We start from the raw sequence: 72,089 nt of genomic DNA on the forward strand, positions 1-72,089 counted from the left end.
ACGTAAAAATTTTAAAGGAATCTTAACAATCTTCTAAGTGTTGTTTACTTGATTTTTTCTCATTGTTTACTGCCAAAACAACTGATTAGATACCTTCCTTGGATTATTATGAAGATGTCTGTCAGTTTATCTCAAACGTAGTCTTCCATTGAAACATTTTCAATGACTGTGGTTTCTCATTGTTTAAATAATAAAACAAATTTTAATCTTCATCATATCTACCCCTAATTGAACTTAGAACATGTATTTACACTTTTGTTAGAGAGATAAACATGCTTTAAAGGGAGATTTATATTCTATAAAGTCACGATGATGTAGGAAGGGGTCGGGTTAAATCAGCGTTTAAAAGAGTTTGATCGAGCGTAGTCTGCCAAGAAAAATACGTCCGCATGGAATGTGTATTTCGAAACCAGATTAATCTAGTTTCAGTATATCTCTTTATAGTTTGCCTTCAAAATAGTATGCTTGCATTTTGTCAAGACTTTTTTATTCCCTGTTTGTTGTTCGATTTGCTAGTTTACCGAAAATATTTTATATGAAGTAAAACGTGTTAATTGGAGACGAATCTAAAGGGTGATACAGTCGGGCTATTTTCAAAATAAGAATTTTTATTCATACATGTACATAACGTTTAATTCCCTCGTTGCATTTTTACAAATTTTGCGTCATATATATATATATATTTATATATATATATATAAAATGACATAAACTGAATAAAGTTGGACATAATTTGTATACTAGTATTAGGCACATAATTATATTTGAAAGAATTTCATTAATAATATATACATTTTAAATTCATTTATATATGTGGAGCATATCTAAACGTCAATTAAGCCACTTCAAAGGAAACGGAATCTTAACCATTCCATACATTTATGACGTATACTTATTATATTAAGAAGTTCATTCTGTAGAATGTGTTATGCATATCACGCGAGTACGTAAATATTTGACATATTTCAACATAAATATACATCGAAAAAATATTCGTAACATAATTGATGGTATTGAAATGTTTCTGTTTTTTACAAAACATAAGAATAACTAACCAAAAATAAAGATACGATGGGGTATAGATCAAACAGTTATATTCAAGACAAGTACATACTGCCTATAATACTGAATAATAGTCCATGTTGACACTGCATGCTTGTGCTAAAAGGAAAATGTGATAGTTCCGTTACTCTCTCTCGATCGAACGACGAAAATTCTCTTAGGTTACGGATGATTCAAACTAAACCATCTACAATAATCAAAGGCGAAAGGTCATTTATCCACATGCACGGCATGGAAAAACTGAAGAAAAAAAAACAAATATGTTCAAAATATAATGAATTATTTGCAATCGGTGTGCAACTATTGTGCAAATTTAAAAAAAGTAAAACTGTTTGATTTATTTTATCCTTATCACCATATCAGCCCGAGTTTAACTTAATTACAGTCTTATTTAAATCAATTAAATATTAATATTTATTCATACAATTCATATATTCAGAAACAAATTTGATATTAGCATTTGATTGATTTTTTTGTCAAAATATCAAATAAGGCAATCACGAGCAATTTATTTTTTATCAGACTACACTGAATAAACTGTTCGAAGGCATGTTTTAAATAAATGTCTCCATTTATTCATACTAGTCTACATATCTAAGATATTTTCACTCTTGTTGCTTTGAAGTTCAGGGTAAATAATCAAAGAAAAGTTTTGAGGACATCTAAGGCATGCGTAGCGAATACTTTACATTTTAATTCTAAATTAGAAAAAAAATGTATGCAATTTATTTAAATTTTTACAAAATTTCATCAATTTATCATACTCATATATTTGACAAAATGAAACATTTATTTTAGTTTTTTTACCATTAACCCCATTCCTATCAGCTGTAATATAATTTGCAAAGAGCCACCCATCCACTACTCCTTCATAGCGGACGAATGGTAAACTTAATCGTATCTATATGTATCCACCCGTATAATAACATTGGACAAGAATTTTAACACCTATATGTTGTATGACCTCCACCAGCAGTCCATATAGAATGTATATATAGCTCTAAACATTACACATTACCGTAAAATCAATTCAAATGGTTCATTTTAAGAAAACTCAAGATAAAACAAGTAAAACCAGCAACACATTAGAGGACAGATACAACCATTTGAGTGTAGAAGCTTCTGGCTCAAAAAGTTAATGTCAAGGGTCAATCAAGATCCTTAAGTCGAAAATAGACACACAACATCATGGTCTAAAGAAATAGGACGAACAACCACAAACACATCCACGAAAACAACACAAAAACCCGAAGAAAAGTGATATATTGGTCTAGTTATAGATCCTCTCCCAACCACGACTGGAAACCATACTTTTTTTAACTCTCACTTATACAGTGCACATTGCGAAGCACACTATACTCCTCCAACGACTCCAGATAATGAACAGCATTACTAAATCATAATATGTATAATATATATGTCATAAATTGGTATATATATCATTTTACTGGGGCAAATGTAAAGTATTAAGAAAAACAAAATCATCCAATTTACAGTTCAAAATACAGTCGTAAATGTCAAAACGATTAATTTACTTGTCATATATATATATCTTTTCAATCTAAGTGATACAGAATTTATTCATAAACATTTCATTTGTATGTAAAATGTAAAAACACATATAATTTAAGTAAGTTTTAATCATTTTACAGAAACATAATATACATTTAAGCACCGGTTTTTTCAGTAAAGAAAATTATACCGCATCATCTCGCAGAAATATAAGGCACAATTCATAGAGTTCAATGACCTAACTTTTAATATATAACAGTAAAGTAAATTGCCACTGGACGTTCAGCAACCAACAATCAATCAATTACATATTTGGAGTAACGTTAAGTTCTTTTAAGGAATATGTTCTTTAGCTATACAGGCTCATGGAGACTCTTGTCTATCATACCTGTCTATAAATGCCATTATTACATTATTGATGACATAACTCTGAAATTTCATCAAAAGTAAATGTTTATGGACAAAGTAAAAGTACATTCATATCAACTGTACATGAAAACGATCTTGTGTATTTAAAGCATTATACTGATTAAATACCGAGAAAATGAGCAGATAAAACCCCTGGGTAGGAACAATTACATAGATTTAAGTAAAAAATGTACATTTACAAAAATATCACCTTTTATTTAATAAAACCCTAAATTTGAGAATTACTTAAGTATTGTGAATATATCACTCTGATCAGCTTTTCGGGAAATTCTGTATCACGACTTTGTGACGCAGAAACGATTGATCCGGCCTTAAATCAGCAAGCTTCCAAGACATTTAAAGAACTATGACTTGGATGAAGAGAACACACTTAAATTGTCAGTCTTTTTGGAATGAAGATATAAAAATGATCAAAATCTCTCTTTCTATTGCTATCGTATTATAATGTCCACTTTTATTTTAATTATTTCTACCAATCCTTTTTTTAATGTTTATTCTGCATGCAATTTATTGTTCTTTATCTTTGAGTAACTTAGTATTTTATTTCAGATAGAAATAAATAATATTTTTTAACGATTTCATTCGATGCTAAAATTTAAAAAGAAAATGTAAAATATTAATACTGTTTAAAATTACCTTCAACATCAATACATATGCCTCGAATAACTTTTTTAGTTTATAGCTGCATATACAATTGAAAAAAGTTTAAGTATATTGTTGAACCGGACCGTATTTATATATATAATATTGTTCAAACTGTACGTTTCCCCAACATTACGAATTGTTACGGTGAGTCAAATACAGAGAAAATCACACCTACATATATATATTTCATTTCGTTTGAAAATGGGTTTTCCCGTTTGGTATTTGTATTAATTATATATAGATGGAAACTAGTGTAACTAGTTCTGAAACTAGTTCTGCAAGAGTATGTACTATTTATAAAGTTTGATGGTACGTGCACAAGGCACGAGAAAAGTTTTGGCGGTTTCTACGGGTGGGGTTTTATGGTACTATATAAAGTTTGGCATTTAAATGTATTAGTATCGAAGGTGCTCGCAGTTACGTCGAATCGTCACGAAGTTAGTCACATTAGTATATATACAGTGGCTGCTATGTTTATTACATGTATTTATATATGTTGGTTGTATAAAAGAAACCTGTATTATAAAGTTTAATAAAATAATGTATCGCAAGAGAAGATAATATGTTACTGCGAGCAACTAATCCTATTTCTGTGTTTGTTTTGTTTAAAGCCTATTGAATTTAGAGTAGAAATACTTTAAATTCGGACGAGCAGGGCGAGGGAGAATTTAAATTTCTAGTACTATTACACTACATTATAAGTGTTTACATTTCATAAAACTTTAACACATAATTTAACAACATATCTAAAGCACCACATTCGATTGAAGGGCATGACACCCATCAACCTCCAATAGTGATTTCAAGAGTCGTCTTTTTGACTGCTTTGCGAGATGTACAAATATGCAGACACGTTACGTCGGAATATTAATTGAAGGTTAAATTAGTGTCCTCGTATAGGGCGATTGCTACGCTATTTGCACATTAATAAACCCATACAGAATCTCGTGTATGGGGGTCCATAGTTGGGCTCTACAACACTATATAACCCCCATTTCGTACAGACGTTGCTGCGTATTCATACATCCCGCACGGCCAAACAGATGCTCCTTCTTTAACATTAGTTTTACTGTATGTCGGTAAGGAGAAATGTAAATTTTTCTGTACCCAACTCAAACCTTAAATAAACTTAGAACTTTTGTTATTTACAGGCAGTCGTATATAAAGCATTAAACGACTATGTCTTTACATAATAATAAAAAAGGAGATGTGGTATGATTGTCAATGAGACAACTTTTCATCAGAGACCAACATGACGCCACAGAAGTTAACAAATATACAAGCTAGTGTGCGGCTTTCAACAATGAGCAAAACCTATATCGCATAGCAAGCTATATAAAGGACCCGACATGACAAATGTAAAGCAATTCAAATATTAATAATTCAGGACAAGACAATTCGAATTTTACAGGAGTCTTTTCGCTCAATATTCTTTACGTTTTTAAATGACATGCAGGAGTCTCTTTTCTCTGGATTGTCTTGGTTCTTTTGACTGACACGAAAGTCTTTGCTGCACAGTCTTGGTTCTTTTGACTGACACGAGTGTCTTTGCTGGAAAGTCTTGGTTCTTTTGACTGACACGAGTGTCTTTGCTGGACAGTTTTGGGGTTTTTTTTACTGACACGAGTGTCTTCGCAGGACTGTGTCGACTGTTTTTGGTGAAAGGAGTCCGTTCGCCGGATATCGTGATTGTTTCTTTTTTCCTCTGCATTTTAATGTATTCAATAAATCTATATCAAAATGTAAATTTATATTTATCTGCATATCTATTAATTCTTGTCGTGAACTTTGATTTATCTATAAATGTCATATATTATGAAAGTTTTACAAATCAATAAAAACTTGGCACACAATTTATAAAACCCACCTTATCGACAACAGGTAAAAACTACTTTTCCTTGTTCGAAGTAGAATGAAGTGTGGTCCGTTATTCTATGATAGACGTTTGAACATTAATACCTTTAAATTTAACAGGTAAAATTTGGTATTGAAGTTTAAATTTTAGTTCGATATTTAAATTGAGAACACTCACACGTAAAGCATAGAGAAGGGTATATTTTCCATTCAAAGGATCGAAATGAAATAATATGAAAAACAAAAAAAATTGGAAACTTGAGAAAAGTATATCTTATTTGTAAAAGATTGTTGCTTGGGAATTATTAGTAATATATATCTAATATCAAAACAGGATAACATAGGCTTGAATAAAACTAGAGAGATTCACATAATTCCGGAACAGTATTTGGTGTTGATTACATAGATTTTCAAGGATAGAAGTGTGAAATTAACATATTGTGATAAGTATTGTGATATTGACAACATTCATTATTAAGATCATTCATAAAATGCCACCTGGACAGGTGTATCCATCTTTGTTTTAATTATCAATATCATAACTAATTTACATGATATCGTCTGTCGAATAATGTCACAATACTATCTACCTGCTGTAGAGCTGTAGAATCGATCAATGACTTTGATTGTTGTCAATTTCATCAACTCAGCACATTAATTAACTCCTGTGAGAGTATCCAGTTGAGAAGTATAGCGACAATTTGTATTAAAATGGGATGTATTATTTAATTTACATGGTTGTGCTATGGAAGAATACGTCAAGAGGAATTACGAGAAAAGAAAATCAGGAACTGCTCATAGCAAGTTCCCAGTCTGGGATTATAGGTATGTAGTCAAAAGATTTTAATATAACTTTTATTAGAATTCAGTCTGAAGGGGGTTCGATGCTGACCGGTAATTTCGTTTGTCCGGGAAGTTCGTTCATTCATGATGTTAACGAACGGTCATACGGGACGAACGAAACGAACGGTCTTGAGGAGCAATTGAGAAGGAAAAAACACGAAAGAGTACCCGTCTTTATTGTGTACATATTACAGAATCGAAATTTGTCAAGGATAATTGGCATGGATGTATTTATACATATGTATGTATAAAAAGTCATTTGTTCTTTAAGCCGAAATTATAAATCTATTCTTTAACGGTACTTTTAGAAAACGGATTACTTAATTTTCAATCATATTTATTTCATTAATCTTATTAACCTATTCAAGGGTTTAAGGTTTTATTATTTTCTTATTATATTTTTATTTAATTAATACGTTTTACATTTTAATCTATGCCGTTTCCGAATTTAAAAATAAGTATACAGCACTTTAAAAAGATATGCATTTAACATTGGGCTTCCTAAATATACATGTGCGGTTGGCTCCTCTTGGATGTGTGTATATTACTGGATCGTTCTATGTATGACTGTAATATCGATGTTTGTCATATCATAGATATATATGGCTTATAGATCTGTTATCTATCTCTAAAGATGCCTATAATATTAGCCAGAAAGTAAAAACAAAAAACGAACCAATAGATGTCTTTTCGTTTTTTCCTTTAAGTTTTTTTTCACAATTTGGGTTGCTGTATTATTGACGCGTATTATGTATCTTCTTGTATCCATAGTCAGAATTCTTAAAAAAAAAAAAAAACCATCTACAAAATTAAATACAGATGGACTCCTAGTACATGTAAATATACAACTTTGTATTGATTTATACCATTCTTCTGAACTGTTTAACAAAAGTACCAATACACTACATTTCAAGAGTGTTTATAATAAAGGATCAATAAAACTTTTAATAGATATATAGTAAAAACAAATGTTTACAAAATTAAATACACCATATAGAAACGCGCTATTTGTAGACACAGGTGTGTTAGTTTACTCATTACAGTATAGGCCAACCTGGCATTTTCAACTTCGTGACCCAATCCGGTCAAACTTTTGTATTGTTTATCATAGAAAGTTTTCCAATCAACCCACCTTATATTCTCTAAAACGTTTACCACTTTTAGGATCTTCTTATCGGTTTAAGTAAAACAATCCGCTTCCTTTTGTTTACTTGGTATAAAAATTAAATTTTATTGCTATCAAATTCAACAAGAATCAAAGCGAAGTTTGTAAACATTTACATTTGCTTTGAAATATCCAATATCATCGAACACTTTTCTCACAAAGGTAGTTGGTTTATGGTTTCCATGTATAAAGGGTATAAACCTAACAAACCTTGAAAATGATTAGATGGAATAAAGGGAGAACATTTCCTACAATCCGATCAATCAGATTAACAGTACGAAATATTTAGTTCAAACAACTTTTTTAAGTTTGAAGCAATAAAAACTTTGAACATTATTGTTTTAAACCAATACAAATTTCACTATGAAATACCATCATACTTTATATATTTCTGGTACTTAAGACTATATTTCAGACATATTCTTAATAAAAAAAGATACTGAATGTTTTAATTCAATTAGTTTATCCATGGAATGCCTTCGGTAGCATGAACAACTTCCCTAGACAGCTTGTAATACGGTGTGGACAATTGTCCATTTTGTAGACCGATTCTATGGATGTCCATTCGTGGTGTACTTGTGTTGTTGGTTTGCTGTCTAATTGACATTTACAATCCTTTCCTTCAGTTAACTCCAAGACTCGTAGCTGTTGCCAACTCATTGCTGCTTTATAAGTTTACTGTGTACATGAATTAAGTATTGCCGGATAAAAATGTTGTTTTAAGCCTATTTATTTGGAAATCCTTCAACATGTTCTTGTTCGATTGTCTGTGAAAAAAACGGATGTTTTAAATTAACAAGAAAGATGTAATCCGTTAATTTTTAGAGTAGAGTGAAATGTTTTGGAACAATAAGACTACATTAAAAAAAATACACCAATGTGTGACACATCCAGATAGCATACATCAAAAATAATAAATGGATTAAAATAAAGTGGTGTTGCACTTTGAAAAAGAAGTATCAGGAAGTAGCATCTATTCGGAATAGAAAACTCCTTCTTGCAAGTAACACATTGTCTATCTAAGTGTTTACTAATTTACTATGTTTATGAATGAATCACCGAAGCATATGTATATATAGTTGAAATAAATAAAAGTCTAAATTGAAAAAAAATAAATTACACGTCAATAAAATTTTACATTCATACTACATTTTAATTTCATATATTAGTCATTTTGTTTACGTTAAATGATCTTCATATATCAGAACATTTAGAAGTCTTTATTTACACTAATTATATATCCCTTGTTGAATCATTTATGGCAAATTAAAGTTTTATACGGGTATTGTCCGCCGACAAAAAAGTGCGGAGATTGGAAGTACGATTCAGACATATTGGGGTTTACCTGGCACCAGGCGCTTTTGCGTTTATTGATTGAGTTCTGGTGCATCATCATTGCATTGTTGCTGAACAACAGACTTAGTGGAACATTTAATGAACCATTTTAAAATTAAATGTAAATTGTTAATTTTTATTTATTTATTTATTTATCTTTGTTTTTGGTTATTTGGGTTTAATTTAAACAATGAATGTAAATGTATTGTTTAAAAGACAAATCTATAAGATAAAGTCTACATGATTAAAGATAATTCACATTTAATTATATCTATATTTTACATATCTTTAGGCTTGTTTATCAATTGGTCTACTTGATTAAACTTCAATTCGATAAACTCGATCGTATCACCTATTGAAGTGTCCACTAGTAGCCCTGCGGAATATGTTTTTATTGACACAAAATCTGTGAATCGCCCTTTTTATCAGCCCACTTAGACACTAATATTTGTATCTGAACATGAAAACCCTAGAGATTATTCACATCACAACTTTGAATACGGTGATCGTTGTTTACTTAGCCTGGTTTATAGTTTATAGTGGACCAGTATCTTTCGATATCCGTCGGGTCATTACGTCAAACATTATTTTCATATTTGGTTTGGTAGTATACCTATGAAAGTTTCGACAACAAAAGCATTGACTCGTCAATGACATTTTCTTAATTATTCCCCCAAAAAAATAATAATTCCTTGGTATTGAAAATGTCAAATCGTTCCGTGTCTAATAAGTGTTTGAGTACGTGAAGCTTTTGAAGATTGCAAATAAACATTGATGAGATTTTGATCGAAAAGATATTAATCGCATGTAATTAGCTTCCTAATATGTCATTAAATGGCTAATTACTTTTATACCGAATTCTTTATATACAACTTAGTTTGTTTTCTCATTTTTAAGAATTACATTTTGGTATTGCCATAGAAGCAGTCCTAAGTTCCTTGTTCGATATATGATCTTTTAATTGCTCATAGAAATTAATTGAAACCACAGTATTCTAACAAATAAAAGATATAAAGCAATTTATTTTTTAAATATTTTGTATACTTATTTCAAGTCGCTTTGTGCATTAGTATTAACACAAAGCGGAATGCTTACAAGGTAGGGCCAATATCTCCTGCAAGTCACTCACAAGGTAAAAATCTCAAAACTTGGCATCACAGGACGTCGCTAACCAAAATCATCGGAAATAACTTGTACATACGATATACAATATATACAAATGTAAAGCTTTACTTCCAACAGAATTTTCGTTTTTGTTAAGGTAGTAGGATGTCCTCCCTTAACATTTTGTGTATATACTCAACATTTACCAAATCTGTCAAAATTACGTTTTGTGGGCGTTAAATTTTTGGTGATCGGAAAGAAACTAGACATACTATTGGAAGTACACAAATTGAGCTATGAGATTATGAATTAAAGTTAGGATTGAAATAAAATCTGGAAAAATTGATCCTACCCCATTGAACTCTTACTTTATTGACATTTACAAATCAATTAGTTGAGATAGTTATTCAAAGTCTATGTTTATGGCATGTAATAAACAGTTTTCAATTGACAGAAAAGTGGTTTTCGGTTCTTCGTCTTTCATCCTATGACCGCAGTGAGGTCAATACATGAAAGGTGACACATTTTACTGCAATTGCTAGAACTAAAAAAATATAGGTGGTGGAACAAGGGACAATCATGCGCTACTCCGTTTCTCAAAGCTAGTACACAACTATGTTATTGTTCCATTTTTAGCTTAAACTGAAAACTATCATTAAATTTTTTTGGTTTTACTCCGTTCTAAAAAGTCTGCAGCTTAATTAAAAACCTTTTCTTTACTTTGTTATGTCACCTAGAAACCATTCGGACTTTAAAACCTTTCGGATTATTATAATGTTGGAAACATATTTTACTATGATTACATTTTAGTATAAGTGGGCAATTCTGCACATTTGCTTTAACATCAAATGGACCGGCGACTTGTCAAAGAATTATTGGAGGAAAAAGCCATTAGCCTAGATAAATTAAACCAGACAAGCATGAAAACAATTACATCTTTATCTATTTAAATCGAAAACATATCTGAAATCTCTCTAAGTGGTAAACTAAATTCAGTTTATGGTTATGATAACACGTCCATCTATACACAGTTCAATGTTGAAAGGTCTTCTCGAATGGTGAAGACATAAAGAATGCTTAAATTGATGTCTATTTTATTCATATTCGAAATCAACAATTTAAATTTAATTTTAATCAAATGATGAAATGTAAGAGTCATCAAACCTAGTGTAATAAAATAAAGAATACTTAGATTTTTGAATTTATGGGACCATTCAATACGTAACCTAATAATACGTTAGAAAGACATTTATCAAACCTACAACATCCTGACTTTCATTTCGGAATTACTTTGATTATAGAGATAAATGTTATAAAAAGGACATAAACGTTTCTTAAAGTACGAAATAGCTAAATGTAACATCAAGATGTCGTATTGAATTTTAGTTCGAATAATGGAGTTAAGATTGCCGAATAAATATCATTTTGGGGCTAAAGGTAAAATGTGTACCTTCTTTAAACACAACTATTAGGCAAGAGAAAACTTATGAATATATGCCTTAAAATATATAAGCCTAGAGAAATACATTAAACAATAACAAAATTGAGCGTTCGTTGACACTTTCATCACACCATTTTAACTTTAAAATATGTTTACTTTCAAGATTTTTCTATATTTATAGTACATCTTTTAAAGTGTTACAATGACTGTATTAAGCCTCAATTTCCCATTGGAACTGACTCTAAAATAAATATGCTGTCTAGAAAGCAGACACTGTTGTTTTAGTTTCAAATGAACTTTGCAGTGGCTCAAATTAACTTCAAACGAAACGATATTTCTGTAGTCATAATAGTCCCGATGGGATCTTGTGAGAGATCCAATGTTACATATGGGAACCAAATTACACAAGATAAATTAGGAGTGAAATGTTTCAATGCAAAGATATCTCTATTGTTGTAAGGTATGAATGTATAAACCTTTTGAACTTCGCTACTGTTTTCTCTAAATATTTATGTTTAGTCATATACTTTGCCTGTTGTTTAAGGCTTGTGGTATAAGCAAATAGATTAATTAAAAAAAGAGCATGATATTCTTTTATTTACACTGTATTCTTACTTTTTATGATCTCGCCAATTCTCTTTCTGTTTATTTGGCTTTTCGTTTTCAAACATTTTTTTGCATTGATGACGTCGCTATTTTGAAGATATATTTTCATTAGTGCAATATCATGGAATATTGCATGCTAACTTTTCTTGGAGTTATTATGTTGCCATACAATAAATTGATATATTTTTATGACGCAATACATCATATCACAACACTACCAAATAGGAGGAACGATAGACTAGCCTTTCTTTTTTTCTGTTTGACTTTCATGCGGAAGACAAGGAAAAAATTTATGCAGACATGGCGAAAGGACTTAAATAGAACATCAAATTATACGGCGCTTTCCATGGATGTATCCGTCCAGTATTGATTGCAGGCCTAGCCACTGCATTTCGTTTGCTTCTGCAGTTAGTATAAACTATATGTATTGGTAATTAGCTGAATTGACACAAAAGATACCTTCACAGTGTTGGTTAAGGCATCTTTTTGTTTAAATTTCAACAATAGCGTCTTTTTTACTACCTGTTTGCTCATCAACCGGAGAGCACGATTTTCATTTCAAAATCACATTGTCTTATGTCTCCTCCGGGTCTCAAACCAGTGACCTCTGTATTTCAAGTCAGCGCTTTAACCGACTGAGCTAAAGAAGTACTTCCCTAGCCCAACCGCATATGGCTGGCTATGTATCTACTACATGTACTCCGGGAAGCAAACCCCTCACAATATAGTGCAATAACGTTCGTGTTATAATGGCATCTTGATTAGTTTGACCTACAACATAGCATGTATGATAAGTACTCACTATAATCCCATAAACAACTTTATTGACTAAAAAGTAGTTTTGTTGTAGTAAAATGTCAAATGACCCGTTTTCCATCAAATTTATGAGCGGTTTAATATTGAGATCGCCGGCGATTAGAGTAATTCTTACCAGGTGCAAAAAGTCATCATATCATTTTGATCTAAAATTGTTATTTTCTTTTTTCAAATGGTCATTTATTATTGCAAATTTAAGAAATTTATTACCTTAAAAGCAGGAGAGCATAAAATTTGATTTCACTATCTTGAATAAGGGCGAGATATGGCGAAACGACAAACAACAATATAAACACCCGATAGAAGACATTCAAAACCGAGAAAATTTGATACATGAAAGCGACACGAATTTGCATAATGTTCCTAGATTTTAAACAAAGCTAATGGCCTTAGATTTAAACAATAGACAGGATTCTGTTACAAAATTCATTATTTGTTATCCGGAACAGTTCAATCCTATCAAAACTTTGTGCAGTATAGTTGATTAAGTTTTGCAATAAACCCTAATAATTTGAAAAGAAGCGAGATTGTAAGATAAAATTCAAATTATCTAAAAGTAAATATCAATATCAATCAAGTTCTCTCAAGTTCTTATATGATAAGTATATCTAAATAATTTAAATCTAATATAGGTTTAACAAACAATTAAAGTTCAATCTGATAAAGTTACAACTTGACAAGTTTACAATTTATGAAATAAATGGAACCAAAAAGAGTTATATATATTTTCAAGCATATTGAAATTTAAAATAGTTAAATTTCCATATGCTGGGGAAATCGGAAATTAGAACCGGTAATTATTCGCTATCGTATCAATCTTTGTAACGAGGTAGCCGAATAAGAAAAAATATGTTTATATGTGAAAACATCACTGTGTAATAATTGATTAATTGTTGCTTGCTTAACAACCAGTGGCAAATATTTCATGCATATTCAGGACAATTGGGATAATTGTTTAAAACACGTTTGAAATGATTTTATAATTTGTTTTTTTTCTCTCTCCTGTTCACCGAATTCTAAATGTTAATTGATATTTGCATAACATTTGCACATCAGTTACATGTACTACTGAGCAAGAAGAGTGGCCCTATAACTGACCAGTGAACTTCCTTTTGTACTGAATTTCCAGAAGTGCTTAAACACACCCGGCATTCCCGTTTTTTTCTTGTTTTTATTTGGTGGCAGATATCTTTAGATTTATGTTGTGGTTTATTTGTGTTGTTAGTTAACTGGGTGAACATAGTGAGAATATAGTTGACCCCAGGTCTGCTTTCGTGTACCTTACGTATAATCCATGCAAAATTCAGTTGAAACATTTTTTTCTGGAATCATGCAGTCCTTAATTTATCTTAAATTGGTTACCAAGGACACGATGGCTATGTAGAACTGAACATTCATTACAATGATACTTATTCAGTGGAATTACCATTCAATATATATAAACCAGCATCAATCTTGTTAAGTATGTTTTTAAAGTATAATCAATATACAGGGACGATTTTTTGTTCTAAAATGGATCAATTTGTTGATAGACCAAATTTTATTCCATGTTTGTAAGGGCATGTGATAAAAAAGAGGTAATACAGTGATTTTTCTTTATAGTTTTGACACGAAATCAATTTCAATTGGCCCTCTTAAATTATGCACAGAAAATATACCTTTATACTCAAGTTTTTATTTAAGCATCATATGGAAGCTAACAATGTAAAAAAAGTATTGATTTTCAAAAACAGTTTAGTGGATAGTTTCCATATGTATACTTTTTAGCAATAATTGGCAAATGGTGTCCGTGAATAGTTGAACTCCCAAACTGATATATACTGAATATATAAAAATAACTATAAGGTACAATTATTACATTCATGTGTGAACAATACAATAAAATTAACTTGGAGGACTGACTTTCACATTTACTTTGATAAATTTTTATATCATGTTTTTTTAATATATCAATATTTGACGAGTTAAATAGTTGATCAAATTTATAGGTATTAGAGTTTGACCAACAGTGCTATGGTAAAATGTCCTTCTTTTTGACTCAAATGTTCTACAATTCATAATGTAATGGTACTCGTCACCAATGTCGTAAGAGTCACAGAGACGGCAGACTGTCTTCTCTCAGTAATCCCTGCCTTTACAAGAGATCGAAACGCTATGTGTGATAGAAAAATCAGCTCGGATATGATCTGTTGGTAAATAAATGACTATTATTAAACCAACCTATAGTCCGTTCCTATTGTTAACGGTTTCCAATTACCCCTTTGTGTACATTTTTGTATTTTATTTTGTCATGAATTGTCGTAATCTTACGCGTTAGATATATCAAATATTTAAGTAGGTTCCGTGATATCTTTGCATAGACATAAATATTTATGATTATCATAAATTTAACGAAAAACATATATACTTATATTAACAATCTACTTCACAATGAAATACTTGTAAAGCTTTAACTTTACAGACTTTATGGACACTCGTGAATGTGATAGTACTCCAGGAAAGATAGGAATTTGTATACTTATCAAATGACGTACTTTTTTTTTATTTGAAAAAAAAATAAGATCTAATTAAAAGTGAACAGGTCTTTAAAGTAGCGTTGACAATTCCTGTTTGAAGTCATAGAAATGAAGATGTGGTATGAGTGCCAATGAGACAACCCTCCATCCAAGTCACAATGTGTAAAAAGTTAACAATTATAGGTCAAAGTACGGCCTTCAACACGGAGCCTTGGCTCACACCGAACAGCAAGCTATAAAAGACCCCAAAATGACTAGTGTAAATCAATTCAAACAGGAAAACCAACGGTCTAATCTATATAAAAAACGAGAAACACTTAAGAACCACATCAACAAACGACAACCACTGAACAACAGGTTCCTGACTTAGGACAGGTGCAAACAAATGCAGCGGGTTTAAACGTTTTAACGTAATGCCTTCTTTTATTCTACTTTGAGATATTTAGTGATATCATATGGTTTATGGTTTAAGACCTCTCGCTTGTAACTATGAATCCATAATATAGAGCGATGACTGCAATAAAAAATCTCATCTATCTATTGTACTATAAACATTTTGGAACATAAGCAATGACTTACTGTGTCGTATTTCGGTGTAAAATAACCATGGAAGCAAATTAACAAAAACCCTTCTTAGACTAAATTTGACATTTAAAGATGAAATTTGCAAAAACGAATCACCTCATCATTTTAAACAGAAATACATGTTATCTAAGATCAACAAAACAGTCCTATGAAATCTATGATTTAGATAACCATCAAATGTTTCATTTACTCAAATAAAATACAAAAGACCAGCTACGACCTTATTTTCGTATTGGCGTTTGTTCAAGATAATCTTTTTAAAATTTCGCCACGTTCACACTTTAAATCATGACATATGATACCGAATTCCACACCCTGTTAAATGTAAGAATATTTTACCGTCATGAAACCACAATATTTAGGACAATTGTTCTGACGGAGAGGCGTGGAGAAGGTGAACACCATCCTTCTAGAATATGGTCAGTCGACGTCTTCAGATAGGTTTTAACAATGACCGAAAGGTGGACAATTGAAAGCATTTAATCACAAATCTGTTGTTCTGTGTCTTATACAGTAACAGCCTGCCACATCGTGGTTTAAGATTGACATTTAGAATTGAATTCTGCACATGAAATCAATTTGTCTCTTTTCAAGAAAACTCTTAAATATCAATCTGTTGTTTGTTAACCGGATATCTATTGTTTAAATTAAGAATACATGAGCATACAGTATGTGATAACAAACAAAATTCTTGGCATCTGAAATATGCTTACAACTCGCGTGTTGGAAATATTGCTTAGTCAACCAGCTTGTTTATGTACGTTATTACTTGTCGTTTTTCGAATCTTTTTTAGCTAATATCAAACTATTGAAATCTAAGAAAGCTAGCTGTTTCAGTTTCTCATAGAAACTCTATTTGTTGCAAATAATGATAGATAAGGGCTGAAAGAATTGGCTTCAAAATAGTCCAATCAGTGTACGATGGAGGTTTGATTATATATATAGTTTTACACTATGTTATGCAAATAATGCATGAGACGTCATACTTGTTTTTTTGTATAATATATCGTCAAGAACTTATATTTGTAACGTTCGAACATTCAGGTGCAAAAATACAATGGTGCATATTCAATAAAGGCTATACTGATGTTATTCACAGTTTAGCTATTCTTACAAACAAGAGGTGACCGAATATATTTTCAGTACACATTTGACAAACAATCAAACAAGTATCTTGGTGCTTCGTCATTCCTTCCAAAGATTGCACCTGTATCATTTGAAATTTGAACTTTTTACTTAACATAATATATAATTATACAAAAAAGACCAGAGTTCAACAGGTTTGACGAAAATGTTTCACTGAGTATGGAGTTATATATATTGCAGGGAACCCTGCTGATATTTTGAGTACTATTCGATTATTAGCATTGTTTGTATCCTGTGGCATATATGCTGCAAAAACTTATAGATTTGAATTAGAAATAGACCATGAAATTAAGTTTCTACACTTCAATTTGACACATTTTTAATTTCCATACTACTCTATAAACACATTCAAATTTTTGTTTACATACGAAATCTGGTTTTCTCAATGCATTAGAATGATCCTTAAGAAAATGACTTTTTAAAATACTCATTATAAATACAGTTTATGCTGAGAAGCTCTCAATAAAGTTAAATACTTAAGAAAAGACTGAATAGCCCATAAAAGCTAACACCAACAATGAACATAACAAGAACTTGTTTATATTTTGTGTATTGAACGATAAGACGATGTAAAGCTGCTTCTAAATGATTTTAATTCTTAATTATTAATACTGAAAATGTGTTTATCTAAGTTAAGCTTTAGATTCAAGTGCCAAATAAAGTAAGCTTTTTGAGTCATTTATGCAGTTGGTGGAAATATAATGTTGGATATAGTGAATTCTGTTGTATGTGGAAATCATACCCTACATTGCAGCAATCAAATAACATTATTTATTTATTTTTATTTTTTTTGGGGGGTGGGGGCTATTTTAGAACCCGGTTTTTACTGAAATTGTATTGTACAGGGTCATAAGAAAAACACTGCATGGAACAGGGTTATTTTTATTTAAAAGAAACCACAAAAATTCAAATCCAAGTCGTGTACAGGCAAGGTCAAATTTTCACCAGATTTCACACTTGATCAGTTGCCCAAACATTTTTTTTGAATTTACGATTTGCAAAGAGTAAATTTTATAGCCAAAATTCTTGAAACTATAACCTCTCATTGTGTTTTATCACTTCGTTTAACGTTATATATATATCGTCAACAAAATAACTTCTGAAAGCCTTTTGAACACTTGAATTTTGTGTCTGTTGATAAAGGAATACATTTAAGTTTTTTTTAGAGTACAACGGCATATTTTGAAATAGGTATTTTGGTACACAACACAATTTTGGTGGCACGATACTGTCAGTGTTCAAAAACTTCTTTAATAGCTTTTATTAACAACACTAATGTAGCACACGCATGCATTAAGAACTTTCTACTGGCCAACGGTCAACCATGTCGCGTCACCAGCAAATGTACGAACAATTATACCTTACTGGCTGAAAGCAATCTCAGCATGAATGTCATTATGGGAGTGTGAAAACTACATTAAATTGGTAAAATTTCAAATTGAGACATACACTTAATCCAAATTAATTATATTTTGTGTTACGTTATATATATTCTCCCAGCAGCAGACCCAATTTTAAACACCCATAGACGGATTCATATGGAGTTACTCTCCTTTCTTTCTTTGCCTGTAACCATAAGATGATTACAGGTTTCGTTTACTAATTGGTATACATATCCTAAGTCTATTATGTATACATATGTATACTTACGCAAACTCCTATTAATCTTATTTAATAAAAACATGACACTAATACTGTTACATTGCAATTTTCCACAATCCAAGCCATAGTTTTAAATCAATTACAGCATTTAAAAAAGCGTATAGAAATGTATTAATTTCATTGAAGTGGAAAATAATAAACGTGAATGTTTTATAATCTACTATATAATGACAGTCTAGTATGCTTCACTAGCATATAGTCCAATACCCTTTAGATATAAAACATTCATATGAACTTCTTTCATGTCGAATGTATAATGTTGCGGAGCATGGTAGATTCTTATCTGCATGTTAAACAAAACATTAGATTTTTATTTAAATGTCCATGCTACTTTGTAAATAGCCCCGAGAATCTCTATAGCATTGGCATGTAGTGGTTTCCTGGTTACCTATTTGTCTCGACCTTGCTGAAGGTCATAGATTCAATCTTTGAACGGGTAGACGCAAACCTCCACGTAGTTTGTCTGTACCAAATCAGGCTATATGAACTATGTGTTTTCGTTGTTGTTTATCTTTGTTTGTACGTCTGTTTTAGCGGAAACTGTTGTAAGTGATAGGTGTGGACTGTAGTGCTGTCAAATAATTTTTATCTAGTTATCCTTTTTATGTATTATCAATTGTTTTGAATGCCTATTTCCTGCTTCCCTGTCAAGGCTGAAGCTTTACTTTAAAATATAGCAAAGATAAGTCTGTTAGGGGTTAGGATGATGTATATAGAAAGTTGTAGCTTGTTTTTTATACGAACCTGTACCTTGTAAGCTTTAGTATATTAAAAAAAAACTTCAAAACCTATATAAGCATAAAATGAAGTAAAATGGTTAAGAACGAAATGAAAATGGGAAAAATGAATTATACATGCCTTAACATTAGATATTGCATTTATAAACGATGTTAACACACCATCTTTACACCTAATCCGTTAAAAAAATCATCAAAGAAATTAGGATAATATGTAAAAGTTTGTACAAAAAAATGTCATGCAAATGAAAAATTACATTTGAAATTTTATCAATTGAAGAAACAAGTTGTATAATGTTTGAAACACGTATAACGTCTGACACAAGCCACTTTTCAACATGTTCTACATGTCAGAAATTGAAAGTTTCTCTTGCATGTTGATCAGACATATATTATAGAACATTAATTTATGCATTGATTACATCACGTCCCGATGTACTGTGTTATGTCACCTTCAGTGGTACAAGGACATACATTTATGTATGCTATACATCTGTACATGTTGAATTCTAATTATTTGAAAGGATGACATATTATATAACTTAATGGTGTATTGAAGGACAAATTTAATCAAACAATCTTTCTGTTTGTTTTTATTCACTACTGTCAGCTTGATACTTTAGACTTATATCAATCAGAAAGCCCCATTCATATTTGTTTTCTTAAATGAAATGCCAGTCACAATTTTTTACATTCTGTTTTCTGATATGACTTATTAAATTTTCTTTTCAATATGTGTAGGATGGTATAAAAGTGGTTTAATTTTCTGGTTTTGTAATGTCCGTCGAACGTAAGATATTCAAAGTATGTGTTGTTTTACAATTAAATTCAAACTCTGAATACATTCACTTCCCCAACGAAAAGAATAGGAATCGAGACTTTTAAAAGGAGAGCAGATACCAAGGGGGACAACAAAACACCATATATAAAAGAAAGACAGACAAACATAGCTAAATCAGAAAAGACGAACAAAAACACAAAAGACGAAGAGACAAACAACTGTTATCAAAACACTAAGCATAAATCGATACCCTTCTGGAGCACCTGATGTCACACCTGTTTTTTTGGTGCCTTTCATATTGCTCTGTCTTTAGTTTTCTATTTCTTTTTATTCTATTGGGCGTGTTTTCTTTTTTTTTTTGCCATGGTCTTGTTACTTTGAATATCCCTTGGTATCTCCCAACTCTCCTTTATTTTTTCTCCATGAAAGAAAAATCTATTTTTTTACCAGTAAATGATAGATGTTAGAAACAGATGGAACTGAAATCTATTGATAAACACTAAGATGTGGTCATGATTCACCAAAAGATAACAATGAATATATGTGTATTTCGGAACTTGAATGAGATTTAGTGCTCATTAACCTTTTTTCGCTTCTCTAAATTATTATGGAGAACAACTTTTCAGACTGAACACTTTTACTAGACAACCGACTTGAATATGATGAAGTGTTTGTAACTGCCCAAACAAAGACTTATAAAACTGATACACCATAAACTAAGTCGTAATATACTTATAGAAGGTTAGAAGCATTAAATACACAAAAGGTTATTCTTGTAAAATTTCCCCTGAGCTACGATTATTGATACAAATAGCACAGTAAATACTTATAAGCGGCTTATGTTTACAGAGTGATAAGTATAAGACAACTATAATACAGGTATTCACATGTTTAATATTATAAATTGAATTATTGTTGAAGCATGTAAATTTAAATGTTAAAGTACGATGCGATACATATAAAGGTATATGGTTATCATTTGAACTGACAAAGATTTAGATTTTCCCATTATAATAAGTAAAATATACAAGAGTTTAGAAGCGACTGAATTAAAGGCGATAGAGAAATGGTTGCTCAAACCCAACAGCAAATATCACAAACCTAATTGGGATTTACGATATAACATATAGCATATTACCTTTCTCTTTACTATAGACCTACACGATGTGTATTGTTCGCTAAAAAGGTACCAGTTCGTAAAAAGATAAGTCATCTAAGACATTGAGTCGAATCGGGTTTGAGAAAGGGACAACTGGACGAATGGACTTTTTTCTGATAATTTACAAGCTATGCAAATATCTGCTGTAAACACTGCATTACAGTAAAAATAAGAAAGAACATAAGGCCCAAATATTTTCATCATAGTCGTTTTGAATTTGTATGCAATTTTAACCACTGGAAAGTAAGCAACCGTCGGTCAATCGACCTATTTAGGATACATGTATGTGTAGTGTTGAATCTCTGCATGGTTTTTATAATCAACTTTTAGTCAGCATTATGTGCGTTTATGGTATACTCTTCTATATTTATATGTACAAGACCCTGCACTATTAAAAGTTAAAAAAAAAACACAAACAAATTGAGGGATAGCCCAGAAACGATTAATTTTAGACCTTCAGTCATGTTCTTATTGACTGCCATTTTATCAATACTAAGACCTCGACAATCAATACAACATCGGAAGTATGTATCCCATCCTGAAAAATCTCTGTTCGCCACCATCTGTCATAGACATATATTGAGCTGACGTTTTAAGTATTCCGTCGGTTTCTGACAGTTTTTGAATCAGTTCAACTATAACTTAAAGTATCAAAGCCCATCAAAAAGCGTTTGGATTGAAAAGTTTATGTTAATAGCGCGATCGTGACCACAGCTTGTTTTGACATTAATATTTGCATACCCATTCTAGATGTCATAACTCTAAAACCTATCGGTCATCAGATTCTAGTGTATACTTTAAATTAAACATAAATAAATCACGTACAATGCAAACAGCAGTAGCTACTGAATTCGCATTTTGTTTTGAGATCGTCATAACTCGAAAATTAAGAAGATATGTTTTATGATTGCCAATGAGACAACTATCAATCAGAGAGCAAATAAGGTAGAGGTCACCATACGGCTGTCAACAATGAGTTAAAACCAAACTGTCTGGGACACTATTTTAGGACATGCCTACCATTTCGGAGCTTGATATTCATTATCCCTTCTCGATTGTAGTTCATATTGCCTTAATCTTGAGTTCATGTTTTTAAAAAATCTTGAGTTCGTGTTTTCAAAAGCGCTTGTTTTGTGTTTTTTTATTCGTCTTTCCATTCGAGTTAGTTCCTACATCTGTCGTGTTCCTTGTATATATCGTTGGCGCATTAACCTCTATATTCGGATGTCTTTTTTTAACCTTTTGTGTATTTGCCTTGAGATCTCTTTATGTTATTTTCCACAAAACCTGATTTATTGAAAGTTGATGACAACAACCAAAGTATTTTTTAACAAAGCTCTCCATAGATTTTGTGATTTGAAACTTTTCTTCGATTTATGTAAAAGTGTTATTATGCATCGGCAGTAATCCATCTGTTTAATAAAATTTCTAATTGGCAGTCGGCTTTGATTGATGTTATACTTATCACTGTTGATATTGATTGATCGTTAGCGATGTAATAGCTCTTTGAAACACGCGAAATATTGAGTACAATATGATAACTATACCCCGAGTGGCCTTCTAAAAGTGGGAATAAATGCAAGCTTTTAATCTATCATCTGACATACGAATAAGTATGACTAAACGTAGCAATCACTAAAATAAATGTGACTTTTACTTTTGATAAGAGAAAACTGATAAATAGGATATAACGTTTGCAAGGCAAACAAACTTAAAAGACATCTATAGGTCTACATATGGTTTTCAACAAAATGCATACCAACTTTTTTAGACTTGGGGTAATTTTAACAATTATGCATAATACACGACTATGTACTTCTTTAATTCAAACAAATTGTCAAAGATTACGGGACATTTGATTTCTAGTCAATAGTGAAAGCGGAAATATACCTGCTAAACAATTCCACCAATTAAGCAATAAATAAGCTCCATTATATTGCTTTACACTACAACTAAGTCTTCCTTTTATGTCTTCTTTAAATAATATGCCGTAAACGTAATGCAAATATTGATGTCATCAATGCTAACAAGGACTTCTAGAGAGTAAACATAGTACTTCCTTTCACATTTAAACAAAACTTGTTTACAATACGACGTTCTGTTTTAAAACGATTGCCATAATTTTAGGAAATTCGTCTCATCGCTTTAATTACTGCGTTTATTTCTTTGAAAACAAATGTCAGTTGTGAAATTAATCTGATAGGAAACAAACGCGAAGGTTTACTCATTTCCGATTACAAGTCTTGGTTTTTCTAACAAAACAATTTAACATTTGATAATTGCACAGATATTAAATTATTATTCAACACACAATTGTTGCAAAAACAATCGTTTTTTCCTATTAATTTCAAATACATCAGCTTTATCTGTCATCATAGGCGGCCGGACACAATTTAAAGGGAAAAGGAGCGTTTGATGCTGACAAAGAGCATCTTGCTATTATAGTCCAATTTTAGAAACCAAGAGCCTGGTATCCAGAGTTATCGTTGATTGGTGTATATCATAATAATTTTGCGTATACTGACAAGATAACCAGGACCCCAGGCTAGCGCTCAAAATCAAAACAATGAACGCGAATTTAGTGAATTTTTCGTGTTTTCGTGAGTTTATTCTTCTTGAAATAGGGGCATTTTAACTTTACGTGGGAACCTAGAGTTCAACGACTACACATACAAGGTTTGGACTTGCTTATTCTTTGGACATTCAAGTTTCAAGTTTCATCCTCGCAACCTGTTTTTGTAATGACTTTGTTATCCAATTTTCAACACGAAGTTTGCAAATTTGACGTTTCAGCCATTTTAGCCTGTATTTTATACTGCAATGTTAAAAGCCTCTCTCTTTTTCAAAATTCCCTATCATTTTAATATAATTTCCGTGACCCGTATCCGATTTCTTTAGTATAATATTAAAATCAGCAAAGTGGCGTTGATTTCTGGATATGGTATTGCTTGATTCCGCTAAGCCTTCGGAATAAATTGTTACAAAAACCGAATATTGAAAATGAACGTTTCCGACAGTGGCAGCCAACTCTTTGGGAAATACTGAGCCAGAAGGTTTCGAAAGCTGTATCTCAATGTTGACGGACATATAGATTTTTTTGGACGAAAGCACGCAAACCTTCATTTCAAAGGAATTGTAACCTATGTGTTTTTAAGTAGTTTAGATCCTAAGATACTAGTTTTTGTTTGGGTCGTTAGCCACCTGTCATATTACTATATAGTTCATACAATATAGTTCATATAACGATTGACTTTCAAATCACGACACAAAAAGAACAAAGCCGACTGATTTCTGAAAAGAATAGTGACACTTTTGTTTTAATCACATTCCATGTAAAAATGTAGGATAGGGCGTAACTTATCAGATATCTAATATTGAAAAAAGTCCAACTGTGTTTAGTCTAACAGATTTTAAGATTTAAACTTGACTTGCAAACATTTTTGAAATTTCACTATAACATTTTGTTTTTATTAAAATTGTTGAAGTCTTATCTCTAAAATAATTTTGTTTCTTGGGTAAAAAAAAGTCAATTTATATTTTACTTTATTAAAATTAAGTTGTAGCTATCTATAGGCGACGCCGACTTTTTGTAAGCAGTCATACGTACTCTACATAATTACTTTAAAATGTACAAGGATATTACGAAACGTTTAATCAAATACATCTAAAGTTCAGATTACAGATGATCTCAATTTCTAAAAGTAAAGCTTACTTTCAGATCTTCTAAAAGAAAGTGTTTTTTTTTCATATCTTTTACTCATATAATGCTATCATTTTGTTGTATAGATAAGTTTTTTTTCAGGACTATAATAAGAACTAATTATTCATTCTTTTTAAAAGATATGGACTGGGATCAAAGAATATATATTAGAAGCACAATAAGAAAATACATAGAGTGATTAGAAAGAGGAAAAGTAAATTTGAAAGAAAAATATTTAATAGCATTCAAGAATTTTTCAGATCGATAGAAAAACAGACAGCTTTATCGAATTATTAACTTTTTTCAATAGAAAAACACATGTTTCGATAAGATCAAAGACTGTAATTCACTCGTCTAAATATAATTGTTAATAATTCTATCATTTCGTGATGTTTCATAAACCTTGACAAATAATGGAACTCAAAGATGGATCTTCATTGAGATCATCATCAGCTATTCAGGGTTATATCTGATTCTCGCCCATAAAAGTTCTGATTATTGTTCTCTTGGTCTGTTTTAATTGGATTACTAAAATTGGATTATTTTACGATCGCAACTTTAAATCGATCTTCTTTTGTTTGGGGGAATGTTGTTTTTGTTCTGAACAGAGTAGTGAAAATCGAATAGATAGTACCATATCAACTCTGAAAGAGGATTCTTTACGGTAAATTACATTTCCATGCCATTTTAATCTATCAAAACTCTCAGTCAGCAGGGAAAACTTAAATGATGTTAACATGTTTCCATGCATACCATCATTATGGTAGGTTTTTTTTTGTTTTCTTTTTTGTATTACGACCAGGGATATTTTTGACATGCAATTAACAATAATTGCAGATGTCTTGTTTTTTAATCAAATTACGTTGAATTTTTCATCAGTTCACGCAAAAAAGCAATTGAAAGTGATACATTCAGGTTACAGGAAAATGAAATTAACAATAAAATTGATTTATTGGCGTTTATACCGAAGTAAAATACCCATATTTGTTGTAATGCTACAAAAGTATTTCTACATAGAAAATTATGCACAGTTTAAGATCCATGCATAACTTTAATACCATAAACATAAGCATAAACATAATCTTTTCAACCATACACATATACATGTACAAAACACGATTCCTGTGGCAAAGCACTATTGAATAAACTATTCGATTTTTTGTATATCAAACAATATGCAAAAGTACTTTTTCCTATTTCAAAAATAGTCCAAATAGTATAGTTTATTTGAACTATCTGTTTTCACTTAAAGTATAAGGAACATTTCACACCTTTCATAAAGAAAATAAATGTCACGTGTGTCTGAGGTCGCGCCAGAATGTTTAAGTGAGGCGTTGTATATTCTTTGATACTATTCATACAGTTCTGTTTATTTTGCCTTGATTTTCAAAGTCAACAACTCTTACGATAGCTGCGAACTAGGTATCATTAACCTTTTATAATCATTATTATCATCTTAGATAAATTTGCAAAGAAGGTGTTGTAAATAAGCCCACTTGAGAACGACTAAATCAATTTTTATCATCAAGCACTATTGAGTAGATCCGACTCTGTACTTCCGATATCAATAAAAATATCCATGAATTGACGCCAGTAAGTGTCTTTATGAAATGTAAGTAGATTTTATATATGTCAGAAGGCTATATTCAGTAGAAATTTATCAAAAGGATGGACAATTTCTACATGAAAATGTTTTTCTCTTTAGGGGTTTCATCTCGGCCAGCCGGAAATTTTACGTTGTAATTGCCTGTATTTAAAAAATGCCGCTGAAAAGGGAAGACCGCCGATAGCTTGCCTTCTTTATTATCTTGTTATACGATATGGACTCGTGTCTATCGTTTTAGTGTAATGACCCTAAGGCGTGTCTATTTTTGTTTTGTTTATTGTTTTGTAGGGTTACTGTCGCATTGTCATTTACCACTGAGTTAATAAAAGAAATAGTTGTATACAACTTAAATTTCCTAAACAATGTATAGTTAATATTGTAATGAAATTGTTAGACAGACATAAAGACAAAGCAACAAATATGTTCGCATTAAATATAAACAATATGGAACTAAATATGTAGATATATACATTAATACAAGGAATGACCTAAAACATATTTAACTAAATGTACGCTTACAGATATTTCGATGCATTATTTTCCATTTCCATAATTATCAGTCAGTGTAACCTTTATCTTACTAATTGGTATACATGTATTATATGTAACTAAAGTATTAATGAGACCCACAGCAGTTCGTTTTCTATATTATGGGCATGTTCAAACCATGAATGCCCGGAATGTCTTTATTAATCGGTTGGATAGGTGATTACGATGAACATATTTCTTACGATAAAATTTCGCAAAGCGACCTTAGTAATGGTATAAATTCTACCACTGACCAGTCAATAGACCACCAATTGAGGTACTCATACTTGACCATCTTTACACACATGTGTGACTCTAATTTCATTGTTATGTGTATTTTGTGAATATGTCAGTGGTAATTTATCAAAATGTTAAAGATTTTAAAGATGCTGGTCCTAATATGTTGACACTTGACTTTGGCATGGCACTTAAGCACAATAGGGTGAATGTTTGATAAATAGGTTTTGTTTCGGTTGTAGCATTTTTTATTTTCTTCTAGTCAACAGTAAAATTGTAATTATGTGTTGTGAAACACTCAAGGAAGTCCAATTAGTCCAATTTTTATAAACCCAACAGGATCCTAGCATTATAATTTGTGAACAGCAACTCTTTTGGTGTTTTAATACTTTGTTCTTTTCCTTGAGCATTTAAAGAAGAAGAAAAAGTTAATGTGATTTAAAACACTTAAGGAAGTTCAATGAGTCCAATTTTTATAAATCCAACAGGAAATGCAGTTTCTAGCATTAGAATTTGTGAATAGTATCTCTTTTGGTGCTTTGGTGCTTTGGTACTTTGTTCTTTTCCTTGAACATTTAAAGGAGAAGGAAATAGTTGAAAAACTTGAAATAGATCGAGGAGACAAAACAAACAATGCAAAACACAACATCATTTCAATAAATTTGAATAAATATGTTTTGCTAGAATGAGCCCATTGTACAATTCTATCCCTTGCAATTCCTAATACGGTGTAGTTTTTATCTTAATTACCTGGTAAAAGGTATATTACTGCATTCTTAATGTTACTGGGTACATTACCTTATCAAACAATGTTCTTGCGCAATATTCATTGACGTGTAAAAGCAAGATGAAGCAAACGTCAATGATTATTTTCCTTTTCGTATTAAAGGTTTTCATGTAACTATGATCATTTCCAATAAATTTTTCGTGTATGGTTCCGTTGTCAATTATTCTTTCCTGTTAAATGAATGCTTTAAAAAGACTAAAGCATAACGATATCAGACCACATTGTGACTGTACTAAAAGTGCAATTCTTTTCATTGTTGAAAATAAAATTTCATTTGAGATTAAATACTAAAATGCTGAAAGATTAAGTTATCATGTGCATTGCAGTTGCAGTTCGGTGTTTCGAGTTATCAATAACGTTTTGTATAGACGAAAGTTTTATTGTTACAATTATTAATTATCGATATATGCACAAAGCCATAATATTTGTCATTACCAGCAAACAAATCGGAGTTTTGACATTTTATTATTCCTTTTAAAATGAAATTTAAAAACATCGATACGTCATTTAACTGACAGGATTGTACAATGTCTCAATTTTTAATAGCCTATTTCAGTAATTGATAACTTGCTGTGATCCCTTTCAGGTGATCAAAGTATGGAAACAGACCTAATGTCAAATATTATCATTTACAAATACGTAAGCTATTAAATTACATGTATATCAATATCAAAAACTGCAACCACGTGAAGAAAGACAGCCCTGATTTACCTTTTTTCTTCTTTCTTTTTTTATTTTGCCATTTGATAAAGGATTTTCCTTGGAGTTCTGTATTTTTATTATTTTACCTTTTACTTTTATGATTAGAAATGATTCATTTAGAGTTGCACTAAATGACAATGGTTAAAGGATTTTCTAATTCGACTTTGATGTATTACAATGGCACTAAAATAAACATAGATAACAACGTAGACTGCTGGAAATTCTGGCAAAACTACAGGGAAATATTGAAAATAAAACTCTTAAAAGGCTTATAAGTAAAAAGAGCAACAACTGCTAGGAGAAATATTTGAAAAGCAAGCGGTCAAGTTATGTGCATGGACTCAATCAATATCTTGTTAAGCTTCAATCGATTTTTTAAACACGCTGTAACAAAATATAATGGACATAGGAAACTGATTTTGTAAGGACCATCACACTTCTGCTTTATTGAACATAGTTTACACTGAATACACCTCAACTGATCCAAGTCGAGTGGAGACATTTGCATCAATGTGTATTACTACATGTAAAACAAACTAAATGTATGTGTTATATGTAGCAAGTGAATTTATGTACGTTAGCCTAAAACATACGCCTATTATATTAATAGAATGATAGTGGTAGGGATTTAAGAAGGGTAAACACGTGTTGGGGGTAACTCTTATCAAATGACATGAGTAAACAATATTAAATCCGCTATACATTGCATAGTGTGCCGAATTACAATAAAAATATGTCCAAGGTTGACTTCACAATTTAAATTCTCATATTCTATACATATGAAAATTATGAATAAACTAACCCATTTTACCTGAAGTGTCCTTTTATTCTACTTACTCCGGAAGTTAAAAGTAATATGATGTTAAGATGTCAGAAGAGCACTTAATGGAAGTTTGACCTGTATTGTACAAGTATTCTTTAAACAAGGTATGTGACACGACAAACCATTGCTGGACATTATGTTTAACTATTTACTGAACGCCTAACATTACTATTTCGGACATTTAACTTGTTTGCTGACTGTTGTGTATTGCATGTTTTACATGTCTAGATCATTTTAGAATGACAAAAAGGACGAAAATAATGTTCACAAAGCTGCTTTAAAGGTAGGATTCCGTATGCTATGGTCTCTTCAAAATGATTGTGTTTATACTTTCTTTCTCTTTCCGTGATAGATATGAATCTTTCTTTGTTAATTAGTTTTCTAAAACGCTTTTATTTTTTAACACAAAGAAAAATGAGTCATAATGTATAACTTTAAAATTCAAGATTTTCTTTCAATTCACTTTCTAAGTATCTTTTAATCAATTCTATATCTTAATTTGTGTAGAAGATCCTCTTGCAAGATTTTGGTGTCCAATTAAGCATGTGCCTGCATGGTTAAGACTTCTCTGTTGTTTTGTTTCCTTTTGTTTTTAATTAAGTTTATTACAATGAGAAAAGGAGATATATAGTGGGAACTAAATGTATGCAGGTTAACGCTTATCAAAATTATGTATCATACTTCTATAATTACTGGCATGATTTAAACAATACATTTTTGCTCTTAGTCATCTTTTTGTAAATTAGTCAATTGGACTTAAACCAAGGTTGCAATTCCTTGCAAGGCAATGCTAACTTTAGACGATTTTGTTTATCACGTTTTATGATCTTTAAGTTTTGAACTCTCCCTACGTTTCAAGTACTTGGCTTCTCTATCTTTTGGTCGCGAGCGTGTCTGATAAAGGCTGTGCCAAAAGCTCGTGTCGATGGGCATTGCAATAGATTTCTCATGTTTAATTAGTACGACTTTTTCAAAGTTTTTGGGCAAAGGAGGGGTGTTGTGGTCCATATATCTATTGGAATGGGGTCTGTTATCATTGTTTCAAAAAAAGGTCTCCCGAACGGCGAGTGTTCAGTTTATAATAGCAAACAAGCAAGCAAACATTATATTAGTCGAATACCATGACTAGTTCTTTTTTAAGTTGTCAAAAGTATGAATTGATAAACAGAGCAGTTACGACCATTTAAGGAAAACGCACATCTAATAAGCCCAATCAAAGGAACAAGCAGGTGGGCTGGTATACAAGTTTTTATGTGCGTGATTACAATCCTTGTTCTGTAAATTAGTGGTTTTAATACCAAAATTACATGTTTACAACTATAGGTGGTAATCACGCGATCTAATATCATTCTTGTTTTCAATACTCAACAAAGTTTCCAGCAATCCATATCCCAATTGTAGAAAGTAAAAGGAAAGTGAATGTATTTAGCAGCAAAGAGGTATAATTTGGGGATTAAGACCTCTGTGATTTATTGCGTTGAACTTTCCTTGGTGTTCTCTTTCGTGAAGCAAACGGCTATCTTTTAAGACTGTGTGTTCATTGTTTGGATCAAGATATGGCGTTTCGTCTCTATTGTGAATAACAGTGGTGTGTTGACAGATTACCCAACAAAGTGATATAAATGACATTACTACTCATGGCTGTAATTTTGGCAAAATAAATTATACTTTTTGTATTTGAAAATTATCAAGCACATTTAAAATATACAGGAAATGATACAAAGAAGTGGGATGATTACGAAATTAAATTTGTAACTGGTGTTTTATGGCCATAGAAATGTAAATCACTATGGTCCAAATAATGTATAACTATTTGTAAACGTTGCATTTTTTTTTCAAGTACAGGTGATATATATTTTTTTTTAATTATGTTAATCATTGAATTACTGTGACAATATAGATTTTGTCTTGTTAAAAACTAAAACACATAGATTTGCACAAACTGAGGATGAAGATTTATAATTTCTCCAAAAGACAGACAAACTTTCAATTATCCATATCTGAAGTCCAGAGGTACAATATTATATATACTTGTATAAATAATGTTCAGACATGGTTTGGCTATTTTAGTATTCCTTTAGGATGGTATGAACACAGGCACTTGTCTCTGGAAAAAAAATCCTATATACCTTAATATAACACGTGTTATATTAAGGTGTATAGGATTTTTTTTAGAGACAAGTGCCTGTGGGTATGAACGTTCAATATTGAAGGCCGCACGGTGACCTATAGTTGTTAACTTCTATGTCATTTGGTCTCTGGTGGAGAGTTGTCTCATTGGCAATTATACCACATCTTATTTTTATACAGAAAAAAATGAATATACTGTATGGAAAGAAAAAGATACAAACCGTTTACGAATTATCAGAGACATATAATACAATTGTATTATAATTGTATTATATGTCTCTGGAATTATATAGTAAAAAATACATTGTTTACGTATATATCATATTCATTATCTGTTATGTTTACTCTTTATTAAAACGGATGAGACCACACAAAGCACAATCCATTGAAATTTCAAAACAGGCTATCGTGTTTTCAGAGATCCTGATGAATAAAATGCAACTTTGTTAAGGTGATTTGATACCATTAAATAAAATTTTTATTACCGACCATAGTCGTAACCTTAGATCTATTGATGTCCCATAATACAAATTCCATTTGAATTAAACAAAAAGGACTATTGAATAAATGAACGTCGACAATTTCATACAATGCTTTCTTAAATTTCAATTCTGGGGTTGTTGAAACAGGTTTTAATTAGAGTAATATAAATATTTAATAATAAAGTGTAAATTAAACACCGATGAAAAAAATCAAGAATTTCCCACCTGGCGGAAGGGAAATGTGCTCAAATATTGATAAGAAACAATTAAAGAGTAAATATTTTTTTCTTTTCTTCTTTTATATCGATATTTATCACCCGATTTATCATTGTATTCCATTCATTCAGATCTTTGTTATGGTTATTGTTTGCCTCGCACCTGCTGATATTAAAGATCATAAACGCAGATAATTGCATTGTATATTTTACAAATGTGAATTACATCTCTCGTGTATCATACTGCTATGAATAACTCTTGAAATGGGACAGTGTTTCGATTTGGATTCAATAAATCCTAGAAACTATGAGGTTTTAATACCGTTACAGGATGCACTTTTTTCACATTCAAAATATGCTGATAGATTTGGCAATGAGCTACATGTATCCACTTATGCATTTGTATACTTTTTTCAGTATTCATCAATTTAGCATCATGTCTCTTCTTTGACGTTCTACTTCTTTTTTGTCCAAAAATATTTTTTAAGCAACACTGTTTCACACATTGTATATTTTTCATAATACAAAAATATTCTTACAAGAAGTGTTAGATCGTACAACTATAAGAAAAATGTTCAGAAATTATTTTATCAATTGGTTAATAAGATTTTTGTTAAATTTCAGATCACGTCGAGGAAGCTTATCGGCGTCTGCATCAAACTCTTCAAATGACGGTATGTATATAATCATGTTGTCTACTAGTATTCGATAGGGTTATAAATCGTGTACACTCTTATAAATACATACATGATTTTAAAGTTTTCTGTAAAATGAACGCAGATACTCGCGTAAGTGTAAGTTTTTAAAGTAAGACGCAGTACTTTCGTGCAAAATATTTTTTTTTCTTCAGAAAAATGCAGTTTTTCAAGCAAAATTAAAAAAAAAAAATGAATTGAAAAACTAGCACTGGTGTTAGTTTTATAAATAGGCATTCAATAATATTTTCTTTTGCCGTCTCTATTTGTTTCATACATTATATGCATGGTCAGTTTACACATTATGAGAAATAAAGATATTCAAGTGGTGTGCTGCTGTTTTTATAGAAAACTATGAAACATATGGTACTTCTGCTTCTTTCACTACTGTTTTTGTGGTGTTCTAATTAATATAAATATCTCAACACACAAAGGAAAATATTTGATGTGAGGAATCGGAAAGGTTAGTTGTTTCTAATTTTTGTCTCATCGTTAAAAAGTTACTAATTGTACTTTACTTTTTATGTATAGGTCTTCGTATTATCAGAAGTCAATTATTACTCTAGTAATGGACTTCTGGTATTATTAATAAAATCATTTTGAACACTTAACTGTCAGGCTGATCTCCTGAGAATTCGCGTCTTATTAATTATTCAAGTTTTTCAGGATTGTCAGATGTCTACAGTAAACATTTTGATATACAAAGCTGAGAAAAAGGGGTTTCTTTCTTCCGTGATAATCCATATACACAAAGGCAAAACAATAATTCCATTCACAAAGACTTTTATTAAAGACGGCGATTTCAGTAGTTTTAATGATGACTATCCAATTATCAACCATAAAGCTATGATCTACTAAAGTCTTTTGTTGTATCTGTATTTGTCAACAATCAACACCTCGTTCGGCCAGGTTAAAAAGAAAATACAAATCGTCAAAGATAACATCTTAAAGCTAATCTTTTCAATCTTGTTTCAAATAGGCTCTACGACGAAAAATATAATAATGTTTACATAAGGAGATAATTAAAGTCTTATTTTTAAACCAAACAATGTCTCTCTTTGAACATTCGGTTTGACTAGTTTCTCGTTACATTTAATTTAAAAGAGAAATATGCGGACGTGTTCGAAGTCCTTTCTTTACTCGTGAAAGTTATACAACGGAAAATTTAAAGATACAGGGAAAACTCAAGATACAAAAAATGCATTTTTTGGCGGCACTTGTCTTTTTTCGTCATAATATGGTAAATACGCCGATTTAAAATTTCTTTTTCATTTTATATTCAGAGAGAGAGAGAGAGAGAGAGAGAGAGAGAGAGAGAGAGAGAGAGAGAGTATATACCATTATTTCAAATAAAATGAATCTGAATGTGTGGTCTGTTGTACTGTATAATATATATTATTTGTATTATTTCAAGAGGGCATTACTAGTTTATTCTAACATTTGCACACAGCCGTATGGTTTCAACAAGGAAAAAACGACTCTCTTTTTAAAAAGTGAAGAAAGCAAGAATGATAAACAGTAAAACTATAACAAATACAGTTTTTTTCTTATTTATCATACAAATTTAAATCCATGTTTTTCAGGCAGCAGCATATCCTCTATTAGCTCAATGCGTTCAGAGACTGAGGCAGAAAGTGTTAGTTTGTCAGGAACCTCAGATACAGATTCCATAATGCTCAGTGATCCGTATCGTCTGACAATCCACTGTCTCACAGACTCTCACGAGATTTATCCAATGATGGACATATATCAACCGGTTATTGATTGGATTGACCCAGATCTCCATGTGGTCAAAGTAGCGGAAATGACAGATACAAACGGAAACACTGAAAATCATTTAGATGTTTATACATCACATATACCAAGCATTTCTATAATGGTATTTTTACACGAAGAAGGAATGCTAGGTTGTGAACGTATTCAAGGTGCAAAACGACATTTTGAAAGGTCGCCTTGGAAATTTCATCATTCAGAACAAGTTGCGCGGGGAAGGGTTAACCCTTACCCATATAATAGTCAGGACTTTTATTATACATCAGAAGATCTACCTCTATGGGCTGTCAGACAAGTGCATTATGGGAAAGAACATATACGAATGGTTGTGTTCACTAGTGAAAATAATTGGAACGATATGGTGCGATTTTATAAATTAATAATTGGATCAGAACCAGATTTGCATCGAAACGATTTCTGTTTGTTCACAGTTCATACTCACATTCATTATGACATCCAATTTGCATTAAAGAAATTAGGAGGTGAAACTAAACCACGACCTCCATCTTGTGTGAAATTGCAGTTCCGAGTACCGGAAGTAGGACATATTGTGCCGTTGTTTCCAAATGTGTGTAAACCATTATCAGATACTCGATGGGAAACAATGGACCATGATGGAAACACAATTATATTAGAAGTGACTGGTTGTCCGACACCTGTGCTAGAAAAATCGTTGGACATTAACAGGAAACGTTCGGATAGCTCGGACAATTCCAGAAAATCCTCAAATTCAGATAAGTCTGACACGTCAGACAAAACAGTTCACTTATCGGGTTTTTATGTATGACAAAGCATATTTATCCTAAACAATTGCCAATAATTTCGTCACCTCAAAGAATCAAATTTTGTTTGCACCCATTTTCATCACTCTATGTCATTAAGTATTCCATCTGATCAAATTGTACCAAAGTCAAGAAAATAAGATACTGCATTTAAATTACCTACTTAACCCAAACTGCACAATAAATCACAAAAGATTCTAAAATACCCGAACTTCATTTCCCAATACAATTATTTATGTGAACTTTAATTAAACATATTGTTTTTTTAAACCACAACAGTCAGCTGATGAACAAACTATTGACACAGTATATTTATATTTTATAATGTACATTATCATTTGTTGCCATACAATATGCAAAGTACGAACAATCAATCAGTTGTATGCTTAGGAACTGAAATTACATCTCATTTAGTCTCTAAAACAGCAGATAAAATCAAATTTTCCCAGTTTAAAAAACATCACAAAGACTATCATATAATTGGCACCAACACCAAATTCTCTTATGGACAAAAACATTGTTTCCTGTCGATAGATAAATAAAAGGAGATGCGGATTAAATTGTCAATGAGACAAAACAGCTTCCTCGGCTCAATAAACATGGTATCTTTCTCGTGTTCGAAGAAAAATTATACTTCTTCGAAAATTCAGAAGAAAAGTTAAACATATGACGGCATAGTTAATTGAAGTTTTGTTTTCCACATAACTTGGAATGTTTCTTACTTTATTTCGGTACTTGTGGAAGTGTCAACATTGCAAATGTAACTATACTTTCTCAATTTCTTACTGAGCATGCATTTCTGCATACACATCAGTTACTATACATTAAGGTACTCTTGCATTCCAACTCATTTAATGTTATTAAGTTTTCTAGTATTGTTGTATACATGACTACAAAAAATGAAATGATATAGTATATATGCGAAAATATGATTCCAAAGTCAAAAGTGATTTTGAAAAATTATTTTATTGTAAAAACGATAGAATAACTCTAGGTTTCTAACCTATCATGAAGACGGTAATACAGGTTTATATATATTGCACGAAAATTATCATAGATATATCTTTGTCTAATATTCTTATAGACCTCATCCGTTTTGGATTGAGCAATTTAATTACTCATAATATGTTTGCATTTAATCAAATTTACTGCCAAGGACATATTCATCTTTGTTATATACTGAAGAACTGTAAAGAGCAACATGGAATTCGGAACTTGTAATACGTATACCATATTTTTAACTACTATTTGTTTTAATATTTGTGCCTGTCTGAAACGATCGGTCACATTCTTTTAGTCAAACCAATATGAAGACTTGTTCCAGTATATGAATAAGAAATTAAATTTTCGAAATGTTAAATGAAACGATTTGAAAAAAAAAATGTGAATAAAATCATTGAGAATACCTAAAATATCACAAACTTTTGAAAATTTTATTCATTTCCTTCACATTTGGAGTAGATTTAAGTTCTCATAATTCTGCTAAGTTGGTATTTATATGTAAATAGCGAATTGCTAGAGAACAGAAATGTCTAGAAACTTATGATAAAATGATCGACTTTTGAATGGCTGATAGTTGAACAAAATTTTCAAACATGAGAAAAAAGTATTAGAAAAGTTTTATTGTTATATGTATCACTATTGAAAAGTATATGACGTGTTGCATTGTTTTTAAGATTTTTCAATATACTTTTTGCATTGATGATTTATACATCAGTATACTATGTCAATTCGTGTGAAATTCTGTTCCCTTAAGACAGATGCAAAGAGCCTAAGATATTACCTGATTTTCAATTGTTCCAATATATTATTATTAGCTAAAGTATAAATACATTATGAATACATGAAAACACTGATTTTCTTTGAAAAGACAAATTTTTCGAACTTTTACCCCAGAAAGGCAGCATTCTAGTAAACGTTTCGTAGACTGTAAGCTTTCATTTAAAGCAAACTTGACTAATTTATTCCAAATCGGGATTAGAGAATACCATTGCATTTACTAGTGCTACGGAACTGTTTTGTAAGAATATAAAACGTTGTTACAACATTGTATTTATTATATAATGACAATTGTATTTATTATAAAGAATAAAATATATTTATAAAGTACGTGCAGTGTTTAACCTGGTATATCTTAAAATATGGAATATTGAAAAGCAGATAACGAGTATATACTGAAGTACACAACACGTAAATACAAAAAAAAAAAGAAATGAAGCCCTGTATGCATTTATATGAACTGTGTTTATAAACAAACAAAGCCCTTTATAGCTTGCTGTTTGGTGTGAGCCAAGGCTCCGTGTTGAAGGCCGTACTTTGACCTATAATTGTTTACTTTTTACACATAGTGACTTGGATGGATAGTTGTCTCATTGGCACACATACCACATCTTCTTATTTATATATAAAGGAATGCCAACCCCACATCAAGCATGCACCGTAAACCAAGTTCCATACTATGGAGTTGTGGTATAATTGCAAATGAGAGAACTGTCCATCAAAGACAGGATGTATACAACTATACGTGTCACCGTACGACAATGATCAACACTCATATAGGTATGCATGTTTTCTATTTTAAACGAAAGTTTAAAGTATGGTAACTAATGTCAGAACGGTTAATTCGAAACAATCTTACATAATTAATAGTACGATGTTATTGCACGATACGAACTGTCGTCTTTTTATACCGAGATATCATACACCATCAGTATGACAAAATCTTGACAAACTATATAATACCGTTTCGATGAAAGAACAACGTAATGTTATTGTCGCGTTACTTCAAGATTTTTCATCTTTTTTTTAGTGCACACAGTTTTGTTTTGAGATCTACGGTGATTACGACACTTCAAACCACACAGAAAACCAATCCAATCGTTACTATCTAAAGTTTTGTTTCTCTTTTGAAATGTTCAATTTTACCACCATATTAAACCCAAAAGGCATGAAATTTGATTTCAATATCCACAGTGTGAAAAGCAAAACCATCGAAAAAAGAAATCTAAAACCATGGAAGAGATATTTGATATATCATAAGAATTCAATACATGCATGACAAAAGATACTATGACTTGAATACCGTACCCGAATGTTTAACAAAATTAACCATCCTAGTTTAAAACAAAAGACAAAGATTGTATATACCGTATTTCATTATTTTCAACTAGAACCATTCAATTCTTTATTGATTAAGTTTTTAGAAACATTACTAGAAAGAAAGAAAGTAAGATGGACAGATAAGAATCAGAATAATCAAAAATCAACAATCAATGAAGTCTAGGTATATTTCTAAAGCGACAACGAAACCAAATCCGACACAATTTATCAAGATTCTTTTTTTTGACAAGTATACAATATGAAATACATATGAAATGGGCCTAATTGTAGTTATGTAGACTAAGGGTTCAAGTATAATAAAATATTAACCACAGAAATACATTTTATTCATTGTTCAAAAATAGGACTTATCCATGGAAATAGATTGCTAGTTGTCTTATCTATACATACAAAACTTATCAAGTAATCACAAAAACTTCATACACAGCGAACTAGAATCATTTTTATACAAATAACAAGACAAGAAAGTATTGGTACACTTCCTATTACCAGATAAACATCTTCTTCTGTTTTCATGTTTTTTTTTCTTTTATCGAATCTCATCGGCTTTCTAAGATTTTTCTCTTCGTGACAACATGGAAAAACGACATTAAGGTCTAACCATACGTTCATGTTTTGGTTTCTAAAGAAGGCTTTGTCAATAGTTGATCATAGATTTGAAACTGTGTTTATTTAATATGTTGCTGAAATCTATGTAATTCTCTCTCGTAAAGGGTTGAAGTAGATATCTCGTTTGCTACGGAATGCAGATGTAAAGCATATTTAAAAGCGTTATGACTGTTCTCTTTGTATATTGAGAAAACAATCGTACTTTTTGTTACTTATATGGACTATTAAGAAGCGAAAAAAAGACCCAAAAGTCAAAGATATCAGCCATAAATATGTTGAAAATAAAATAAGTAAACATTTAAATCAAATGAATTTATTCTAAATTCACTGTTGTAAATATTATCTATGTCGTAAATCCTACATTGTAATTTAAAATATGCACTTAAGTCAACAACCAATTTTACGATAAAAGGCTTGAAAATTTGTGTATTAAGTATACCCATAACTATTATGGTTCTTTAGAGAGCGGCACTTACGGTTGTTGCTATGTATGTTTTCCAGAAGGAAAATCATACATGTACACTGGTTTTAAGTTTAAGACCTTTACAATGCAGTCTTTTTAAATCTGTACTTTACCATAATGTTGTATAAATCATACGTGTATTCTTAAAAGCCAACATATTTGCTTAAATGCCCTCTCTCGCAGTTTATTAATACTAATATTATGTAATAAAAACAGTAAAGGCAGATATTGCTTCACGTATTTGAACGTGTAAGCCCAAATGTTAAGATACACACTGATGTGAATAACGAGTACACCGAAGCAGAAAGGCTCAAAAGTTGAGAACTTTTATGCACAACAAATCCTTTGAGTTTCGGGGATTTATATTCCAACAGAAAGTCGACGTTTCAATGAACTATAATTTGGCTCCACTACTATACCTTACATCTTCTTGTACTTGATGAAGCAATCTGAAAACTTTATAAAGACAAAAGAAAGAAAAACGTCTTGAAAAGTCTTCTTATTTAACTTTCAGTTGTATTGATAATATACGTTGATTCAATAAAATTTATACAGTAACAGTGGATACATTAGGGTCTATGACAAACGTAATGATATTAGTTTTCCTTTTGATAACTTCTCATTCTTCAGTAGCAACACGTTTTCTGCTCCAGCTTATAAACATAGCGTTTATAAAACAATATGCCAAAACATGTTCTCATAATGTCGTTTCACGAACAGAAGGAATACTCTAGATTAAAAACTGCTTAAGCAAGGCTGGGAACAGTATATCTAACTGTCAATATATATGTTCCTAAGCAAGGTCACGAGAAGACCAACTCAACTCGGATACAGATCGGAATTTGATATTCGTTACAGTGTTTCATTTTCTTTACTTGACAGCGGATATTTTCTATTGTCACAATCCCAGTCCACTTCCGCCCTTTAGACATTTTAACCAGGTGTTGACATTTTCTGGACTTTGCCACCTATAACACGACGGTTGATGCATACACAGCAAGACATGCGCCACCTGTCGAGACACCTGTATTATTCTGTTTTCACTCCAGTGTTTGTCAGTTTATATTTAACTGGATATTTACAGGAATATGAAGTCTACCTTCATAATCTACTAGACATAAATGCTCAAAATACTGAACTGGGTATTTTTAATGTTACGAATATTCTTAATATAAACATTTGACTGTATACAAGTCAATAATCTGTGTTAAAACTAATCGTCCTTGAATTGAACAAACATTAAAGTAGAATGTGTTTTTGCCTTTAAAAACTTTTTTCGGTATTATGTTCTAACTTTTCTTTGTTCAGCGTTCAGAAAACATTACATAATCAGCCATTTACACTCCCGATATATTTACATATTTGAATTCAAAACCGAAGTATTATTAACAACTATATAGTTACTTCCAAAGCGTGTCTGTAAATGGCATCATCCCTGTTGTACCTGGTTAGTTTACGTTTTATAATGGGTTCATTGATAATAGTTAATCGACGGTCGGATGATGAAATGTTCTCTGTCTATACAACACTCAGGGGTGAGTGGGGAGGGGGAGGGGGAGTACGAATTGCAGAGTACACCGGGTATATATTTAGGTCCTAGTATCTGCATTTGAGGGGTTCGACTCCAAGGGGCTTGCTCGTCTATGCGGGATGTACAAATACACAGGCACGTCCAGTCGGGATGGGAGCGTTTATTCTGATACTTTGCGTTGTGGAGAAATACCACGCCCCCTGTACGTACAAAAACCATGCAACATTTTTTTGAGCTGTCCTATTAGATCTATCGTAAATTTGTTCTCCTCTCGAATATGCATGAGATGTTTGTTCATTCCTTAGATATGTAGTAAGTTTATGTTCCTTGCTATTTTATTTTCCTAACGTTGCTTTTTGTTGTCTTTAACATGAACGTTATTCCCGAAAACAAGAACTTTTATTTGCATTTCCGCATTATTTGAAAGAAACTGAAAATGAATGAACATAACACATTATAATTGTCTTGCGTTTGAAGCCCTTTTCTGTGGATATCTTCACCAGCAAAACGCTGAAACCCAAACGTTTGAAAGCCAAGGATGCATAAATGCCTGAAAACACGAGGCGCTAAATACTCGAAATAGACCTAAATGTAGCCAAGATCATCTAAAATTAAATTTGCCCCAGGAAGTTGGAACATTACTTTCTTAGTAATTTCTCAACTTATCAACGGATAATTTAGAAAAGTATGGTGAAAATCATGTCAGGATCAATGAACCGACTACTGAGCTGCTATATGAACTAATTCATGTTATATTTATGGTTCAATGTGTGAATTCAGACAACTATTGGGATTTTGATTTTTATACTGTCAGTACTAGAAACATATGGAATTAATTTCAATATCCCTATTTATGTAGCAACTTTCCAGCCCCGCTTGCTTATATATTGAGCTTATCTCACTATGGATACAACATACTACGACTGACTTTTCCTATCATTGTTTCCTTGACAGATAATTACTGCTTTCAAGGAAAATATAAAAAGATTCAATTAACTCTTAAGAGTTTCAGTTTTCAGGAAAATGTAAAGTATTTTGTGTATAATTTTGAATATCTTGGTCTGCGAAAGATTTTATTTGTACATTTCGAACATAATATTCTTTAATTACGTACAAGACGTTTTTTTACCTAACACGTTATACTATCAGGGACTATCTGAAGTTCTAATTTTACAGTAAATTTCAATCTTTAATTGATGAATTTGTCTTCTTGACCTCCTTTTGTAAATTTTTCAAGCATATTAAAGAATATTGATATTTGTCTCAGATAAATTTACAAAATTGCACCAAACAACCATAATTATCTGAATATTTTTGGGGGTATTTCAAATTTTAGTAAATGATCGTTTAGAGATTGGTTTAATTATAAACATTGACTCTCCATGACGTTAAAACACTAAATCCCTGGGATGTATTTTAGTTGATTTTAGTCTCTGATGCATGATTTTTTTTATTATTAATTGTTTTTGGCTTTTAACTAGCTTTCAGTAACTGCGAGTACTCTCAAATCGTACTTTCGTGTTAATTTGACCTGCTGATACAATTTGTAATGCATTTTTGTTATTTAATGTTTACTTATTTAGTGTTATATCTCGTCTCACTATTTTTAATTTATACCACCTTGATAAGTGTTTGTTATGACGATAAATTTTCACTTTTGTTCTCGTACCATGAACAACAAAATTATTTATTTTGTAGAAAATATTTCCGTGCTCCATGTATACCTTGCAACAAAATTATTTTTATTTACCTGTGTACGTCATTTTATTTGGCGGCATTTTGTCCAAGGTTATAGTTGTCTTTCTAATATTGTTTTACATCTTATCCCCTTGTTTTATTAATTTTGTATTTACATTGTGTCATGTATCAAATTTATTCGTTCAGTGTGTGTTTACTTGTTTTTGTTAATATGTCTTTTGATTGAGTTAAGCCATTTCAATTGATATTTTATAGTGTGTCTTTCTATGTTGTGATGTTACACTATTGTTTAAGGTTATGGTGAAGGTTAGTGCCTAATAAAACGTTTAAACCCGCTGCATTTGTTGTGCACCTGTCCTAAGTCAGGAACCTGATGTTCAGTAGTTGTCGTTTGTTGATGTGGTTCATAAGTGTTTCTCGTTTCTCGTTTTTTATATAGATTAGACCGTTTGTTTTCCCGTTTGAATGGTTGTACATTAGTCATTTGTGGGGCCCTTTATAGCTTGCTGTTCGGTGTGAGCCAAGGCTCCGTGTTGAAGGCCGTACTTTGACCTATAATAGTTTACTTTTACAAATTGTGACTTGGATGGAGAGTTGTCTCATTGACAATCGTACCACATCTTCTTATATCTATATATTACAAAATTTAAGCGAATTAGTCAAAGTTTGAAGTATTTAGTCTTGTTTTTAAAAGAGGATTATACATTGCTTGCTGATTAGCCTACGTATCCTAATCTTATTCATATGTTAACGTAAAAAAATGTAATAGTCATACGTATACAACAACAAAAAAATGATTCATACTTCATACACGTAATACATAGATCATATACTTCAGCTGATCGTGCTCTGTAAGTGAAAGCAATATAATTGTTGCTGCTTCGCATGCTTGAAAAGAGTATGCCACGATATTAACAATTTTTATTTAGAATTGAGCACCTCTAAAATAAACCTTCGGATCAAATATACTTTTTTTAGTTCACCTATCCCTACCATATGAGCTATGTCAGCTATTACAATCACTTGGCATCCGTCGTCTTTGTCCGTCGTCGTAGACTTTCACAAAAAACTCGTCTGCTCTGAAATTTTAACCAAACTATCAACGAAAGATCCGTATGGTACGGATAAATTGATATATCTGTTATATCAAATTGATAATCTGTTATATCAAATTAATAATTTGTTATATCAAATTTGAAAAAGTAAATTAGCATGGCCCTAAAAGGCTTTCGTAGTATGGTATCTAGTATTAAGTTTGTAATTGTTTTGTTCTTGCCAACCAACTTACATGGCCGCATTGTAAAAATAGAACATTAGGGTAAATGCCTGTATTGTCTTATATCTGGAAAACTATAAAAGATTGAAAAATCTGACAGGAACATGTACAAAATAATAAGAATGTCAAGATTTATTTACTTCCTATTCCAACCGAATTTATTAGATGACTTCTTATCAGAGTTATTACCCTTAAATGACGATTTTTGACTAATTTTCGAGTTTTTGCCGATAATCTCGAAAATTACAATATTTTTGTTGAAACTGTTTACAAAGACTCAATTTTAGAATGAATGACCATCGCTCTAATGTTAATGATCCTAATAACAACAAATTTCTCTATAAACATTTTAATCAGCCTGACCATTCTATTGTTTCAATGAAAGTCCGGATTATAGAAAAAATACATCATTCAACAAATGACCCCATATTGAATACACCATATCATATACAAAGAGAAGACGTTTGGATAAGAGAGTTGGGAACAGCCATTCTCTATGGATGCAATGACAAAATTGATGGTGTAGGTATTTTGTCTAGTCCCAGGTGTAGTACTGTCAATAAATTACAATTATTTAACACTTCTGCTCGACGAAATAGAAGTCATGGTCACAGAAATTATACACAACCTGCTGATCACATCGTGACAATTGATAGTCTGGTATCGTCTGTTCAAAAACCTTTAGGCATTCACCATATCAGAACTAAATTATACTCCATTTAATTATCTAAACTTTATTTACTATTTTAAAAGGCCCAAAATACTTCCGATATTGATTTTAATTCTGTTTTGTATAGATTAGTTGCAATAATCATGGACATTGCTAACCATAGACTATTCAAACCCGTAACAACTACTTCCAAAAATTAGGAAAAACGTAATTTGTTTTAAAGTATAATTCGCCAATAAAGGTTTAGATTAATTCTATCAATATTAACAATATTTTCCACCAGAAATCTGTACAAAAAACTATACATGATTACATAAAAAATAAAGCTACACCTGTAATTTCATATACTTACATCAAGTCTATTGCATCCAAGATTTTCAACCATAAGAGGGTTTTAGAGGCCTTTAACCTCAAAGATGTGAAATCCAAACCTCCGGATTTGCTCATGTGCATCGTCAAAATACAATTATAGTCCAGTTGGTCATGTTATTACTGGCGACCTTGGCATCGTTACCAATGAACTAAGAGAGTTGTCAGTCAAGGGACCAAATATAGAGTTCACCAGCCCATCAACTGGAAAAAGAACTTCAGGTTACTGATGGATGCAGTTAGGGACTATGCTAGAAAATGGGTAAAGCCCGAACCAGACGAACCAGAGCTGGACACTTTGTCTGAATGGATCAAAGCTATTCGATCATGCATTCAGAAAATACGATGTACTACGTGCACAAGGGTTTCTAACCCATTCAAGAACCCGGAGGTTGCGGATGCTTTATCCTCTTTGCATGACAAATATGTCGTTGCAGATAAAGCCTCCAATAATATTGTATGTAAAAACCATTATTTGCAATGTCTCACAATAGAGCTTGGAATAAACAGCACAACTGGTAATCCTACATATTCTTTAACATCATTAACAAAGGATGAAATTTTACAAAATCACAAATCTGTCCTTCTTTCATTTGGTATTAACATCAAAGAAAACGAAGAAAATCTACAGTCATTATACTGGATACCAAAACTTCACAAAACTCCGTATAAAGAACGATACATGGCTGTATCATCAAGATATTCGACTAAACATCTTTCTAAAGTGTTGACTACTATTCTTTTTACAGTAAAAGATGACCTTCAAAAATATTGTGATGAGATATATTCAACCAGTGGTGTCAATCAGATGTGGATTCTCAAAAAAACTAAAGACCAACTGCTAAATCTTGATCACAATCTCTGCAATTTTGCAGCAACATTAAGACCTTTGATTTTTCTACGCTTTACAACTTCTATTCCCCATGCTCAATTGAAAGATCGACTTCACCATCTCATTAAACAGAGCTTTTTCTATAAAAATATACATATACAGGAGTGTGCTCCTTACGCAGAAACTGCTCCAACAGAGTAATGAGGAGGAAAGATTAAAAATGACACTCCGTACATTTTATGGACACCATCACGAATTGGTTGATCTATACGATGTGTCTGTGTCAACCGGTAACTGATGACATTTTTACCACGTCTTAGATTGTGGTTTAACATCTATATCGTCTGTCTGCTAAGTACCGAACGTGACCTATACCCGAATATGACTATTTTACCGAGTGTGAATTTGCATTGCTATACGACGTGTCTCGGTATTTTGTACATCCAACATTCATGTATTTATTTTTGATGTTTCTGTTATGGTTTCGGTTTGTGTTATGTCTAATCGTTTGTAGTCCAAATAATTATAAAACAGCCTTTCAATACCATCATTGTCATGAAAATTGTTTGGACTGGTATTGTGAAAATAGTTGTATAAAGATCGAGATTGCATGTTCGTTACGTAAGTGCGTCACTGTTTGTGATGCCCTGTGGTGTCTGTCGTTGATGAAAGATATTCGTTGTTGCTCTGCGGTTTGCATGTTGTGTCGACTATTATATTTTTTGTTTGTGCGTTTCTCTGTGAAGAGTGTTCTTGCGTGTGTTTGTTCTGTATTTCTGTCACGTAGTGTTGTCATTTTAGCGATATTTTTTAACATTGTCATATAAGAGGGAGGTTTGGCTAGCCATAAAACCAGGTTCAACCCACCATTTTTTCTGACTGTACCAAGTCAGAAATATGGCAGTTGTTATCAAATAGTTCGTTTCTATGTATGTTGGCGTTTGTCTTTGTTGGACTACAGTGATCCTGTTGTTCCTTTGTTTTCCTCTTATAGTTGATGTGTTTCCCTCGGTTTTAGTTTGTAACCCGGATTTGGTTTCTCTCAATCGATTTATGACTTTTGAACACCGGTATACTACTGTTGCCTTTATTTACAGCAGAACTGGTCAATAATACAAGATCGACCAAAACTATCTAACGACCGTAACTATTGGATGAGTCCTAATATGAGTTATTACCCTTAAATAACTATTTTTTTTTCAGTTTTTGTGGGTATTTTTAATGTTTAGAATATTTTTTATATAAACATTTGACTGTATATAAGTCAATAATCTGTTTTAAAACTAATCGTCCTTGGATTGAATAAATATTTATGTAGAATGTGTTTTTGCCTTTAAATTTTTTTTCCCGTATTATGTTTTAAATTTTCTTTGTTTAGCGTTCAGAAAATATTACATAATAAACCATTTACACTCCCGATATATTTTCACATTTGAATTCAAAACCGAAGTATTGTTAACAACTACAGTAACTCCAAAGCGTGTCGGTAAATGGCATCATCCCTATTGTACCTGGTTAGTTTACGTCTTATAATGGGTTTATTGAGAATAGTTAATCGACGATCGGATGATGAAATGTTCTCTGTCTATACAACAATCAGGGGTGAGTGGGGAGGAGGAGACGAATTGCAGAGAACACCGGGTATATATTTAAGTCCTAGTATCTGCATTAGAGGGGTTTGATTCAAAGGGGCTTGCTCGGCTATGCGGGATGTACAAATACACAGTCACGTCCAGTCGGGATGGGAGCGTTTATTCTGATACTTTGCGTCAGGGAGAAATACCACGTCCCCCACCGTTGCACGTAAAAAAACCTTGAAACATCTTTTTTGGGCTGTCCTTTTAGATATATCGTAAATTTGTGCTCCTCTCGAATATGCATGAGATGTTTGTTCATTCCTTAGACATTTAGTTAGTTTATGTTCCTTGCTTTTTTATTTTCGTTAAGTTGATTTTTGTTGTTGTTTTTGAAGTAACAAATCTTTAACACGAACGTTTGTCCGAAAACAAGAACCTTTATATGCATTTCCTTATGATTTGAAAGAAACTGAAAATAAATGAGCATATATTTAGATACTGGTATCTGCATTTTTGGGGTTCGACTTGCAAAAACCTTTTTGAGCTGTCCTATTAGATCTATCGCAAATTTGTTCTCCTCTCGAATATGCATGAGATGTTTGTTCATTCCTTAGACATGTAGTAAGTTTATGTTTCTTGCTTTTCGTTTTCATTTAATTTGTTTTTTGTTGTTGTTTTTGCAGTAAGAAATCTTCAACGTGGTCGTTAGTCCGAAAACAAGAACTTTTATTTGCATTTCCGCATGATTTGAAAGAAAATGAAAATGAATGAACATAACACATTATAATTGTCTTGCATTTGAAGCGCTTTTCTGGAGATACTTTCACCAGCAACGCTGAAACCAAACGTTTGAAAGCCAAGGATGCATAAATGCCTGAAAACGTGAGAAGCTAAATGACCAAAAGAGACCTCAAATGTAGCCATATCATCAAAATCAAATTTGCTTCAGGGAGTTTGAAATTTACTGTCTTAGTAATTTCTCAACTTTTCAACGGAGAATTTAGAAAATATGGTGAAAATCATGTCAGGATCAATGAAACGACTACTGAGCTGCTATATGAACTATTCATGTTATATTTATGGTTCAATGTGTGATTTCAGACAACTATTCGGATTTTGATTTTTATAATGTCAGTACTAGAAATATAAACGTATGGAATTAATTTCAATATCCTTATTTATGTAGCAACATTCCAGCCCCGCTTGCATATTGAGTGTATCTCACAGTAGATGCAACATACCACGGCTGACGTTCCTATCATTGTTTCCTTGACAGATAATTGCTGCTTTCAAGGAAGATATAAACAGATTCAATTAACTCTAAGGGTTTCTGTTTTCTAGAAAATGTAAAATATTTTGTGTATAATTTTGAATATCTTGGTCTGCGAAAGATTTTATTTGTACATTTCGAACATAATATTCTTTAATTACGTAAAAGGCGCTTTTTACCTGACACGTTATACTATCAGTGACTATCTTAAGTTCTAATTTTACAGCAAATTTCAATCTTTAATTGATGAATTTGTCTTCTTGGCCTTCTTTTGTACATTTTTCAAACACATTAAAGAATATTGATGTTTGTCTCAGATAAATTTACAAAATAGCACCAAACAAACATAATTATCTGAATATTTTCGAGGTATTTTAAAGTTTAGTAAATGATCGTTTAGAGATTGGTGTACTTATAAACATATCTAACAAGTTTCAGTGAATTATAGTCCAAGTTTGAATTATTTAGTCTTGTTTTTAAAAGAGGATTATACATTGCTCGCTGATTAGCCTACGTATCCTAATCTTATTCATATGTTAACGTAAAAAAATGTAATAGTCATACGTATATAACAAACAAAAAAAATGATTCATACTTTTTGGTAATCATGAAAATTTACAAATTATGATCAACACGTGATACATAGATCATACTTCAGTTAAGACCGTGATCTGTAAGTGAAAGCAATAACTGTTGCTGCTTCACATGCTTGAGAAAAATATGCCATGATATTATTGATTCTAATATAAAATTAAGCACCGCTAAAATAAACCTTCGAATTAAATGTACTTTTTTTAGTTCACCTATTCCTACCCTACGAGCTATGTCAGCTTTTACCATCATCTTTGTCTGTCGTCGTAGACTTCACAAAAACTCGTCTGCTCTGCGATTTTAACCAATTATTAAGTTTGTATTTTTTGTTCTTGCCAACCAACTTGCATGGCCGCATTGTAAAAAATAGAACATTAGGGTAAATGCCTGTATTGTCTTATGTCTGGAAAACTATAATAGATTGAAAAATCTGACAGGAACATGTACAAAATAATAAGAATGTCAAGATTTATTTACTTCCTATTCCAACCGAATTTATTAGATGACTCCTTATCGGAGTTATTACCCTTAAATGACGATTTTTGACTAATGTTCGAGTTTATGCCGATAATCTCGAAAATTAAAATATATTTGTTGAAACTGTTTACAGCAGAACTGGTCATAATACAAGATCTACCAAAACTATCTAATGAACATAACCATTGGATCAGTCCTAATATGAGTTATTGCCCTTAAATACCGAATTTTTTTTTACTATTTTTTTCAGTTTTGCATTTCATCTCAAAAAATTTAATATACTATAAAAGATAAATAGAAAATGTGAACAACGGCAAAAATGATCAGTAAATATCTACAAAAATGACAATATGACCAAAACCATTGGATGAGTCGTTATAAGAGTAATTGTCCCTTAAATGACGATTTGTTTTAGTTTTTACCTATTAGCTCAATTTTGTTACAGGTGAGCGATCCAGGCTCTTAGTAGCCTAACGTTTAAAACCGACATTATTCATGTCGAAAATTATAAATACATTACCGTTTTACAAGAGTGCTGTGTTTGACAAATTCTTATATGAAGAATGAAAATAATGTATCTACCGTTTTTCTAAGATAGATATTTACTTGTATCTTTGTTGGAACATACGTCATCAACACCTACAATTGTGTACAGTTAGTCTTTTTTGTTTACGAAATTTTTTTTTCAAAACAGATTGCATTAAATGTCAAAGGAAGCAAGTTATGCAAGAAAGACAAATGTAATCATTATACAATTTCCTGGAAAACTAGGAATGATTTAGAATTTAATTGTTGGAGGAGTTTGGTATCTATCGTTCTACTGACTACGGTATTCAATTGAACTCTGAACTATAAGTGGTGCGATTGTTAATGACAAAAACAACTTAATAAAACATTTTTCAGAATTGCTGAATTAACTATGTATCATCTTCAGATTGATTATTATGTATTATTTTTCTAAATATTCTTTTCGTCTGTTTGTAATAAAAGTCGTAAACTCCTACACCTAAAGTAACTTTGTCTCCTAAAAAGATCAATTTGTACAAAAGCAATGGAATAAAATGTCAAAAGGATGAAAGTATTGTTTAAAAAATAAAAACATTACATAATTTTTGATAAAACACTGAATAATTTGAGAATAGAAGTAGCAATTGAAAACAAAATATCAATAGAAATATGACTATACTTTGTATGAAAAATACTGTTGGACTGCTTCTAGATTTAAATTATTTAATAATTGAACGTTTCTGTTTATGATTTTGATAGGGTGTTATTTCATGTACATGTGGGCTTATTAATTAAGCGTTTGTTTGTCTTCCCAAAAATAATGTCAAAATATTTTTATTTGTGGTGCAGTTGCTATAGCAATGGTAAAATATTTACTGATGAGTCTTATGTAGACGAAACGCGCGTCTGGCGTACAAAATTATACATGTAAGCCTGGTATCCTTAGTGAGTTTTCCATTCAATACCGTTTTTCTTAAAACTCTTTACTTGAATTTACGTTAAGCAAACATCAATCATTTCACAGATCATGCCATACAAAAGAAAAATAAGAATTACTATAGGACTTCGTGGGGAACAACGATAAAAAAAACCTGTCTCGTGTATGTTAAAGTTATAGTGTTATGTCTCTTTTGCATGTTAATTAGATCTAAAGAAAATTGTTACTTAAATCACATTTTGATATGCCCTGTAATGTCACTTTAAAAGAAAGAACATGCGTCCATGTGTAGATATACTATGAATACTAAAAAGCACATGTATCATGACAGAATGACATACAAAATCTTGCCTTGCTTGAATTTTTGTGCGAGTTTTTGTGAGCCATAAGGATGTGTCACTTATTGTAAATAATTTTTTAAAGTCTCGTTTGAAAAGGTTAATAAACTCTTTGGTACAAAAGAGTGCGCTTAAACTGTAATTTTCAACATAATTTATTATATTTCAAAAAATTTTTAAAATTGTTATTTGGCAATGATTTTTGAACTTGTCTAAGACATTGCTGGTATAAACCTTTTATGTAAACTTCATAAACATCTGGGTAGAATTGTACAATAAAAGTGCAAGCTATAAGAAAAATAACAAGACCGGACAGATAAGTTAGATTATAAAATTTTGCCATCTACATTTCCTATTCTCATTGCAAATTGTAAAAATTTTGTACCTCCAATTCTCGCACACGTATTTTAAAAAACCTAGTCTCGTATTCTTGTTTCAGATAGTTTAAAAATATTTATATTTGTCTATTTATTTGATCGCTCTTTTTAAAAGAATTTGACAAGCAGAATTAAATTTAGATACAACTCTTTGCCGAAGACTTCCCTCAAACATGTAAAAGGAAATTTGGTGATTTGTTTCATACTGTCTGAATGAGAGAAAAAAAAGAGAACAAGTATTTTATATTCGTTGTCCAATTGCAGTTTTGACACTGCCTGTAACCGAGTACGGCAGAAGGTGATTTTCCCCCGATTACAGTACTGATTTTCTCCGATTGATTACTGATTTTCCCCGATTCTCCTATGTAGAGATCATCAAAAGGGTAATTATATATGAATTAAAGAAAATCTGTGTCAATAATTATGCAACCTTCCTTTTCATTCCTACATTCTTATCATTGACATCCAATGGGCAATATGGATTTTGATGACCAATCCTAAAAATAGAAACTTTTCTGAAGCAACGAAGTCATTGGAAGTGATTTTCTTATATTATTCAAATGTCTGAAAGTGTTACTCTAATTATAGAATACTTATTCAAATGTGCAAATTAAGTAGACTTAGATCTGGAAGTACTTTTTTAAGAAGATTAGGAAAATACTAAAAAAAATATGATTTCAATTCTGATGCAGTGTACTGATTGTCCACGATCAGTGTACAGATTGTCCCAGAGAAGATGAAGTTAATTACAGATTTTCCCCGATTTTCTCTTATAGTATCATAAGGAAAAAGGTTCATTCTAAGTTTTATTTTTAACTGTTACTTGCAAGAAAATGTCAACATACAAAGGCTTTAATTGCTTTCTAAAAATGTCATCTTTGAAAAAATAGTAGATCACCATCAAAAGACACGTTTATCTGAGAAACTTGTCATTTGGAGAGGGTAGCGAAAGAGATTATAAAAGCAGACCATACCATACATTCATTCCAGAACTTCTTGACAGAGAAGGAAAAACTTTAAAATACAAGATGAAAATATTTTAATTTGTAACTAATCAACAAATACACCACAAAAGATTATCAAAAAAAAAAATCATTACAATATCCGACCATTTCAGACAATTTATTTAATTCACTAAACTATGAATCCAGAAATATACAAACAGTAAGTAATGAACCCCAAGCGAGAAGAAGCCTGTTTAAAGTTTCTGAAACAACCAATGAATTATCCATGAACAAAAAATCTCTAATTCAATTTTATATATAAAATCATAGAATTACAGGTTTGCATGAAAATTTATTTTTTCCTTATATTCCACTATTTATTATTAGTACATGCCTTAGTGTAAAAAAAAAGATCACATATTAGCTTTATTTTTGAAGGATTAGCTTTTTCAAAATCGGGGACAATCTGTATAGGTATCATGGAAAATCTGTAATCAACACAAGCTGATCTGGGACAATCTGTACACAAAAGCTCAAGTTTAATTGCCAGTTTCTTTCCATTCAAATGCTTATTTTTGTCCAAATTTCTACTTGCATTTTTCAGATTATTATATTTGAAAAAAATGTCATGAAAAAAATCTAATTCATACTCACAGTTTTCTTAAAGCAGACAAAAACAGAATTTATTTGACTCAAATCAGCTGCAACAGCATCAAAAAAAAGAATAAGAGAGGTCATGATGTAACTTCAAGGCAATCTCACCTCAGGATATCACTTACTAATGACTACTGACCAGACAGAATAAATCATCTTTAACCAATTGATTAGTTCAAGCTACTTAAATTAAATAACAGTGCTATAGTGTAAAATTTATCATGAAAAATCAGTACAAAATCAAGGAAAATCAGTACTATAATCGGGGGAAAATCACTTCCTGCCGTACTGGGTTACAGGTAGTGTTTGATAGCATATTATAATGATCTCGAAGACCCGACTTCCTTTATACAGATAAGACAACTTACATATGATTAAGTGTTATTTCTGTTCAAACAAAGAGTTGTAAAACTGATAGCATGCCAAGTAAGCTGCTATACTTAAACATGTTTAGAAGAATTAAATACACAAAATAAGCATGTCTAGGTCATAACTGTAAAATTCTACGTAGCTGCAATTAAAATACAAAGGGTATAGTAAATACTTATAATCAGCTTACGTTTACACAGTGATAAATATTATGCAGGTATCTAATACATGTATTTACATATTCAGTATATGTACAATGCATTTTTATTTCAGACACTTATTTCTTATGCTAAAGTACAATTTGATAAAAATGAAACAGATTATGTCCTTCACTTGATATCATTTACATTATATAATATATATATAAATCGTCAGAAGAAAAGTTCTCGGACGCCTGTGAGAATGTCGTAATTGAAAAGTTATTGAACCTCAGTCTTCATGTTGTCATCTTTATTTCAACTGGTATAATTTACAAATGTATTACGTAACCCTAAAAACTGTTATGAGAAGGATAATTTATATATATTGAAAATATGTTAAAAAAATATGAAACCTCTGATCATAGAAACGACAAAACCACATTCAAGTTAAAAATTATGATATTGAGTTACAAACCATCGCGACAAAAATTAAAACGGAATATTTTGTTTTTTATATCTTTTTGAATCAGATTTCATAATCATTTAACGCATTATACAAGTGAGGCGAAAGATACCAAAAAGATATTCAAACTCACAAGTTGAAATCTACTGACAATGCAAAAACGAAAAACGACAAAAAGAAAAACAACAGTATACAAAACACATCATAGAAAACCATAGACTGAGCAACATGAAACCCACCAAAAACCGGGAGGAACTCATTTGCTCCGGAATAGTAAGCAGATCCTGCTCCACATGTGGCACCCGTCGTGTTGCTCATGTAAGTACAAACCCGCTGATAAGTCTAATTCGGTAGGTCACATTCGAAAAGCATAAAGCATATATTGAACCTACTAAATATCGCGCACTGAACATAGAAAACAGAAATATTTAAGGTAGGACGGAATTCATTTTTATATTTATTTCAACAGCATCTTGATTTAATAAAGTCCATGCAGTGTCTTCAATTTAGGTTTGAAATTACTGTTGTGAAGTATTGGGAAAAAAATCAGCAATATATCAAAAATATTGACTTTTTCATTGTATAGCTTAATCACTAGTCAGCAGTTATCGGTTATCTCACTGTAGGATAACTCTTTTGTAAATATTATGTAAATTATGATGTTAAAAACTTTGATTATGAAGTTAATGTCTCGTTTCCTTGTACTTTTGAATATAATTTGTCGTCAGTGGAGATAATTATTGATTGTTAAATTTAATGGCAGGAAATTCATTACATCATTATAATAATTGTGTAAACTTTATCTACAGTGTAAATTGCAGTTTGAAATTTAATTGAATTGAAAAGGAAGCAATGGAAAAGGTGTTCTCATTTCCGGTTACACATATGAATCTTCTTTCGAACTTATAAACTGTCTGATAATCTCAAAGATATCTTAATTGAATAACTAGTATAGAGGAACAATGAAAAAAAAGGTGAGAAACTGTAAAATATCCTCGACGCGCCATTTTCCGTTTATCACCACCACGATCTAAAAGCGAGAAAAACAAATATAAATAAAAACAAATCAAAGTTCTGTAATAGAACGCATTACTCAGAGTAATCTTGATTTAAAAGAACTTTTAAACATTAAAATGGTATTTGCATATATCCTTTTTTTATTTGAAATGCTAAAATTATGAAGCTATTTGATCGAATAAAATATGCTAATTCCCATCAGATTAGATTTACTGATTTCATTTTTGGCGGGAGCAACCTGTCATATTCAGAATTATATAGTCACAGAAATGGTTAAAATCTAGTAAAAAAGACCCATAGCAATGGCATGATTTCCTAGCGAACAAATTCCAGTGACATTAAATTCACTATGTGTTACATTTGATTAACATGTATAAAGCGATTTATGATTTATAAATATTATAAATATTATAACGTCCGAATAAGTTTAGTCCAACAGATTTGTAACGTATATATTACGATTACTATTCAACAATTTAATACGCGAGCCAAATTTGGTTATTCTTTTAGCTGTATATAAATAAAGGCTCAATCCTGTTTTGATAATAAATGAATTACCGCTAGGCGGATCCTAAGCCCGAATTAAGGAAATCAGAAGTCATAAAACACAAAAGCTCAAACGTTATAATGGAGAAAAAGCATCCATGTCATTTTCTAAAAGGCACAAATATTATAAAAATTAAAGCGCAAATGTCCTAGAAATTAAAGCAAAATGTCATTAAAAGACGTGAATGCCCCAAATCAAATTCAAACTGACTCAGGCAAAGCTGACATTGAAAGAGTGGATCGATCTGTATATATATACTGTCCTTTTCAAAAGCAAGTCTGCTATAAAGTAGCATGCATTAATGCCGAAGATAAGATTGATACAACAGTGCAGTTTTATATACACGTATTAATAGAACCGACTATCCAAGAAGTTCATAGCAACCATATATAGCTTTATTAATTTCAGACAGAATTATGGTTTTGGCTAGGAATGTCAGACTTATTCATACTTTATAGACAAAGTTTGCCAGAAGCTTTAATGAAATACTTTCCAGTATAACAATTTTTAAGCATTTTATTCTGTGGTTGCATGTCTATAAACATGACATAATGCTATTAGAACCCGAAAGCATGCCCCCACAAGGACGTTATACTAAGAATTTAAAGAAAGATCGACAATTTGAAATTCGTCCTTGTGTGAAATAAATTCAGGTGAAATTGGTCGTATCTCCTTGTCAGTACAGATTTCGGTGAAACAGATGCAAAGAATTTGTACATTACTCGGTTGACTTCGTTAATAATATTTGCTCTTTAATTACGATACAGAGTGTCATATAGGTTCAGCTATAATACACTATAATGATACAGTGTTTTGAACCACCAATTAAGGTGTTCAAACCTGGACATCATTAAACGCATTTAGGACTACCTGAAATCCTCAAACATGAACATCATTTATCCGATCTCTGACTGAACGAAATCATTTCATTTTTGAACTCTGATCGTGTGATTTATGGAATGTAAAATTATGCGTTGACATTTGACATTTGCATGGATGTTCATTAGAGGTGGCTGTTTAAGATCGTTTTGTTTGTAAATAGTCCTGCAAATATCTTGCTATAGTATATTTTGCTCTGTAAAAGTTTGGTTTTGTAATCTTTGGAAGTCGGTTTGTCGGGGAGACCTTCAAGAAATTGTTAAAACCGCAATAAGGACACTTTTCTTTGGTCAATTGTCATTTTTATCGCTTTTCATAAAATTGCTACGTCATGAAATCAGCAACCTAAAATGGGTTCAACAGAACTGCCATATCCTTTTAAATTCACCTTTTTGTTGTTTTCAAGTAGACTAACGTGCTATTTGAACAGAAAATTCAGCATTGAAATGTTTCATTTATAATTAACACGATGTCCGTCCTAATGCGATGCAATGGCTTCTGGACAAAAAACAGCACAGAACTTTGAATAAAAAAAAATTGAAGACTGCAGTTTCTTTATGATTTAGATATTACACTTTTTGAAATTATCAACCCAACGACACAAACCCATGAAAACGTCGAGGGGTTAAAATGGTTGACCTTGCTGTGTTTTTCTTTATTTGTACGTATGTTTTTAAAAGAAATGGTTATGTGTGGTTAATGTACTTTGTTGTACTGCCACGTTTAGGGAAAGGAATTAAATTTAAGAGACTATCAAATGTTTGCCATCAATACCGTATTCTCCAAATCTGAAAATAAAACATTGCCGAAAACAGCCACTGATGAGAATGTTGACTTCAAACGGGCACTTGAACATGATCCAGAGCTGAAATTCTTGTCCAAATCGATCAGTAGAATAAAAAATAAATGATGGTATAATAGGTCAGAAATAACACAAGAACAAACAAAACAGGGGATTATTTTTGATAAATAGAGGAAAGGTAATGCCGTTGCACAGCGCCTAAGGATAATGCTATGTCTGATTAGTTTGGTCCTGCTTTGACTTTCGTTCGGGACGGAATGGTGTGGTGCTTTCTTTAGGCTTCTTTTAACATGTTTCTTGCTGTCCTGTATAACTCACCTGAAGAACATTGTTAAAACTAAACGTCCATTTATAGCTTACCGGGGCGAACAAAACAGAATTGCATATTAAAAATAACACATCGGAACAGCGCAACTGGCAACCACTTCAGCCAGACAGGCCACACCATTTACCATATGTCCTTTGAAAATATCGAAGTTCTCTGGAACGATCTTAATGACCTCAGAGGTAAATTAGAGAAATATTGGATGCCAATTCAGAGCACTGAAATTCGTTGGAATTAATAGTTTAGAGACCTCAAAATGTCAGTTTACCACAAACTCTATTTACTATTGATTGAAGATTTAAATTTTGCTGTATCATGCTCCTGGTACATGAAATTAAAAGTACTTAATCATTTGCCGTCCTATACTTGGAACAAGCTCAAATCACTCTAGTTTCAAGATGAAATAATAAACACATTGACATATGGTAATTTTAGACAAAAATCATCCTACGTCTTTATTACCTTGTCAAATAAATGAGCAGGTGAGCTCCTATACAAGTTAAATGCACATAATTACTATATTGCATCCCATAATTACCAGGTTCGGTATCTTAATAACGCGTTTTAAACGCTAGCTACCACTCATTTTCGTTATCAAATCTCCTAGATGATTTTACAAATCCATGTTTCAATATTACAAAAGATGAAACACGTAAAGGACGTTGAAATTAAGTATATATTCTTTATTTTGTGAGCATTGTTATGTCAAAGCATGGTGTATATTCGGTAACTTGATTCAACATAATGCGTCAAGCAAATTTTCCGAAGATCGACTATGTGGAATTGAATAAATCAAGCTCAAAGTTCTATTTTATATTTATATTTATGATTACAAAAATATACATATATTTATACTAGACATGACAAAAAAGTATTGCTTTGAAGACAGACATGTGCTAGTTTCGAGTACAGCCCCTTATGTCACTTTTCATACTAAAACAGTTGTTTACTTCCAGAATAATGTCTTTTAATGTAAACATTGTTTCCAAACAGAAACAGAAAAGAAACCATCGTTACATACTTATTACAGTTACAGATTAACTTATTCTATTTACCCATTACCTTAGTGTCTATTTGATAAGTAAGGTAGGTATCAGAACATACAGATAGACAATACATTACAAGGAAACAATTAAACGGAGATGAAATCTTATAAATACTGTCAATGGGTAATGATTATTATACCAGTCATGTCTTTTAAGTACAAATGGAAGGATACATTCTAGCGTTTAAATGTATTAAACTAAATTATGACATGTACTTTACACACTACTCCTTGTATTAGCCTATAACCCGTTTAAGTGTCAGGGTGGTACAAGGAAGGTATGTAGATCACCAAGAACTTGGTAAATATTCTGCTTGATCAATATGATACGCTTACTATTAATTACAATGGAAAATTTGTCACACCAGTTTTTTTTCTTTTCTACATCATCCAAGCAGTATAGTGCTAGTATTCCTTCAAATTTGGTAGTGTCGCTTGGTCTTCTTTTTAAAGAACTGGACTGGAGGGCTAGACGAAGATACGGAACCAAGTTCTATAGTATGTTTTAAAAGGGAAATTATATATCAAAATACTAGGACAACACTCGAAACAGACAAATCAAAAGTAACGAGATAGGAGCACGAACCCACTCACAAATCCAACAGCGTTGGACAGTACGTAGTGGGAATATCACTTATAAATGCATATATTTCGTGTTTGATATTCATTAAATATGATGGTAGGTTTAAAAAGCAGTATCAGGTATAGGATAGAATGGTTCAAGAGGTTAGTAGATTTCATTAGTGAAACGCTTTATTGTCTGTGTTTTATTGTGTTATTACGCAATTAACATTCCTTGCCACCTAAGTCGTAATTTAAGATCCTCTGATCGAGTACCCTGTATCAAAATTTTAGTTGAAATCAATTAAATGGTGTATTGAATAAATGTTGGTGAATATACACAATTCTGTTTAACATTTTTAAGTTATGGATATGCAAAGCCAGTTATAACTACTGTTATAATGATGTATGTCAACAATGACGATCTGTGAAGAAAAATGCAGGAATGTTCCACCTGGCAAAATTGAGACATGTTTAAATATCAATATGAAACAATATAAGTCAATATTTATATATTTTCTTTCTTCCATTTAATTGAAGTTAATCGTCCGATATAATTTTTCATGTTATTTTACAATATTTATAATATTTTGCTCTATCTTCGCCTCGCACCTGTTGATATCAACGATACAAATATTCTCACGGATGTAGTACTAAACGAAAATTTGACACACTCCATACATATAAAAATAAGAAGTAGTAGTATGATTGCCTATTAGACAACTATCCACCAAAGACCAAATAGTCAGTTTGACTCTTTTTTTTAAATTTCAAGTGCTAGCAGTTCTTAACATAGAAGGTTTAACACAATACAAATTCGTAAATGGTTTACATGCGACTCTCAGTCATACACAAAATACTTGTTAGAGTGAGAAGTTATTGCGATTTACAGATATTTATATAAACGGATAAATTCGAACTGACGAACGAATTAAAGTTATTTTGTATTCTAAACTGTAATGCTAACAAAATTAAGAGATTTATTTGATAAGATACACCTAGGTAGTAATGCAAATTATAGATCAATACGAGGAAGCAAGACAAACAAAACAAAACAAACAAACAAAAAGTTGCCTATACATCCTCGTCATTTTGGTCTTTGGTTGATAGTTATTTCATTGGCAATTATACAACATCTCTTAATTGTCAAAAAGCGGACAGATGAACAAAACATTTTACTGAACACTATAGGTAGAATAACACAAACCCACTAGATCCGGGTTTGTATGGTTAGCAGTTATAGTTTTAAAAAATAATGATGTTCCAAACAACTACAAATCTGGTGAAAAGTTGCATATTTTATATTTTATCTTTTGGTAGGACGCACGGAAAACTAACAATAAAGGACAATTTCTCTGCTTCAGGTATAACTCATAACTTAATAAAATAAAACGCGGGAAACGATATTCCTTTCAACTTGTGATTTTGATTCTGAATATGCTTGTTTAATTTTACTAAAATCTTTTGAGAGTATGGTCTATTTAAAACTACAACCTGACTCAAATATTACAATGATATCACCAAACATAAAAAGGTATATATTATCATTTAAATATGACAATAGATATATCATATTCCTTTTTTTTTAATTTTTGAACACATACTAAAACATATCTTGCGTATTTCTTCTGCGATAATGGTTTACAATTGCCTTTACGCTATCCCTGATCATCTTTCCTATGAACAACTACCAACATCTTATAAACTGATATTTCAAGGTCAATATTATTACATGAAAATTACCTATATGTCAGCCACATAGCTATAATTATATATTGCCCATTATTATCATTTTTATTGAAAATCAGCAGCTCGTTTATCCATTTAAAAAGGAAACACGAATTACTGAAATTAAACATCTTAAAACTAATCTTTTCAATCTTGTTTTGAATAAATTACAACGTATGGCAATTTTAATGTTGATATAAGCAGATAATTAAAATCCAATTTTTAAACAAATAATCTGCTTGTTTGAACTTATGCCATTAATATTCCACTTGAATATGATTTAAAGCGAATGGTAACACATCAATTCGAAAAGTGTATTTTCTATTTCACATAACACAATTTTACAGAATACTAAGAAACACTGTTGGTCTCAAACAGATATAAAGTCAAGCGGTATATATATAAAGTACATTGCTAGAAATGTAAATCTAGTGCTGAAGATGTAAATATTAGCGCTAAGATGTAACTCCTATAGCTCTTGAAATGTAACAGTGGTGTGAACATCTTTAGCGCACAAATGGTTAAGGCGATGAGCGTAGAACTTATATATCTTCTTTGACTTCTCTGTTTTTATGTACCTTATCATATAAACTTTTTTTTTTACACCTAATATTAAGTAAAATCTGACTATGGATTTTTCTTCCTCGCGTATAGGAGTTATATTGTTTTGTCTGAACATAACATACGTCGCTTTATGTTCATTCAATATTGAATGTTTTGCTGAAATACATAGTTTTTATGCATTAGAGTTATGTTTCATTTGTTTTATTTTTTGACTCGTTTAAGTAAAGGAATAGATTGTCAGTAAAACATAACTCATCAAAGATACCAGACTTATATTTTCGTAAAATTCGAAGTTGAAGAGCATTGAGAACCAGACATTTCGAAAGGTTTTACCAAAAACAGCTAACTTAAAGGTCATCTATTCCTGGGGCAAAAAAAAATCTTAGTATTTTGAACAATTCAATATAAAACATATAATCAGCGCTCTAACTATGTCGAGATGATACATGAAAATTGAATACGCGTTTACAAAAATATGAATGGCAAAAGAAGCTCCATGGTGTTTTCTGTTATGGGCATTCATTAGACAACTTGATTGACTTATAGACTGTATCATACGTTTGTCATTTATATATAACATTTTATTGTATTAATCATGAAAACTTACTTGTTATATTATTAATATACTGATGTATACATTATATTTTTTTATATATATATTAGGTATTTCTATATCCATAGTAAAACCTTTATAACAGGTCGACACACACGATTATTGACAATTTAGCATATTTCTTTGCATACCATACTTAAGGTCACTTAATCTGTTGGTCCACTTCATTAGATTACTGTTCAATAAAATATCATATCAGCACACAATTTCCAGAAAAAGCCGGAGGAATGTATTTTATTAGAGCTCAGGTGCGAATCGCCCTTCTTTATAACTCCAATTAAATAATATTTGATTTATTTGGACCTTGGATATCATTGACACGGTAACTGATTATGTCATCAGTGTTTCTTAAGCTTATCTTCGGTATTTTTAGTCTTAGTTCGGATATAGTCTGACATTTTTAGCTTTAATCCGGATATTTATTGTCGCTCTATTAGGGTATTCTTTGAGAGTACTTCCGATCTGACAAAAAAAAAAGCAGTCAATCATTAATAGTATTCCTTAATCATTTGTTTATTCAGTAGGATGGGAAAGTCTAATCATTCCTTGACATGCACGTATTCAGGTAAGAGAAGCACTCGAAGAACGATTATTGAGCTGTATAATTTTAATCTAGAAGTCAGAAGCCTGTTGTTCAGTGGTTGTCGTTTGTTGATGTGGTTCATAGGTGTTTCTCGTTTCTCGTTTTTTATATAGATTAGACCGTTGGTTTTCCTGTTTGAATTGTTTTACACAAGTCATTTTGGGACCTTTTATAGCTTGCTGTTCGGTGTGAGCCATGGCTCCGTGTTGAAGGCCGTACTTTGACCTATAATTGTTTACTTTTTACATATTGTGACTTGGATGGAGAGTTGTCTCATTGGCACTCATACCACATCTTCTTATTTATATTAGTTAATTGATTTGGGTTTCCAACTATTTTGATTCGAGTGACACTGATGAGTTTTATACAGACAAAGATATAACGAAAATACTGACCATCAAGCCAAATTCAAAGAAGAAGTCCAAAAACTGACAAAACCAAACGCTTTCAATCTGACGTACCAAATTTTAACATGGTATCTTTGATAAGCTTATGTATATTAGAGGCAACAGTATATTTCGCTATTAGGAATCAGTATGGTTAAGTTTTGTCATAATATGCTAAATACATCGCTGATGTATTATTGGCTTGCAAGTCAATGATTCAACTACATTTCAATACGTATGCATGCGACCTTTAATTTGACCCCTTGCTTGAGACAGGTTGTGCATGTTCTCAGCATGATCAGTTATTAAAAAGAAAAAGATTTCATCGTTGAAAAGTGAAATAATAGAGCCACCACGAAGAACCATTTTGTTGACTGATTCTGTCCACATAGAATCACTATTATGCAGGTAATTGAATATTTACTTATTCATTTTTAATCTTTGATACGAAATCAAACAAACCTAGAAAAATCGTTATTATACGATTGCTCGTGCATGTCCGTCTATTTATATCTATATTTATGCTTATTTCGGTCATATGACCATCGTTCCTTGCATTGTTAATTGTTTCTTTTGACTTTTTGTAATTTAGATATATGTTTTAGCATTAGTATGTTTTGTATCAAAAGATTTTGAGTCAAATCGGAATATGAATTTGACAGGTAATGCCCCATTGTGTTTGTTCATGATACATTTTGACTGTGAAATTTCTGTTTTTATTTTACGAATTGTACTAACACTCTCAAGCTATGTCGATCTTGTACGGTTTTACTTTTTCTGTTTACTAATAGACCGATTTAGTTTTGATCCTGATGAGCTGTTCTCTTTATTTTGTTTCATACAATTGCGGTCTAGATCATGGCTGATGAAGTTTTTCAGGCTACCAGTACAGTATCATAGGTTATATTCATTTTTATTTGTCAGCAATGACCCTTTGTCAGGTGATAGTGAGATTGTCATGGATGCATTCACAATATTCGCACAGTGTCAGAAAACAATATTTGTATAAACCGAAGAAACAGGAAGTCAGGATGATATCTCCCATGTTTCCTAGCGAGTACAAGTAAAATAGATAAATTTTCCGATAAAGAACTTTCTGTTATTAAACAAAGACACTTCAAAGTCCCAGGTGATACAAATTTAGAACGAGAATATTGACCTTTAATGCGTAACCTAAGGGATATATTTTATGCAGTAATTTATTTTTATTAATCAAATTTTATTCCGTCCACACAAAGTTTTAAGCATTGTACTTGTAGACTTTAATGCATTTATTTATTATATACGACATTCTTAAGTTTATGTAAAAAACATTTATATAAGCAGTCTGAGGTCGTATTGCTTTATAAAGTATGCATTTCGTATATACATTTAAAATTTATGTTATATTTTTGATTTTGCGCGCTTATGCTTACTAAATGCTTAAATTACAATTATATTATCTAAGCTAAAATATACCTATTTCTTATCTACTTCAAAAGAGTCAGCGCCCTGTAGTCAAAATAAAGTTCAAAGGCACAGTAGGAAACATATACAGACCAAAATATACAAGATAAATGAACTGTAAAATTGTTTAAGTGCAGAGATATGAACATTGGTGTTTGGTATTCCGAGTATTACCGTTATAAACCCTGTCAACTTTTATTTTACGCAAGTTTTCCAGCCAGCATGATAATTTATTCGACATGGAAGTAAGTGATTGCAACAGTGAAGTCAAAGAGGAAAATCAACCGGTTATCCTTCCACATTCTGTTGTAGTCACTGAAATTAAAATGAAATTGTTTGAATCAAAATGAAGAATTAGAATGAAGATATTTTTATAGCGATTGATGATTACTATCCGAAGTTCAAAGTACAATTATTATTTCTCAGAGATGCAGTTTCCTCTCAACCAATGGCACCCGCCATGTTACTTATATGTGTCTTTTTGTGTTCGTTCATTTGAGTCTTTGAGTTTGAATTTTATAGTTTTCATATTTGATTTCCAAACTATTTTTTTTCCTCTTAACATCGTCAGTTCCCTATATTTTAACTGTTCTCAATTTATTTATAAAAGCACATGAATATTGACCGTTGTGGATTATCTTTATTGGTTTTTTTCAAATGGTTAATGGTTGAAGTAGTCTGTTGTTATACTGTTTAGTATGTTTTGCGATTCCTGTCATCGATCAAATAAATTATGCAGTGAACGCAACAAAGACGACAAGAGTACTGTTCATTTTACTTAAGTTATTAATGTCTCGACATAGATGCAACATTTCTGTTCTTATTCCAGACTCTTAAATCTAAATCGGCTTATAACATGGAGTATACCATCTTCCTTTTATTATTTTGATTGTTTCTAAAAAGTTGGATTTTTTTTTACTTCTTCCATATTTTAAAGATATTTACTCATTAGCTGTCATATGCACCGTGCCGTATATATCTTTTGACTTTTTCTTCCTTTTTCTATGCTGTATTCAAACGAAATTTCAAATAAAAGTCTTGTGATTTTATGTTAAAACTGAAGAAAGTAGTTTGTTGTAATCGATATTTTTTTCTATATTAAGTACAATTAAACTGTAAATGTATCCCACACAATGAATGAAAACAACTTGAAAAAAGTAATTAAAGATATCAGGGACATAATTTTACTACGGCAGACGTTAAATGCGTCAAAGATTTATTTTAATTCGAGAGGTGTTCATTCTTAACTCTCAAAATAAAGATATTCAATAGGACACTGGCATGTACTCAAGATTTTTCTTTTAAAAAATATTGCCACGTTGCCACGTTGACCATCGAAATGATATATGATACAAACGCACACACCCAGTTAGTTAACTACAAAATCAATAGAACAAGTAAAACCACAATATTTAGGCCATGTACCCTGACATATAAAACATGGCGACACACGACACCATCCTTAGTCAATGACCATTTCCTTTTCATTGAAATGATTAATTGCGACACTGCTCTTCTCTGTTCAATACAATAAATAAATGTCACCAACATCTTGACCAAGGGTTGAAATATCGAATAAAATTCTGCATATTGTTTTGTGGTACAAAGTCAATATGCTAACCGGATTTGTTTTATTTGTACTGTGGTTGCTCGAGCATATTTTGCGATAACATACAATATAAAAGTATCTTGTAAATATGTCAAACGTATGATTTTTTTGTAATTCTATCTTGGTAATTCTTCATCAAACATTATGTGTTTAATTTTTATTATACAGATCATCGTCATAGATGTGTAAGTGTTGGTTAAATCTTTGCGAATGGTCATCAAGTATTAATAGTTCACCGTTCACGGCTACATTTGTTATCAGGCTCACAAATATTTTGTCGTCATAGTTTTGATGGTAGAAAAGAAATATTAAGCATGACTGGTTTGTTCAGTAAATCTTTAATCTGTGAACTAATCATTTAGTTATATTACTCCACGATTATTCGTATTAATTAAACTTCAGGATATACAGATTATGAAAGTTTCGTTATGGATTCGAGCAATTCCGAATTTTCATTTTAGCCATGGTCTTTTTGCCTTTCTTCGACTTGTGTTTTTTTCATTGCGCCTTGTTATCTTTTTATTTTGTGACCAGCATATTTGTATAAATTTTATTACTATATATGATTGGAAATATTATGACATCTCTTAAGGTTACGGTGGTTATTGTCCTTAGATGGTAGCGGTCATCGTGTAGCAGTTAAGTATTCGCTATAGATTTTTACTGAAAAGTCCAATTTTGACCTTGAAAATTTATATTAAAATGATATTTTTATGATCAGGTTATTTCTATATGAGATAGAGAATTCAAAAAATGTAATGCTTCGGATTGATCAATTTGAATTAAAAAGGTTAATATATAGCCAAACTGCTAAGCTGAAACAGTAATATTCTTATAGTTCTTATTATAGAACAAAATCAACAATAGTCTTATAGAAAAAAAAATCGGTAGGATAGGCTTAATAAATACACATGAGCGTAATGTGTTGACAACTTAAACTTGTATAGTAAGACAGGTAAGAAGATACAAATAGACAAGCAAAACGACAAAAAGAATAACATTGCGAAGCAGAAGGATACGAAAAAGCTAAAACACTAAAAAAAACAGCACACACCACACCAAAGATATAGCAACATGAACCACACAAAAACTTGCGATTAACTTCGGTAAGGTCAGTCACTGCAGCTTCTTCTCCACTAGTTACACGTGCCATATCTGTTTTTTTTTTTTCCAAAGTGTTTTAAATTTTTGTACAAAAACCTTTATTTTCGTCAATTGCACTCCATTCGAGCAATTCCGAATTTTCATTTTAGCCATGGTCTTTTTGCCTTTCTTCGACTTGTGTTTTTTTCATTGCGCCTTGTTATCTTTTTATTTTGTGACCAGAATATTTGTATAAATTTTATTACTATATATGATTGGAAATATTATGACATCTCTTAAGGTTACGGTGGTTATTGTCCTTAGATGGTAGCGGTCATCGTGTAGCAGTTAAGTATTCGCTATAGATTTTTACTGAAAAGTCCAATTTTGACCTTGAAAATTTATATTAAAATGATATTTTTATGATCAGGTTATTTCTATATGAGATAGAGAATTCAAAAAATGTAATGCTTCGGATTGATCAATTTGAATTAAAAAGGTTAATATATATCCAAACTGCTAAGCTGAAACAGTAATATTCTTATAGTTCTTATAGAACAAAATCAACAATAGTCTTATAGAAAAAAAAATCAGTAGGATAGGCTTAATAAATACACATGAGCGTAATGTGTTGACAACTTAAACTTGTATAGTAAGACAGGTAAGAAGATACAAATAGACAAGCAAAACGATAAAAAGAATAACATTGCGAAGCAGAAGGATACGAAAAAGCTAAAACACTAAAAAAAAACAGCACACACCACACCAAAGATATAGCAACATGAACCACACAAAAACTTGCGATTAACTTCGGTAAGGTCAGTCACTGCAGCTTCTTCTCCACTAGTTACACGTGCCATATCTGTTTTTTTTTTCCAAAGTGTTTTAAATTTTTGTACAAAAACCTTTATTTTCGTCAATTGCACTCCATTTGAGCAATTCCGAATTTTCATTTTAGCCATGGTCTTTTTGCCTTTCTTCGACTTGTGTTTTTTTCATTGCGCCTTGTTATCTTTTTATTTTGTGACCAGAATATTTGTATAAATTTTATTACTATATATGATTGGAAATATTATGACATCTCTTAAGGTTACGGTGGTTATTGTCCTTAGATGGTAGCGGTCATCGTGTAGTAGTTAAGTTTTCGCTATAGATTTTTACTGAAAAGTCCAATTTTGACCTTGAAAATTTATATTAAAATGATATTTTTATGATCAGGTTATTTCTATATGAGATAGAGAATTCAAAAAATGTAATGCTTCGGATTGATCAATTTGAATTAAAAAGGTTAATATATAGCCAAACTGCTAAGCTGAAACAGTAATATTCTTATAGTTCTTATAGAACAAAATCAACAATAGTCTTATAGAAAAAAAAATCGGTAGGATAGGCTTAATAAATACACATGAGCGTAATGTGTTGACAACTTAAACTTGTATAGTAAGACAGGTAAGAAGATACAAATAGACAAGCAAAACGACAAAAAGAATAACATTGCGAAGCAGAAGGATACGAAAAAGCTAAAACACTAAAAAAAAACAGCACACACCACACCAAAGATATAGCAACATGAACCACACAAAAACTTGCGATTAACTTCGGTAAGGTCAGTCACTGCAGCTTCTTCTCCACTAGTTACACGTGCCATATCTGTTTTTTTTTCCAAAGTGTTTTAAATTTTTGTACAAAAACCTTTATTTTCGTCAATTGCACTCCATTTGAGCAATTCCGAATTTTCATTTTAGCCATGGTCTTTTTGCCTTTCTTCGACTTGTGTTTTTTTCATTGCGCCTTGTTATCTTTTTATTTTGTGACCAGAATATTTGTATAAATTTTATTACTATATATGATTGGAAATATTATGACATCTCTTAAGGTTACGGTGGTTATTGTCCTTAGATGGTAGCGGTCATCGTGTAGTAGTTAAGTTTTCGCTATAGATTTTTACTGAAAAGTCCAATTTTGACCTTGAAAATTTATATTAAAATGATATTTTTATGATCAGGTTATTTCTATATGAGATAGAGAATTCAAAAAATGTAATGCTTCGGATTGATCAATTTGAATTAAAAAGGTTAATATATAGCCAAACTGCTAAGCTGAAACAGTAATATTCTTATAGTTCTTATAGAACAAAATCAACAATAGTCTTATAGAAAAAAAAATCGGTAGGATAGGCTTAATAAATACACATGAGCGTAATGTGTTGACAACTTAAACTTGTATAGTAAGACAGGTAAGAAGATACAAATAGACAAGCAAAACGACAAAAAGAATAACATTGCGAAGCAGAAGGATACGAAAAAGCTAAAACACTAAAAAAAACAGCACACACCACACCAAAGATATAGCAACATGAACCACACAAAAACTTGCGATTAACTTCGGTAAGGTCAGTCACTGCAGCTTCTTCTCCACTAGTTACACGTGCCATATCTGTTTTTTTTTTCCAAAGTGTTTTAAATTTTTGTACAAAAACCTTTATTTTCGTCAATTGCACTCCATTTGAGCAATTCCGAATTTTCATTTTAGCCATGGTCTTTTTGCCTTTCTTCGACTTGTGTTTTTTTCATTGCGCCTTGTTATCTTTTTATTTTGTGACCAGAATATTTGTATAAATTTTATTACTATATATGATTGGAAATATTATGACATCTCTTAAGGTTACGGTGGTTATTGTCCTTAGATGGTAGCGGTCATCGTGTAGTAGTTAAGTTTTCGCTATAGATTTTTACTGAAAAGTCCAATTTTGACCTTGAAAATTTATATTAAAATGATATTTTTATGATCAGGTTATTTCTATATGAGATAGAGAATTCAAATAATGTAATGCTTCGGATTAATCAATTTGAATTAAAAAGGTTAATATATATCCAAACTGCTAAGCTGAAACAGTAATATTCTTATAGTTCTTATAGAACAAAATCAACAATAGTCTTATAGAAAAAAAAATCAGTAGGATAGGCTTAATAAATACACATGAGCGTAATGTGTTGACAACTTAAACTTGTATAGTAAGACAGGTAAGAAGATACAAATAGACAAGCAAAACGACAAAAAGAATAACATTGCGAAGCAGAAGGATACGAAAAAGCTAAAACACTAAAAAAAAACAGCACACACCACACCAAAGATATAGCAACATGAACCACACAAAAACTTGCGATTAACTTCGGTAAGGTCAGTCACTGCAGCTTCTTCTCCACTAGTTACACGTGCCATATCTGTTTTTTTTTCCAAAGTGTTTTAAATTTTTGTACAAAAACCTTTATTTTCGTCAATTGCACTCCATTTGAGCAATTCCGAATTTTCATTTTAGCCATGGTCTTTTTGCCTTTCTTCGACTTGTGTTTTTTTCATTGCGCCTTGTTATCTTTTTATTTTGTGACCAGAATATTTGTATAAATTTTATTACTATATATGATTGGAAATATTATGACATCTCTTAAGGTTACGGTGGTTATTGTCCTTAGATGGTAGCGGTCATCGTGTAGCAGTTAAGTTTTCGCTATAGATTTTTACTGAAAAGTCCAATTTTGACCTTGAAAATTTATATTAAAATGATATTTTTATGATCAGGTTATTTCTATATGAGATAGAGAATTCAAAAAATGTAATGCTTCGGATTGATCAATTTGAATTAAAAAGGTTAATATATAGCCAAACTGCTAAGCTGAAACAGTAATATTCTTATAGTTCTTATAGAACAAAATCAACAATAGTCTTATAGAAAAAAAATCAGTAGGATAGGCTTACTAAATACACATGAGCGTAATGTGTTGACAACTTAAACTTGTATAGTAAGACAGGTAAGAAGATACAAATAGACAA

General features: G+C 31.3%; 1 protein-coding gene across 3 annotated transcripts; it reads left to right on the plus strand.

The window, feature by feature from the left end:
- The first annotated feature begins 5,537 nt into the window (after positions 1-5,537).
- LOC127738539 (protein FAM124A-like) lies at positions 5,538-37,967 on the plus strand. Of its 3 annotated transcripts, none has more exons than XM_052249822.1 (3): positions 5,538-6,327; positions 33,233-33,282; positions 34,887-37,967. In XM_052249822.1, the coding sequence occupies exons 1-3, from the start codon at positions 6,248-6,250 to the stop codon at positions 35,861-35,863; spliced, it is 1,107 nt and encodes a 368-aa protein (XP_052105782.1). In that variant the 5' UTR covers positions 5,538-6,247; the 3' UTR covers positions 35,864-37,967. The 3 variants fall into 3 exon arrangements, with proteins under 3 accessions (XP_052105782.1, XP_052105783.1, XP_052105784.1); XM_052249823.1 differs by lacking the exon at positions 5,538-6,327 and adding an exon at positions 29,513-29,885; XM_052249824.1 differs by lacking the exon at positions 5,538-6,327 and adding an exon at positions 29,970-30,064.
- The last annotated feature ends 34,122 nt before the right edge of the window (positions 37,968-72,089 follow it).

Source organism: Mytilus californianus, unplaced genomic scaffold (assembly GCF_021869535.1).
Source record: "Mytilus californianus isolate M0D057914Y unplaced genomic scaffold, xbMytCali1.0.p SCAF_4, whole genome shotgun sequence".
Lineage (NCBI taxonomy): Eukaryota > Metazoa > Mollusca > Bivalvia > Mytilida > Mytilidae > Mytilus > Mytilus californianus.

Coding starts and splice junctions, on each gene's coding strand:
- LOC127738539 (XM_052249822.1), top strand. CDS start 6,248: ATGGAAGAATACGTCAAGAGGAATTACGAGAAAAGAAAATCAGGAACT. Junction 6,328..33,232: donor TTCCCAGTCTGGGATTATAG/GTATGTAGTCAA, acceptor GTTAAATTTCAG/ATCACGTCGAGGAAGCTTAT. Junction 33,283..34,886: donor ATCAAACTCTTCAAATGACG/GTATGTATATAA, acceptor CATGTTTTTCAG/GCAGCAGCATATCCTCTATT.